Below are 72,089 nucleotides of genomic sequence, written 5' to 3'. Positions count from 1 at the left end.
TAATTATACAAAACTTTTAAATATATTTTTTCGGAGGATGAAGGATTACAACTTGATAATATTACATATGAGGAGATTGTCAAAATCATTTCGGCTGCGATGGATTTGAGTTGTCCCAGGGTGATAAAAAGTAGTAAGCATATATTGGTGGACAGAAGAGTGTGCTGAAGCAAAACTACATAGAGTCGAATTAGCAAAAATATATTCACGTCAACCAACTCCGGAGAATTGGATAGCATTCAGACGTTCTATGGCCAAATCAAAAAGATTATGCATAAAAGCAAAAAGAAAATCATGCAAATTATTTTGTGAAAATTTACACCCAAGCATGAAATTAGGATATGTGTGGAAAAAGTTTCGATCGCTCAAAAATCCTCGTACAGCAAATGTAGTTCATTTGAAATCACATTGGAAGACTGAATTTATTCAGAAACTCATACCTACGATGCCAGACGGAGTAACAGAAACACCAAATGAATTATGTAGTTACACATCAAAACTACGTTCGGCGAAAAGTTTTGTAACTCCCAATTTCAAAAGAGGAAATCTATGAAATCATCGGAAACAGTAGAGAATCTGCTCCAGAGATGGTGGAATTACTTATTCAATAATTAATCACCTTCCAGATGTAGCGTTAACGGCGTTGTGCACAATTTTTAATAAATTCTTAGACAATGGAAAAGTACCAGAAGATTGCTCCAAACAGTTGATTATTCCAATTTTAAAAACAGGCAAAGACCCTCAAGTAGGTAAATCATATAGACCTATAGCTTTGACATCAGTTATAGGAAAGATGTTTGAGAGACTGATACAGAAAAGAATAGCGTGGTTTTTAGAAAGCCGAAACATATTTGAGTTCGAACAAATAGGATTTCGAAAGGAATTGGGATGCCAGGACGGATTAATCACTCTTTCCTCGTATATTTTGTTCTCACTGAAAAGAAACAGAATTGTATTAGCTGCATTCTTAGATGTAAGCGCAGCTTATGGTAATGTAGATATTAATATCCTAATCCAAACAATACAACAGCTAAAAATACCTCACAACTATGTTTTGATATTATGGAAGTTACTGAGTAAAAGATCTGTATATTTCCACTTTTTCAGTGAAAGTAGAGGACCGTATTTAGCCTGCAAAGGGTTACCTCAGGGAAGTGATTTAAGTCCTTTGTTATTCAACACATATATTATTGGGATGAAAAGGAAATTAATTCCAACAGTCAATTATCTTCAATATGCAGATGATATCTGTATCTACATGTCCACGACACAAATTCATACTGATTTTCCTGTTTTAGAGGAACAAATATTGGAAGTGCAAAAGTGGCTTGAAAGTAAAAAACTCTCAATTTCAAAAATCTAATATTACAATGTTTAGTAAAAAGGGAACACTTCCAATAGTCCACTCAATGTCTCGAAAAACAAGAATTCCAATTACATCCAGAGTTAAATATTTAGGTGTCATCTTGGATGAAAAACTAACTTGGAAGGACCAAATTAAAGCCATACATGTCAAATCAGAAAAAAGTGTTCAATTTGTTCAAAGCCATAGCAAATACTCAGTGGGGATGTCATCCTCGAGTTATGCTTTTATTTTACAAGAATTATTTTCGGCCTTTGATAGATTACTCTTTATTGGCAATGTGTGACTTGACAGAAGGAAAATTGAATTCCATCGATGTGATACAAAGGAAATTCTTGAGAAGATGCTTATGCGTTATGAACAGCACTCCAAACGTAGTAGTATACATGGAAGCGTATGAATGTTCCATTTCATGTAGACAGAGGATGTTAGCAGCAAATATGCTCTTCAAGGTAAAAACATATTGTGAAAATCCTTTCAAAAATGTACTAAAAGATATGTTACACTTACATGAAACAGAAAGAGTAACAAACAGAAACAATACTATTTGGATACAATTATACAATATGTTTTCTCAAGAATACCAGGATGTCTTGCAGATGCGTTCACGACCTGCTTTTTTATTAGATTATCCTCAACAGTCTCTTGATAATATTCATTTCCCTCGGTATTCGCACATATCGGAATATTTTACTCAATGGCAAAGTTATTATTTCATATACACAGATGGCATGGATCTAAAAGTGAGTCAGGAGTTGGATGTGCAGTGTACGATCCACAACATAAAACAGACCTATTATTTCGGCTTCCACAAGACTGTTCAATATTTACGGCAGAATCTTACGCAATTTACCAAGCTTTAATATATGTCCAAAAATTAAATTTCCGAAAGTTCTTAATACTTACCAACTCGCAAAGAGTTTTACAGGCGCTTAAATCCTCTTACAAGTGTCTTTACAAATTATCCCCTTACATTATAAATTGTATACAATTAGTCCAAACAATACAAAAATCTGGAAAAACCATTGAGTTTTCTTGGGTTAAAGCTCATAGCAATATTACAGGCAATTCTCATGTAGATGAATGTCCAAAGAAAGCAGCGTGTCTTCCAAATATTACGAACTTATCATTATACTATACGGATCGTCTTCCTAGAGTAAAGAAGAACATTTTGAATGAATGGTTTGATTGGTGTCGAAATGAACTTACAACACTTGGAGAATCATACAGAACATTTGCTGAATTCAAAACACACAAACCATGGCTTCATCATGTAAGTGCTACAAGGAATTTAATTGTATTAATTAATAGACTGAAATCGGGTCATTTGTGTACTAGGCAACATTTATCCAAAATTGGAATAACGAACAATAAGAAATGTGAATGTGGCTGGGAAAGTGCAGATGCACAACATACAATACTGGAATGCTCAAAATATAATAGCGAGAGAAATGTCTTGTATAAAACTTTAAATAATCTAAAGGTTCAGTTTCCAACAAACTTGTTAAGTTTGGTTGTTAATCCAGATGTGCGGATTGGTTATAGTTTGTTATCATTTTTAAGGAAGTGTAACATACAATTGTAAAAGGCAAAGTGTTTTTTTTTTAATCTAATATCTGTAAAATAGGGGGGAAAGACTGATAATTTTAATGTAAAACAATTATGTACATTTTATATGTGTATTGTAATGGACAAAAAACGGCATAAAAGCTGTTAGGTTGAAAATAAAGGAATGAATTAGAACTTAAAGGAAGAAAATATTGAAACTGAACGTGAAGTTAGTAAATCTCTGGACTTCGCTAATATTACCTTTTTTTAATATAGCCATTTTGACATCGTTGCTCTTTACCTGTATCATTTAATTTTGAATTTCAGAACTTGGATAATTATTGTGACGTACACATTTCAGACGTACACATTTTATTGTGTACGTCTGAAATGTTTTTGTGGTAATTGGTCATATTTCGAAAGAAATTTCACCAAATAAGTTAAGTTTCCTTAATTTTCTGTTGTTTCTGCTTGTATAATATTTTCGATGTTCTCGAACCGCTAAATTATGAGAATTCGAAAATTGTGTTTATGCTTATCAACCAGTGGCGTACGCAAGGGGGGGGTTACGGGGTTTAAACCCCCCCTTGAGCTTTTGAAATATTATGAAAAATGCTGTGGAAAAAATAAAAATGACCAATTTATCACTGTCAAGGACCTGCGACAGTACTACTACTACTACTACTAATAATAATAATAATAATAATAACAATAATAATAATATAATTTTAATTATTATTCCCATGCAGCACGGAGAAAAGCACAGCATTCCAAACACGCGTCTTTAAGAGTGAATGCCTTGAAAATAAACACGAATTCTTGAAAATAATGTATAAGGGCAACCATGATTTTAAAGAGCAAAAAAGTTGTTTTGTATCTCTGCTGCAACAATGTTCAATGATCATTTTTTTTTGCGTGAAGAACAATGAGCATTAACTAAAGAAAGTTCTTGGTTCGTTGAAAGCGGCTAATGTATAGACAAAGGCTAGGCCGACAAGAATAACTCAGTCACCAGTCCACCTTCCCGCGGCACGTTTGAATTTCTGAATTCAAATGACAATAAGCTTAATTATTGTAAAATGTTTTGTTGGTAATAACAATGAGACAATCCAGATGTGGATTATCGGGGATATTTATGCGGCGACAAAGCCGGCAAAATTCCAACCAATTCCGGGAATCGAATCCGGATCTCCCGCATGGTTGTCAGATGCCCTACTGACCAGACCCCCGCAGCTTCTTGGATGAGTTCCGTACTTTGATTATTTCAATTTACAAGTATTTTAATATATTTTCTAGTTTTTATGGATTTTCTTCACACTTAAAATGTCTCATCTCGTTAAGTAGACAATTATTTCGTAAGAAAGAAAAAATGCTCTAGAATTTGTTAAAAATCGAATTACTAGAAATTAATTCCGTTTTATTGCTTTCATAAATACTATATTTATGTAGATCTCTACTACTTAATAGTAGTAGTGGTATTAGTAGTATTATTAGTAGTAATTCAACTAATTAATTAATTATAAGTATTATTAATTAATTATGAGTATTATTATTTAATTAAAGTATAATAAAACAATGGTAATGTGAATTTGGAGAAAGTTTTAGATATAACCCCCCCCCCCCTTGATGAAATCCTGCGTACGCTACTGTTATCAACCACTGTAAGATAATATTTCATTGTTGTTGTTTTGTTTCCTGAATATTCTAAAATCAGACGACTACCACAAGGTTTATTTAAAATACTAAATAGTTGACGTATTCATTCAAATTGTAATGTTTCACTAGAATTTATAACCGGTTAAAAACATAATGTTGTTGTTTTATCGCCTACAAAAATTAGCCCTTTCCCTGTTTTCCTCACCTCTATTTATTACATTCTTTTAAAAAACAATGATAAGCCCATGCGACGCGAGGCCCCTTCGCCCATCCTTTGCTACGCCACTGTTGTTATCACAACTCCTCCCATTGTCACGGTAATTGAAGGCCAGATATGAGAAGTACAAATAATAAACAAAGAAATAAAAACGCATTCTCTGCAGTGGTCTCAGGTCCGATTCCCTTTTAAGGCACCTTGTAGACTCGTTCTGATCCAAATTTAAACTGTAGGTCCAGTTCCGATTAACCTATCATGAGCATACGTACATTGGACTTCTCGAGCCTTTTAAACGTGGTGATATAAATACAGAACGAATGAGTCTTGAATATTATTAGGCATAATAATATATCCAAAAATATGGCAGTTAGGGGGAGGGGCGAGCGCCTCTTTCGCTCTCCCCGTTGATCCGCGCCTGTAGGCTAGGCATACTGTGCCCTATTCAAAAAATCTCAGATGTTAAAAACATGCTCGTACAGTACGAATGAGATGTTGGTTATCTTAATTCGAAGAACGGCCGATAGAGAGTGCGACCATCAACAAGCAGCTCACATAGTACATCTCTCGTCCGTTAGATGGCAGAAAGAGGCGTTGCTGTAGAACTGTTCCGTTTCACTACGTAGCTTTCTAAACAGCAGGAGAGAGTGCTTGATGACGCATCGTATCACTGACCTACCGCCTACCCTTGCCAAGACCTTGAAGTGTCCCTCGTCGTGGAGTCGGCGAAAATGCCTCGCGTAATGTTGCAAGATTTCCGAAAAAGAAAAAGAAACTGGGTTAGTAGGAGAGGGGAGAAAAAAAGGCGCGAGTCATCTGCTTCTGTATTTATAGATTCTCTTTGTTCAATGTTGCCAGATGGTGCTAATGTTTCTACGTTGCATTCTGACATGCTGTTCCATGCACTTACAGGGTCTTTCCAGTTTTGTGCAACATATTTTAGGGATGTTTTCTTGTAGGTTCAGAAAATCGCTACAGGATGCTTTAAAATTTGGCACAAAAGTTGAAAGGTGTCAGGAATTTCGTTTCTTTTGAGATTCCCCTCCCCATCTCTCCCCAAAACAGTGTGATATTGTTTACAATAAATCACGCACTAAAGATGTTTTTCACTTTATAAATCGCACAGAGCTCATCCCTCTCCCAAGCACAGTCTCGATTGCTAATGCAACCTTCTTTAACTCACAAGGCTTATATTCATACATAACAAGGACATTTCGGTAGAACTAAAAACCGCATCCACCAGAAAAAGAAATGCAAACCGATTTATGGAGGAACAGTGTGCAATTTATAACGTTATCATGGACGTCCGCAGGATTTTTTCCAGGGAGGGGCAAGGAAGGTATTTTTTTCCAGGGGGGCAAACAAGGCACATTTTCCCCAAAAATAGTGTTGTTCCCTAAAGAAACATTGCTTAAATTTGAATTTATGGTGTTCATGCAATAATTAACACATATTATTGTGACTAAAATGAAATTATGTGTGTGAAATACAAAATTTTTGGTTGACTTTCATTTTCCAGGGGGGGGCACGGCCCCCCTTGCCCCCCCCTTCCGGACTCCCATGAACGTTATAATAGTCCTAAAGGTGGTTTAATAACGGCAAACACTAATTATGAGAAGTTATTTTTGTCCAAAAAGATGGACAAAGATTTGTTTTGACGATTTATTTTGCAGTTGACCTAAAATAATAACGAATATTCGGAGACTATCCGTTAAAATTTCATCTTCACACACCTAATAGTAGTTTCTTTGAAAAAGTAACATTAAGTTACGCCAACTAGTCTAACGTTGTCCAAATAGCCAATTGAATCTTCCCTAATAAATTAATCTGCACAGTGCTGCAAGTTGTGAGTTAAAATATGACGACATACTATTTTCACAAGTCGAGAATAATAGTGGTATCATGCGCTCCCGCAGGAGGAAAGAGAATATAATTCGAATGATGAAGTTGTAGAGATATTTTATAGCAAAAAGTATTGTTTTCTGTGACTTACAGGCCGCAAGTTACAGCAACTATTATTATTATTATCATCATTATTATTTGAAATTGGGTTACATTTAAGCTTACAGTATATTTTACACTTATTATCTAACTATAAAAAAACAGCTTTTTGTCCTACATGAATTAATGTTATGTTTACAGTTATAACTAACTAACTCTCTAGCCTTCTTAAACCCGAAGGTTCATGGCTGCAGCAAAACAGGCCTTCCATCTGTCCCTACCTTGAGCAAGATCTATATACTCTTTTCCATCCCTACCGATTTCCTTTAGGTCCATCTCAACGTTGTCCCTCCATCTTCGTCTTGGCCTTCCTACAGGTCTTTTACCATCAGGTTTCCCAACAAGAATCCTGTGAACTCCTCTTTCCTCTACCATTCGTGCCACATGGCCTGCCCACCCAAGTCTTCTTGATTAAATCATTCTAATAATGTCTGGACATGAATACAAATTATGTAGTTCTAAATTATGTAACCTTCTCCACACACCTGTCTCCTCATCCCTTTTAGGTCCAAATATTTTCTTAAGGATCTTATTTTCAAATACTCTCAATTTATGTTCCTCTTTCAATGTAAGGGACCAAGTTTCGCATTCATATAATAATACAGGCAAAATTACTGTTTTGTATATTTTAACTTTTAGTTTCTTAGATAGTAAACGAGAAGACAAAAGTTTATGAAGAGAGAAGTAACATGCATTTCCTGAATTAAGCCTACTTTTTATTTCCTCTTGTATATAGATATACAGAATATGGAAATTACAAATGTATGTAATTTTAAAAAAGCTTAAGTAGTAGTAGTACTATTAATAGTAATGTAATATTGATAATAATAATAACAAAAATAAAAGCAATAATAGCTATATTAATATTATTAATAATAATAGTGATAATAATAAAAGTTTCTGTGACTCTGCCCCCCTGCAGGCGCCCTTGAGTGGTATGCAATGTTTGTTGGACATCATGTAGTGCCTCTACTTTTACCTATTCTAAGACGTTTCGAGGGGGCTCCTCTTCTAGCGGGAAGGAAACCTATTTGTGATTTTACTTCAAATCCGGTGCCCTAACCAATTACTCCACGCACGGTGTGACTGATGGAGATATTACATGCGATTAGATTAGATTTATGTCATCCATGAATCACGTGTTTGCGTTTACATGCTTGGATATCGGACATGTCAATTCTTGTTCACAATTTAATGAGCATTACAATATACTATAATATAATGAGCTGATAAAATGGAATGATGTCCTAGCCCAGGGGTTCCCAAACTTTTTCGTTTCACGGCGCCCTTAGAGTTTCAAGATTTTTCCGCGGCGCCCAAGTCAGAGAATGTAGGCCTATCTAACACTTTCAACGCTCAGTTAGCGTGGTTAGGTTGCTTGCCGTAAGTTAAAAAATAAACACATATTTCAAATTCAGAAACATTTTATATGTAAAAAGTACTAAATAAGCACATATTTGGAACAATCATATCATTCCAGTGAAAACATTGGAACATTTCAGGCGCCGCAGTAAGAGATTAAGGTGCCGCGGCGCACACTTCGGGAATCACTGCTTAACCTATTACAGTTTCGTAATGGATTGACCACTATATATATATACCGTCACGTACACTGACTCCCATTACGATAGATGCAACCCAGAAGTGTTCGTGACTGACTGTACTATGAGATTTAATTCTTCGATGGATCATTTGTTTCTTATGTACTCGTTTTTAACGATATTATTGTGGTTACATCAATATAATACGCGTATATTGAGTTTGTACTGCATAATGCACATTGTACGTAATTATTTTGATCATTCAATAAAATCTCAATTGGTGAAGATTGTGTAAGAAGTAACTTAATACCGATACTGTTATTGCAGTATCATCAATTGAGTATAAGCAGTGTTGCAGTATTCATTTTTAGTTATATCTTAAAAGCTTTGCAAGTCTCAATTGGTTATATATTGTTAGGAGGTTTGTTGTACAGATGAATCTCTGTGTTCTTCTTTAAAAAAAAATTACGTAGTCACGAAACTATTGCGATTTGCGAATGTCTAGACAACATCGAAAGCAAACCACTCAAAGATCCAGGTGAATGCTCTAGAAGAAATTCTAAGCAGATGTGATATTTCGTTCTCCGAAAGGAGAGAACATTTCGAAAACAACTTCGTTGACATCGACCGAAGGACTAGCCGATCCATAAACGAAATTCCAACCTCAAAACATGGCATTTCATCATGGAGACTTGGCAAAATGATCAGGAATTTTCCACAACCTTGAATTGACACTTCCTTTGTTCGCTTTTTGCTCCCCCATCATCTTTGGTTTGCAACGCCTTTTTCGACATGGAATCTTACAGTAGTGTGAACATTTCATGATGTGCCGCCGGCCTGAGCCAGTAGGGCGGCATCTACTATAGGAAACTCACGACATTGGCTCATTATCCACCTTTTCCTATCTTCCCTTTCATATCCTTACGTAACAGGTGGTTAAAACGAATTTCCGGGTACAAACGAAGCGTGGGTGGAAACACAATCGGACTCAGAACAGTGCCTGTCCGGGCAGTTTTGTAATCACAGTTGCCAGTACTTGGGAAGTGAAGTTACCAGTTCATGAGAGCAACCCACTGAAAGCGTTTACTTTCGAAACATTTGTCTTGCCTGAAACGTCCCGAAGGAGACAATGTCACCAATCAAGACAGACTAATTAGCGATTAATCAGTCCCTTTCAACGTTTAAAGTTAAGCTATCACCCAATAGACGTCTAAAATAAACTACGAATCGTAAAATTACACAAAAATATGTAGCTATTTCTCAAGGTTTTATCCAAAATTTTCCTTCTGAAGTGTGTTAGTTTGTATTCAGTGTGTGTAATGGTAAATTTATAGCTTAATTAGCAAAAATTAGACCTTTATGAAAAATTTGAGGTTGATATTTCGGGACATGTGGATATACCACTGCTTTCTCCTCCCCGTTCAGTGGCGTGTCCAAAGGGGGTTGGTGGAGGTCATAACTCCTCTTTGGCCCAATACAAGTCCTAAAAAAAGGTCAAAGGCAGAAAAAGATGGCAAAATAAGTGCTACTGAAAAAGGTATACGTAACCCTCCCCCTTTCGAATTTCTGGGTACGCACTGTCTCCTTTGACACCTGGAATCAAGTCATAGATTAAATAGTGACCTAATCGTGTCACAGCCGTGATAGTGACCATCCATTTACACGTTAAAAAGACGACTGCACACCTTGATGTCTAAAATTAAGCAAACCACCCCTACAAACGGCTTCTGGGCATCCTTAAACCTCTAACGAAATAAAACTGTAAGACCAGTCCCACATAGCCTTAGATTGATTGATTTGGTTTGGTTCATTTTACTTCGCTTTCCTGCCACTTTTGGCTAATCGCGAAGATGGGATGAGTAATGATATGATGAAATTGATGAATGAGGTGGGCTATGTGCGGAAGGAGGATTGCTGTACAAATATCTCCTCCATAAACTTTTATATGTCCAAAATATGCGTAAGGAATCTAACCAAAGCAGACAGTGGTATCTTTTCATTTCTTTGGGGGGGGGAGTGGCCCTGTCCAGTGGCGTGCCCATGATTTTCGAAAGGGGGTTGGTTATGTGCGCTATTGTTAGTATCAGCCCTCATTTTGCAATCTTTTCCTGCATTTGACGTTGTTTTTTTAGGAATTCTGGGCCAAAGGGGGTTATTTATGACCCGCACCAACCCTGTTCCCTTGGACACACCACAGTTTCTGACCGTCCCAAAAAGAAAAAAAAATAAAGCTTTCGCAGCTACGATTTGTCTGTATCACATTGGACATTTAAGAAGCAGTTCATGCAAAGTCCAGCATTTCTCACTTCCTTGTAAAGACACTAATAACACTGTTGAATATTGGTTTCTTCAGATTCATGTAATTACGTCATCAGGTTACGGATACGTTTTTCCTTGCTCCTTCTGCGTTCCTTGGCGAATTCGCCGACAGAGAGACGCCATGTCGGAACGAGGTAATGGTTTGTTGCCTGCGCACATGGAGATGACGCCGAGTACATAAATCTTCTAACAAAAAGATTTAAGGCAGAGACGACGAACGTGTAGCGAACGGGAATAAATTTTACTTTTGCCTTTTCAAGCTGCGTTTTTACAGCTTTATTCTCAGTCTCTTTACATACTTGATGTGCATAGCTAGCTGCTTATAGGTAGAGTGAGTGGTTATGTATCATAACATCATAGGCCTGCGGAGACCCTCTGATTAGGGGGGGGGGGGGCAACAGCCTTGGTGAAAGTTCATTCGAGAAAGAAAATCCTAATTCTATCTCACTGTTTAAGTTTTATTGCATCGATGAGTGTGTATATATACACCCCCACACACATAATCAATTCATCACATAGTGGTTCGGATCCCATTTTAAACTGTAGGTCCAGTCCCGATTAGCTTTACTGTGCATAAAGTGGACTTAAAACATCAACTCAATCAATCAATCAATAATCAGTTCATCAGACCCCATAACAAACCAACAGCAAACATCATATGAATTGTCTCTCAAATGTGCGCGCTCCTTTCCCTCCAAATAATAGTTCATGTATTTAAGATAAATCCGTTTAGCAGCAATATTTCTCTCCCTGATAATTTACAATACATTACAGAAAACAAATTGCAAGCGAAGCGATTCAAATTTTAGCAAAATGAAAATAATATTGATTTAATATGGCGGAAAAATTTTCATGGAGCGCCATGGCATTCTGTTTTACATTTTTTTATTTAGATCTTTCGACGTCCAGGGCCAACTCCGGCCTGTCCCTATGGCTCTGAACTTGACAAGACTGCAAGAAAAGCAGACATTGCGAGCGAAGCGAGCAAAGAACATCTTACGAAACGTATGTTTATTTGTATAAAATTTGAAATCAAGGGGATAATTGCAGCTCTGTGCCCCCTGCAGGTGCTCTTGGCCGTTTGGAAGAAATAATGCAAGAAAGACGTGAAAACTAATTCCATCTTGAGTATCCTTTTGTACTGCTACTCTTAGTTTCTGCTAGTCATGCTTTCCTTTACTTCCATGTTTGCTCCCCTAAAATTGATTTCCGTCCAAGGATGGGGGCCAATGCCCTCTGCCCCCCTGTGGTTGCGCCACTGCACCCCCTTCCCCGTAGTTGGTTTGAACTTTCATCGGCTTGAAAATACTTCATTTTCTATAAGAGTGTACTCATACCGTTTAATAACGGCGATGAGATTCCTCTATCCTAAATTTCTAGGTGAAAATATAATAATATAGGAGCATGGACGTCTGGAAGGGGGGCAAAGATGGCCAGATCTCCCCTTAGAAACGGAATGTCAAGCTAAAACTACATTGTCATACGTAAAATTAGATTTATTGAAGAAGTGTTTTTTGATCGGTAAAATACCCCATTGAAAAATACCTTGCTTGTCCTTCAGTGAATAAAAATTTGCGGACGCCCATGATTAGGGTGGGCATGTGCCTCCCCTTGCTCCCCCCCCCCCCGTGCGCACGCCTATGCATGACATCCCACTCGATTTCTAATATCCTCACCAGGCCTCCGTGAGGAGTGGTTAGCGCAGAGCGCTACGACGCCAGAGGTCGCGAGTTCGAATTCCAATTCTGGCATGCGAGTTCTTTGTAAGAGAGGTATGGGGTCGACCCCCCCCCCCAAAAAAAAAAAAAACACTCAACCTGACGCCGATGTGTCCGGCAATTTTCAGGCAATTTCGAAGGGAAATTTCTCTTCATGTAGCAATACTGCCTCTGCCAAGTGCCAAGAGCGGCAGAGCAACAGAAAGGAACAAGCCGTTTTCTTCCGCCAACGTTGTTTTCAGCGGTGAGACTGACACGGAGACCGCGTGATGATATGATATTAAATAGCTACTCGCCCGGTCGTCAAAAGCGTGCGATGGAGAATGATCAGCGGCGCACGTAATGTAATTATAAACCAGTTACAATTAGTGAACAATATACATAATCTATAGTTATTATTGATATTACAAGTATGTAAAGAATATACTTAAATTCTACTTTACAAGCTTGGTTTAACAACTAACTAACTCTCTAGACTTAAACCTGAGAGTTTATGACTGCAACAACACAAGCCTTCCATCTGCCCCTGGGCAAGATCAATCCAATCTTTTCCATCCTTACCGATTTCCTTTAGGTCCATCTCAACCTTATCCTTTCATCTTCGTCTTGGCCTTCCTACAGGTCCCTTGCCATTCCCAACGAATCCTGTAAACTCTTCTTTCCTCTCCCGTTCGTGCCACATGGCCTACCCGTCCAAGTATGTGGATGTATGGTCTCTGTGGGTATTCATTGAACTGGTAAAAAAAAAATGACGCATTTCGAGCATTGCAGACTATTTATGGGGTTAATTATGACATTTTTAGTGTTGCCCACGGGACGAGACGGGACAGGCTTTTAAAAATTCGAGACGAGACGAGATTGATCATGTGTCCCGAGACAAACGAATATTTTCGAGACGAGACAGCATTTCACAGCACAGGCCAAAGTCTCGTCTCGTGGTCAACACTAGACATTTTCATAAATAGTGGGATTTTTTTCGAAATTACGAGGTGTACTGGCAACATTGGTCGTGTCAGAGGACATGGACCAGGTGTGCCCGAAATCTATGTTGTTATTCAATCAATGACCAGATGAAATGAGAGAGTTGTACAAAAAACTAACGTACCTAACCGTAGCCGTGGTGGCTCAGTCGGTAACGCGTCTGACTACCATGCTAAAGGTCCCGGGTTCGATCCCCGGCCGGTTCAAATCCGGAAACTTTTCTAACGATGGAAGCGGCTCCGGCGCCCACCCAGCGTCGAATAACATGGCAACCTGGGGGGGTAAAGGCGGTCAGGGGCGTGATGCTGATCACATCACCCCCACTCACGACCAGATGAAGAAAGTGTGGGGCGTTACCCCCACACCCCCTATACACCTTCATGGCGTAGTGCTATGCACTGGGGAGCACTTTACTTCTTTTTTTTTTACTTTTACCTAACCTACTGAAATTTTATACGATAAATTCAAGCTAAGTGCATAAAAATATAACAAAAATGTTGGTTTATTGGCGGTACATGCGGTAACAGCAGTGCCGGATCTACAAGCCGCAAAACCCCGCAGTGCAGGGGTGTCTGGAGACGAGTAAGCTTTTAGGGGGCCCTCAGCCATCGACATAGTAGAGTGTATGCGTATGTAAAAAAATAAAATTTGTTACTCAGGGGTACAGAAACGAATAGAATTTATACAGATAAAAGGTAAAGTTAAAATTCCCTGTGCATAGCGACGCACCATCAAAGCACATTTAGGGTATGTGGGAGTTGGGCCCCACATATTCTCGATATCGGACATCTTGGAGGTGATGTGATCAGCACTACGCTCCGGCCGCCTTTTTGAGGATGGTTGGTCCATGGAGCCGATTTATGCGGGAACAAAGCCGGAAAATTCCGACCTTGGATCGCCCAACCCAGGTCTCCCGCGTGGTAGTCAGACTAGAATCAAATCAGGCTAGAATTTCACGAGAAATGCAGCGATGAAGGTTCTTCAACCTATCATTAATCAGGAAAAGTTATGACTGCATGATTGTAACAAACGTATCATTTTCCAGATGTGAGAAAACATTGTCATATATATATATGACGCCGAAACCTTAAAGGGGGTCAGGGTGCCAGAGCCCCTCCAGTTCTAGAAGGGGCCCAATGTATAACTTTTGCACACAGAAACTTGGCACACAACAGGTCGGAAATTATGCAGGATTCTGCTCTGAAATGGACAAAATCAATAATATGGAAGCCTCTCTGATGGGGTAGTGGTAACGAAGTCGCCTTGTAATCAAGGGGTCGCGGGTTCGATACCCGATGGTGACACTTGGCACAGTGGTTCGGATCATACTTTAAACTGTAAGTCCAGTCCCGATTAGCCTTTCTGTACATAAAGTGGACTTAAAACCACAATTAAATTGACCAATCAATTCAATAATGTGGAACTATAACTCAGTTTGAGTGTCTTACTTGTGCTTCTGCGTTTACTATTTCAGTATTTGCTTTTTCAATCCGACAATGAATTAAGGAAAACGCATGGTATATTATGAATGAATATGTGCGAGAATAGAGGGAAAAGCATGGGAATACTACAGTCTTCAAGCTCAAGCTCTTCAATGAGCCAGTCCCATTGCAAAATAGTCTAACCTGTTTCTATCATGACCAATTGTACCCAGCCTAAATCCATTACTTTTCATAGGGGTGTTAAAGGACTTTTGAATCACCCTGAGGCCTTTATATATAACTTTGTCAACATGAGAAGAATTACAAACACACACATTATATATGTAGATCCGGCACTGGGTAACAGTGATAATACGCCACTGAGGCACGTCCACTCTGGGAGTCACTTTGCCGCCTGTTGTACTTGGCTCTGCGAGTCGCCAATGCAACAAGGTCGAACTCATTCTGTTACGTAACTTGCCACGTTCAGCATCTGCCGTCAGTTGCATTTCGTGCAGGATGACCAAAGGAAAGCGATTTACGTTGCACTACAATCGGCGGGGACATAAAAAGAAGCTATTCATGGAAACAAAGATAGCAGAGACGACGCCAGAGAGGGGGCAGAGGGGCGAATGACTCCGGGAGACCAATCCACCCCCTTCCCCTCACTGAACCAAGGAAAATACACACACAGACTATTCGATGTGCATCAAATCCATCCATTAACACAGTTAAGCGTCCAATATTGCTTTCTTTGAAATATGTAGCATCAACGCAAGAACCTTGTTCCGGGATCTAGTCCTGAGTTGAACTTACAAAGTATTTACATCCTACTGTGAAAGCACAGATATTTAGTAACAGATCGACAATATAGGATAGACCAGTGGTGCTCAAACTTTTACAAATGAATATTAGAATCCTACGTTTACAAGGATATAAAAAACTTTAATTTTCACACATTTTTTCCAGAGTTGTTGAAGAAAAAGTAAAGAACAAAATTAAGTTTGTAAACAAACTGTCAAGCACAATTTTGGAGTTTTTCTTGTAAATCCTCACAGTTTCTGGTGAGAAGGATGACCTGCATAGCCTGATACAGTTTCTTCATGACTGGCTGTGCATTTGAAATTTTCAAACGGACATTCGGCTTCAATTTAGTCTGTTATAGATTTCGAACGAGTATTTTATTTCAAAATATATGAATAAATGCTGTATATAAATAAATAAATATGAATAAAGATAAAAATGTCAGCCTTATTTACCTTTTGAGTGTTAAAACTATGAAGTCTGCTCTTAACACCTGCATCAAAAATGTTGTCTTGTGGGTATTCACGTCATTTCTCTTCCGAGCTGATCGCGTACCTTCATGTGCCCGTGGGGGTACGCGTACCACAGTTTAAGAACCACTTGGCTTGGACGTTACTGAATACATGGAGGTGGATATTCCACTGAGAGTGTCCAGTCATTAATTGTAATTCATTATTATTCAGCCTCATGATGGCTTAAATAGGCAGGAAAGCAACGTAAAATTAAGAACACAAGATATGCTATGCCAATCAATGCACGTCACCGGACCGGTAAAATATAGGTTCTAAACAGAGAAGTATCGTTGTAAATAGTAACTGGTAACACTGCGGGGATTGGAAAGGAATAAGCATGAATCGAATCGAAATTAAATACCAAAACTAGGCAGATTTCAACCGGTGCTTTTTTTTTTTGCCGCTTGTCGATGAGTAATGAGAAAAGGCAGGCTTCATAAAACCACCGCTAGGTGACACTGGTTTGAGCTGAATAGCAATACACAATACTAAGATGAGCAAGACATAACAACAATAACTTTTACAAACGCCAAAAATTAGAACTTTAAAGCAGATATTGCACTTGTCTCAATTATTTTCAAACGTAACCCAGTTCAGATACTAAATCAACCATTCCTGTTAGAATAGCTACATTAACGTAATTTAAACCTGCCTAAAATTTCTAATGTTAATATATTCGTCCAATAAAAAGACCGATATGTTTGTTTTTTAAACCTTCATTTCGTTAAAGAGAACATATTTATTTGAAATATTTTCCCCGTATACCCTCTAGTTAATTAAATATAGGCCAAACAATTTAATTCCTTTTTCAATCTAGAGGCCGTAGGGCAACTTTGAATTTTAAGAACTTCTAATACAATCATACAAAGGGAATAGGAGACAGGTGAGTGGAGAAGGTTACATAATTTAGAACTACATAATTTGTATACATGTCCGGATATTATTAGAATAATTAAATCAAGAAGACTTAGGTGGGCAGGCCATGTGGCACGAATGGTAGAGGAAAGAGGAGTTTACAGGATTCTTTTTGGGAAACCTGATGGTAAGAGACCTGTAGGAAGACCAAGACGAAGATGGAGGGACAACGTTGAGATGGACCTAAAGGAAATCGGTAGAGATGGAAAAGAGTATATAGATCTTGCTCAAGATAGGGACAGATGGAAGGCCTGTGTTGCTGCAGCCATGAACCTTCGGGTTTAAGAAGGCTAGAGAGTTAGATAGTTTGCTAATACAATCATTAGAAAGGCAAGTAGAAAAGTTCTACTAAATTTCTTACAGGTGCTGTGTTTACTTTAGTTAACATTTGTCCCAAATTTAAGTGGAAATTGCCGACCTCCGTGGCAGAGTGGTTAGCACAGCGCTCTACGATGCCAGGGGTCCCTGATTCGAATCACAATCTGGACATGGTTCTTAGTGCGTGTCCATGATTGATTGATTGATTGCTTTGGTGTTTTATTAAGTCAACTTTATGCACTGTAAGGCTAATCGGGACTAGGCCTACAGTTTAAATTTGAATTGACCATTGTCAATCACTTGTTTCTTCTCTCAATACGAAAGCGAAGAAAAGGAATCATTTAAATAGTTTTGCACAACACTTTCACTATTCTCCATCGTAAAATAATCACATCACTTCACACCACACGTTTAAAAAATAATGCACAACAATGACGAGCAAAACAACGCGGATCGCGGGGTGAATGAAAGCCAAACCGTTGGAAAGAAATACAACGCCTTGAGAAGCTAACCATGGTGGTGGGTGGCAGGGTGCGCATGCGCGGTCATCCTATGTTTTGGTAGTGGTAAGACGTTGTATTTCCTCTCCAACGCCCTGGCAGTGCGGGACCGATCTGCCTGCCTGACAACAACTGCGCGCTGCGCAAACTACCGGGCGCTCGAAACTGACAATTAAAGAAAAATGCTCAAAATCGTAATTTATAAAAGTACACATACTTTCTTCTTTATTTCATTTTCCTTTGGCCGTTGACACACGACTTACACACCCAGAGAAATCGCCACTGGTCGACATGATACACGATATTGAGAGAAAGTCCCAGTCCGAGCGACATGCGACACGAGTAGCTTCTTTCAGTCATGAACAAGCTATGAAGATGTAATTGAATTCATTGTCACTCGCCCTCTTAGGGAGAACTCACACCGAAGCGACAAGCAACATATGTCGCTTAGGAACGAGCCAATCAGCAGCAACGTTTCACACCGTAGCGGCATGACAGGCAGCACATGCCTACGCTCGATTGGTGAAATTCTCAAGCGACACGTGTCGCCGGTCACTTGTCGTTCCGGTGTGTTTTCTCCCTCCATCACGATTAATGTATTCACATAATATCCAAAGTAAAATATTAATGAAACTAGAATTAAAAAAATTGCAAGATGTAGGTTCCATTATTATAACATAACATTACATATAGTACTAATTGAATGTGCAGTGAATTATATTTAAAATTTAAAAATCTACCTTCAGCATAGTTGTCTTACCTCTTTATGAAATACATCGGTGTTCTCTAAATGTGAATGTATTGCCCAAGCGTGTTCTTTGTATAGACACAAATTGTATTTTTAAAATGCGTTGAAGTTAATGTGACTATAATTGAAATTATATTCAGAGATCGAGACGAAAACGAGAGAGCGTTTACATAACTTGGGACAAGAACAAGATTTAGAGTTTGAAAGAGGCCCAGACTGTCTCACTTCCTTTCGCTGTACTTTCTGTAGGGCCTCCCAAGGCACGTATCTAGAAATACACCGAACCAAGTGTGTCAGGAATAATAATAATAATAATATGATGTTTAAGTTAAAATTATATTATTATCACATAAATAGGTAAAAAGATCAGATAACAGCAAGTATTCATTATCTAGCTTACCTGTAGTTAAGATCGGCATAATTTGCATAAAAAACAAGTGCCCTGGCAAAGAAATTCATTTCAAATTGATGAAGAATTGAATATTTATTGAATAAAAGAGAATGTTAGATCCGGTTAGCGAAAAGTAAAGTTCCTGATTAATATTTTATGCATATTGTTATAAATAGTAGCGTGCAAGCATAAATCTTTGGTAATTGGTACTGTCCTTCTAAGCCCTCTACTTCCAATCTTTCTTCCAATAAGTTCAAAGAGTGGGCCTCCTCGATGGCGCGTTGCCTTGTAATCAAGGAATCCCGGGTACGGGTTGGATACCCGGTGGATGCGTGTAGTGGTTCGAATCTCACTTTAAGCTGCAAGTCCAGTCCCGATTAGCCTTTCTGTGCAAAAAGTGAACTTAGAAACAACAAATCAATCAATAAGTTCAAAGGAAATTATAACCATCGATTATGTAATAAATGCTACACAAATATATTTTCATTATTTAATTTTTTCACTTGGTAAGTCTTTCTTGGGGAGGGGTCCGGACCCCTCCCCAAATAAGTCCTTGAGTTTCCTCGATGAAATTAGTAGTAATTATCTCGCCTTGTATTCAAGGGGTCTCAGGTTCGATCCCCGGTAGAACTACACAGTGGTCTGGATCCCACTGTATCCTGTAGCCCCAGTCCCGATTACCCTATTTGAGCATGTAATTGACTTAAAACAAATTTAATTTTGCTATAATTTATGTAAGATTCAATTGGGACAGTCTCTGTATTAATGTATTTATTCTTTTGGAAAATAGAAATAAGACAAATGAAACACAATGAAAAAACAGCCGGGTGAAGGGAATCAACTTTGGATTTTCCGAAATGGTCGGAGCACGGTCAAAAGCTGCCCCCAAGGGAAAAGACAATGCCAAGGGTAGAAGAAGAAGTAGTCCAAGCCACGCCCACAGTAGTAAAACCTGGTCAGAGTCATCTATCGGCAGACGGCTGAACTTGTAGGACTTGAACATAACCCCGCCAGCCGATGGCCAGCCCCGCTATGGCTCGAATAAAGCCATTCTCAAAGGTGTTTGAAAATGCATATCAATGTTTGCAATGGCGTATTGTCACAATGGGCCTCTCAATTTGAAAAATCAAAAAAATCAGTTTACTCAGGAAGGATGCAAGAAAGGCTTGCAAGGTTAAATTTTTACAGTAAAGTAGTGGTACTTGTGCTATTATAAACCCAAGAAAGTATGAACCCCCCTCCAGCAGATTTGCTTACACTTAAAACAAGCTCAACATGCCCATATGAGCTTTTTGCTCAAGTGTGGAACCCTGTCTAATCCAAGATTTTTGTAAAAAAGCCCTCATGGACTCCATCAGAAAGTATGACCCTCCTCAGATTGAAGTGCCTATACTTACAAAAAGGCACTTCTGTGAGATTGTTGTCCATAAACTTGTCAAAAATATGCCCCTCTTGATATTTTTTTGGCCACACCTAAAACTAGGCCAAGACACACCCACCTACACCCACCCACACATACACACATACACACACACACACACACACCTACATACACACACATAGTTACTTCTGGTTTAAGTTCAATTGGATACCAGCTTCAATTTGTTTATCCAATATTAAAACAATGCAATTCTTCTAGAATTGCTCCGTGACTCTCTCATTTCTTACATCATAAACATATGATTTTTCTCCTATGAGAATAACACTACATATGGTGTCATCAGGTAAAGCCTCATGAAATTCACAGATAATTTTAATGTTTGTTCTGTCATTCACCACAACCTGTTTTCTTTTTGAAGTGTTAATTACAAACATGGGTCTCTGTACCTTGAATTCATCTGGTGTGTAATACATCTCAGTATTGCCAGTAGTGACTCTCTTGAAAGCCGAAAAAGCCTCATATAATTTGAGGAAATCATTCTTGGACATGTCTAAATTGTAATTTTCTCTAGGAAATACCTCATTTCTGCCATTTTTAAGATATATGTTCTTGATGTTGCAGTTATCAAATTTGCTTGAATTTTTTTCCTGATTATTGTGTCTTCCAGTCTGAAACAATACCACCACAAAATCAGGCATGTCATATTGAATACTGGAGAATGAATTTGTAGCATCAAACTCATAATATGTACCAGATGCGGGCTTCTGTACGCATTGATACGTATAAAATTGCAGAGGAATCTGTGGATTTTTTATTATATCAGCTTTGTATTTAAGACCATAACTGGCCTCATACTCAACAACAGGGATTCTTAACTCCATAGTCTGAATAATGCATTTGCCTGCATCTGGTAGGGTATTGGGCAGAGCTTCCCCTGTAGAGTTTATTGCACTGTACCTCATCAAAGCATTGTTATCATTTGCAGCTCTTCTAAATGTGATTCTTAACCCACCCTTCCACATAATATCTTTGAAATCCGAGAAGAATCCTGGCAACAGGCGCATGGGGAACAGCACTGTGTGGTTCTTAGATAATATCTTATCACCAGCCTCGAATCCTCCTATTTTGTAATATGAAGCCTCGGTTTTGGATAATTTTAATGTGGCCAAAGCTGTGGAGGTAATGCCGGGATAATCCACTCTGTTTATAACAACGCCATGCTTTCTGATCTCAATTTCAGAGAATAGATGCGGCACAAAATTGTCTACCAATCTTATGTTTGAATTTGCCGGATAATCTGTACCATCGAGCTTTACAACATCAAATTTGATATATAGATCTGCTCTGTGGGGGTGTATAAATCCATCCCCTACATCAAGATCAACCTCAATCTCTGTGTTGGGTTGATTTAAATTTGCAAATGTCCTCCTGTTTGGAGGGAATGATTGTAGTTCATAACTCTCAATATTTTCCATTGTATGTATTTTTATTTAAATGTTAATCTCTATGATAGCAGTTGTTGTGGCTCCAGCAAAATCAACTAATTCTTCTTTTTCATTAGTGACCATCAATTCAATGTAATCTATTCTATTATGGCACACAGGAAAATATAATGTTGGGGATGGATTGTAGATTATTGGCTCCATGAATTCAGAATTAGGTTTGAATGTTGCAATGATCCCTGTTTGTTTGTGAGTGCCTATGCCATTTGATTTGGTGATCATACCCTCAGCCACATTACAGTGAATATTCAGAGTCTCTATGGCCAAGAATTTAGGTATATTCATAGCAGTGTGTTTGATGCCTGGTTCAAGTTTTGTGTTGTTCTCAAATCCTAACAGCTCTCCTATAGTAGCCAGATCCACTGTTTCTGTGGCAGATACAATCTCCACTCTGTGAGTGACAGAATTTTGACTTAACACTACACCTCTGGGTAATTGAGCATTTAGAGTGGATAGATTATATTGCCCTGGAGTGATGACAATTTTTTCATCCCCAACTGCAATTGTATTGTTGTGGTGTGTAATATTTGGGATTAGGTACATGCCATAAAATGCCCTGAGAGCTATTGTTTTGGGATATACAATGTCATCATGTAATTTGAGTTTCAATATTGAATTTTGGCTGGTGAGATGGAATACCCCCATGATGTTTCAGATACCACAAGGCTTTTTGAAAATCTTCAATTGATGGTTTATTTATTTGAGACATGTATCTAAGAACAGACAAACACAAATGTCCGCAATTAACATCTTTGAAGTTTTGAACACGAGCATTATTGTAATAAAGATTAGCTGATTTTAGATATTTTATTAAATTTTCAGGTGGAACACCTCCAAATGAATCAAACACAAATGCCTCATTTTTTAAATATTTAAGATAACAAATCCAGTGAGTGCCCTGATTTTTGAACTCATCCAAATTAACAATGCCACACTCTTTGTTGAGTGGTTGTTCTGGTAGAGAATCAGACATGTACACACCTCTAAAATGTTTGATGCCCAATGGCTCGATTAAAGCTTCAATATCTTGGTTTGTAAGCGGCTCTTGTTTTTTTTAAACTTATTCATGGCTCTCTTAACACCCTTGCCTTTTTTCTCCATTGCCAGGTTATGGCGCCTCTGCTCATCTAATTCTGCCCTATTTTTCTTGGCATCTATTACTGTTTTTGCTATGGCGGCTGATCCCCCGGCCAAGCTCCCAACAGCCCCGAGAGCAGCTAAGATGGCAGGGATGGTAAATATAAATCCCCCCACATGTGATTTTTTTCTTGATTGCTGTAATTTTTTTAATTGGGGGGTGCTAAGCAACAATTTCATACCATGCCCCTTTGCAAGACAAGAATTTTTTTTCTTGCGCTGCTTCTTGGTCAAAAGACTGTCAATAGTTTTAAGAGATTTGAGACCTGCATAAGGTATTTGATACATAACACCCTTGGCCTTCATTGTAGGTTTATTATATACATATTTACAACCCCCACCCCAGTTTTTGTTTGGTGCTCATAGCTATGGTGGTTCCCAATGCTGCTATTTTTTCACTCAAAGAAGCATATTTGCTTACAAATCTGCCAAATGCAGCCTCTTCTAATTTCTTGTCTGCAACATGTCTCTTGTCAAGATCAGAATGTGTGTTGTATGCAATATCATGGTCTCTACAAGCAGCATCTAGGGGATTAACACCTGGATCCCCTCTGTTTAATCTATGATCCAGTTTTGTGCCTGGACCACAATATTGATAGCCTGGAATATGTAGCTCAAATGGCAGCTTGTTTATAATGTCATTAACAAGGCCCCGACCCTCAGAAATATTCCAAAATTTAGGTGGTAGAGTATTAATAATTTTTATGAGATATCCAATCCCCTTAGGGTCATTCACTATAAAATTAGACAATTTTGTGCTTATCATGTCCATAATTCCAACCTTTTCATTGTAAAAATTGTGGTTCCCAGCATTTTCCTCCCCAGCTATCACCAATAGCCTATCTACAAGTTTCCTGACATCATCAACCCACACAAATTCTTTAGGCAGGGTGTTGTATTGTTTGATTCCACTGCCAGTCTTGATCTGTGACCATATGGGCTTGATTAAATTATTGTATTTTGCTCCACTGCTCGACTTGACCCTTTTTTGTGTGGGATCATTGTTCTGGTATAGAGCATCTGATTTTATTAATATTTCTTTGTAATCCTCATAATCCTGATCTGTATAGCTGCCAGGCCTTTTCCTAGTCATGAGTTCCCATAATCCAGGTGTGCCGGTGTACTTAACAAAAGCACCTTTTTCTCCAAGTCGAGATTCTGAATATACAATTATATCATCTCCCATAAATGTTACTCTGAAATTGCCAATTCTATGTATGATGCTGCCATCCTGCTCTGTGTCAGCATATAAGCCAAACACCTCATCTTTATTGTCTTTAGGTGTGGTTAAATATTTTTGAGCAAGAAGACCCAATTCAATAGGATCCTGACTGGCTTCAATTCTTCTAGGAGCAATAGGACTAGGTGTATGAATACTTGAAAGTGGGGTGATTGGATAATCTAATATGTTCCTTGCAGCTACAGGTACAAGCTCTGTGAGCAAATTTTGATTCTGCTCTGTAACAGTTTTGATATTTTTACCTAAATTATTAATAGCATCAATTACGGGCTGTTCTGCTTGCTTGTGTTTTTCATAAATTCCACGGTTCTCTGATTTCCATCCCTTAAATCTTTTTACAAGATAATCTCTTAATTTAAGATCATCAATGATTGGCCTTTTCATGGTTATTTATATACGTCTCAACGTCTAGAAAATGTTTCAACGTCTAGAAAATTGTTGATTTTATTTCTGTATTTGCCACTGTTGGGTGTTCTTGTCATATCAATTGTGACAAACCCATAACTGTCCTGGTTCCAGCACTTGCTGCAAAACTTGGAAAAATCATTGTAGCTCAGGTCCCCACCTACATATTCATCATGTATGTGTTTGAGGTTAGTATGGTCTTGATGAAACACACATATAAAATTGCTGTTGTCCCGGATCAGTTGCTTGGGTATTTTTGAAAAAGTCTGTGCCAGGTAGAAGCAATCAATATTTTTGTGCCGGCCCTGTGTAAAGAAATTCCTAACCTTGTTTTGATTATCCAATATAACATCATCAAATACAACAACAGAATTATCGAGACATTCATCAAGTGGCTTAACATCTGGTTCAAAAGTGGCAATATCCAATCCATCATATAGCTTCATCAGCTGCTGATATTTTAATTGTTCCAAGCTCTTAGAGAAGATATACAAGTGCCTGTTTTTCCAGTCTAACCAGTTGGGTGCTAATAAAAAATTATCAACTATTAGTGTAGTTTTACCACAAGCAGATGGCCCAACAATAAGACACCTAATATTATCAGGTAGCAATTTGCCATTTCTCTTATTCTGTTGTTCAGGTTCTGGCAGCCTTTTTATAACATCCCAGGTGTTCATATTATCATTTTGTTTGCATCGATCCAGCTGTTTTCCGGATGACCCAGCCATTTAACAAGTAACTTGTTGCCTTTTCTGCGGATGATTTTTTCTATGAGATATGTGTCAGGCTGTTTAGTTTTGCTGAGTTCTTGTTCATAGAACCTGCCTTTGAGAATTTCTCCTCGATGATCTTTTATTATATATGTGTTAAGGGCCCCGGGTTTAACCTGAACCACTGTAAATAATTCAGTGCTCCAGTTTCTTGTAAAGCCTCTCTTGAATAAGTGCTTATATTTGCTGATTCTTACTTGATCACCCACCCTGTATTTGGCCTTTCTTGTTGTTGGCTGATATTTAGGATAATAAACAGTGCTGATCAATTTTTGCTCATCAGATGAGCTTATTACTTCAGAGGGTTTCATGTTAATTGTGGAATGGATAGAGTTGTTATATTTGTGTAGAAGTTCTGGGAGAATATTAACCCATTTATAATTACCTTGGAGTGTAAATTGTTTATACATAAGATTTTTTAAGGTTCTGTTGAATCTCTCTACAATTGAGGCTTTGAGATCACTGTAACTCGAATAATGTTTTATTGCCTGGCTTTTAATAAATTGTTGAAACACTGAATTATAAAATTCTTTGCCATTATCTGTTTGCAAATAGCGCGGGGATCTTCCACTCTGATTGATGATTGTTTTGATGGCTTCTGTAACACATGTTCCAGTCTTGGATTTGAGTGGCATAGCCCAGGCAAATTTTGAAAATGTGTCTATTACAGTGAGTAGATACTTGTAGCCCTTGTTGATTTTGTCTAAGTTTTTCAACCCCCCACTTGACATTTCAATCAAGTCGCTCTGCCATAAATCATCTATGCCCTTTGTAACTACTGGGAGTCTCTTAAAATTATGTCTGGCCTGTCTGTGTAATTCATCAACAATAATTTGTCTAGACATAATATGTAAACAAGAATATTGCAACTATAGGATGTTCAGCAGCTGAAACTGCAGGATTTTCTAAATATAATTTGTCCCCTATTTGTATTTTAAATTCCAGAGAGCCATCATCTTCAGCATAGGCTGTTTCCAATGTATTGGGATCTGTAAAATCCTCCAATTCTACACTGGTGATTTTCACTTTGTTATCAGCATTTGTTATTGATAAGGTAGGGTAGTGGTGTGCCTGTGGCTGAAGCCAATATTTGATCTTGATTGGTCTCAATGTGCCCCCAACAAAAAACTGGTAATAAAATTGTGCAGGGGACAGCATATATATTTTGCCACCTGGTGTAAATGGAGAATCATATTCTTTGTTGGGGATGCTGTACAATTCAAGAATTACTGTATGTTTAGGATTTTCGATTATGCCTGTTATTTCCTTTTCTGCTGTGAGCAATCTGCTTGTTACAGATTCAAGGTGCTCATTGATGGTTCTAACAATCTCATCGTGCCCAGGCTTGATTCTTATGTCAACAGCAAGTTTCTTGTATTGTTGTACAATTTCTTGAAGCTGGGTGGCAAAAACAGACAGAGCATTTGCTTGATTGGATTCCATGGTTCCTAGCTGTTGCTTGATATTAGCTACAATTTGCTGTAAATTTTCAACAACTGCCAATTTTGAATTTTGAGCTGTAAGATCATGGACCTGTCTTCTGATATCCTCAAATAGGGCATGCAATTCATTAATATGTTGATTGGTTGGTAGAGTGGCCACTGTCTGTGTGAGATGTTTGATCTCTGCCTGGATATTCTTGATATCTTCTGATTTCAATATCCTATTCACTGCCCTCTTAATATTTTTAAGTTCCTGCGATGTAGGCAAATTTGATACTGCATTTTGCAAAGATTCAAGTGCCAATTTCACAGTGTTTAATTCAGAAGCATGAGCCACATTTTGCATAGCATCTTGGAGCAGGGCTATATCTGCCTGAGAGGGTGTGGATTGTTGTAAAATTTCAAGTTTTGTTTGGATATCATCTATCAAGTGATGAAAATGAGATAGTTCAGATTCAGTGTTGAGGTTTTCAAGCTTTGTGATTTGTTGCTGGACACTGACAAGGGTATCTACAATCCCAGGCAATCTGGATTCTAGTACATTTGCCAAATCACTTTGCACTGCTGCTATTGTACCTTCAAGATGGGTTATGGAACTTTGAATTTTTCCAAAATCTTCATATGTTTCAAGTTGCAGCTTAATATTTGCTACACTCCGAGTTATTGCATTCAAAGCATCAGAAGATGGCAAATTGTTCATAAAATTTTCAAGTGTCTCAATTTTTTCTTTAACCTCGGCTATGGCATTGTTCAGAGGATCCAGATTAGGTATTTGGAGTGACTGAATCTGTTCTTTTAGAGTGGAAATCACTAGATCAAAATCTTCTTGTGATTTTATGCTTTTGACAATTGTTTGGAGCTGTGCCTGGACATTATTTATCTGCTCTTCCAATTGCTGTTTCAATTGCTCAGAGTTGTTAGCCTGGGTCTTAAATTTGGCTTGAAGAGCTGCTACAGCCTCTTCTAAACTTTGAAAATTATCCAATGTAGCCAGATCAGTATATTTCTGAAGCAGCAATTTGAGTTCAGAATCAATTTTAAGAAGAGGGTCCATGCATTGTGATTGTAAATTTGTAATTTCTAATTGAAGACTGGCATTGAGTGTGGTTTGTAAAGCTTGTAAATCACTTCTTAATTTCTTGACTCTGACATCAAGCATCAGAATCTCATCACTGTGATCTTCATGTCTTGTGTGGCCAAAAATATCATTAGGCATTTTGTTTAGTAGTTATTTATTATAGAGTATCTGATTCTTAATTCTATAAAAAAGGGTATAAGCTTATCATAGGATCCAGGGACCTCAATATATAAGCAGTCACCAGCAGAAACAGTGTAAACAGTGCCAGAAACCATGTTTGAGTGCTTAATTCTGTAAATATTTTTCCCTACTGAAATTTTAACATCACCCTCAGGGGTTGTAATAAATTGCAATTGCCCACCTACAGGTAATTGGTAATGATTTAAATTATTGTTAAATATGTACAATATTTTACCTGTTTCATCATCAATATCTGTAAGTATACTGTTCAGATGAATAATTAAGAAGCCACTCAGTTTAGACTGTATATCAGGAGAGGGTTGTGGTGTTGGCAGGTCCATAATAGCCTGTTTTTTGAACCCAAATAAGTTCATAGGCATGTTTATTTATTTCAAATCATGCTCTGTAATTGGGCATTGATTGCCATTTTTCAAATCACAATGACCCCATGGTAAAGTATGTATTCCACATGACAAAATGCATCTCTTATCATCACGTGGGTCCAGAGCCACTTTTTTTACAACATTTGAAGTCAACAAGTGATCCACACTCTGGATTCTGGATTCTGATGTTTTGATTAACCTCTGGAATTTGAGGCAATTTTTGTAATCCTCAAAGCCAAGCTCTTTTTCCACAGTTACTCTGCCAATGCCCTTGGCTTTTTTGACAACAGCATTACATGTTTTAAAACTGTACATCTTGGCACTTAACCCAGCAAATTCCACAATAACATCACCAAGTGTCTCATCTTTTAACTTGCCGGGCACTTTTTTGTTGTGGGGTTGAATTTTTGAATGTTCACTGGTATCAAAATATTTAAACAATTCAGGCTGTGACATATCTTGATAAACATCTTCTGTTTTAATATCAAGAATAAAACTATCCGTGTCCATGTACATCAATTTTCATTATCACCATAAAAAGGTTTCAGCACATCATAATACAATGTTAACATATGTAATTTGGACAATTCCAATATTGCAGCCCCTACATAAATAGGTTTATCAAACTTAATTCTTGTTTTTTTCATGTTGAAAAGTGCCATATCTTCATCATAAATTCTTCTGTAATTGAAGTTGGGCTTTGCAACCAATTTTTTGCTCAGGCTGGGGTCAGTAATTATTTTAACATCGGTATGTTTTCTGACATTTTCAATTGTTTTGCCATATACAGAATTTACCATCAATTTAAACAAGGTCTTATCAAATTCGCTCTTTGCAGATGTTCGAAGCTCCGTGTTTGTATCAATGTATGGCTTCAACCATTCTGAGTGCCTGAACCTTAAGACTTTGCCAAGTTTGGTCACTTGAACACCATGTTTCATCAGGAACTGGAGGTTCTTGTAATATATGACATAGCCCTGTTTTGCCTCCAGTGTCATCATGAGCTTCCTCTGTTTAGAGCCAGGTGAGCACTGAACCTCAGGAATTGGGGGCAGATCAGAAAATTTGTTATGTAAATCATCTGGAATTGTCAGATCAACCTCTAAGAATAAGCCATGTTCTCTGTCATCATAGTTCTGAAGATCCTCAATATTGAAATCTTCGACCCATTCAAGCCCTGCATATGGCAGTTTTTGCATCATGGCATGACCATAGAGGCTGTTGGCATCTACATACACTATATAATTTGATGGCCGTGCTGGATCATAATTGGGAATATGCTTGTTATTTGCTCTGGCATATCTCTGGGAACATTGCACCATGCCTCCTCTTATACCTTGCTCCATAAACAGATACATATCTTGATCTTGGATCAGATCCAATTGCTTTTTGGTGTTTAAAAACATTGCAGCCCATGCTAGGCCCGGGGCACTAAAAAAATACACTGGGTCCAGTCCATAATTTTGCATACAAAATTTTCTGAATGCCTGCATTATATCTGCTAAGATGGTCACATCAAGTTTCAAATATGCCATGTGATAATCACCAAATGTCCGGCATTCTAAATTCTTAAACATCAATTGGGCACGGTGATAATCTTCATCAGTGATTCCAGATCCTCTGATTTTGCAGTAAAACTCATGTTGTGGAGGCAGAGAACACTCATTAAATTTAGAAAAATCTGTAACATAATCATATGGATATACACCCTTCCGCCTAATTAATTTCGGGTCCTGATTTGGAAACACTGCACGTGTGATTTTGAATTCACCATCAGATAATCGAGTGCTCAGTGTATCCAGGCTATCAGATAAAAATCTGTAAGAATCAAGAAATCTTATTTGAATAGAAAATCCATTAACTTTAATTATTTTGCTAATAGATATATATTTCTCATCATTTTCAGCTAAAATATTTAAATTCTGTTTGTCAAACCCCTCGTATCTGATTAGATGATGGAAATCATAATTGGATGCTCCATGACAAAATATGGGGACAAATCTTGGTCTCTTGATCTTAATATTACAGCTATTACACAGGGCCTGTTTATATCGACCATCTGTATGAGAATGGTGATGCACCTTGATATTTGTATCTGAAAATTCACAATCACATAGTGGGCATTTTTCTGCATTGTTGAAATCTTCAATCTGATCCTCTGTTAAAGGCAACATGGGTTTTGATTTTAATAATATTTTTGATGCTATGTCACGGCACTCATTTTCTATTCTATGTGCAAATATTTTGATGGCATCTGGCCCCATGTATGAATCTATTTTGGTAACAACACCATCCTGTACAACCACATAACAAAAGCTGGAAGGTTCATGTAGCTGGTATGGTGTAATTGAGGATTCTTCAGGATCTGGATTGCAGAATGCAAGAGATTTGAGGTTCGATTCAGAATCCCAGACAATATATGCTGGGTGTTCCAACAAGGCTTCAAACTTTTTGAATTTGCAATTTTCACTTGGATTAGGCATCACCATATGAACAGGTTTATGATTGCCACAGTATTTCAGATGCTCAATTAACTTGTTTTTGGCAATTTCTGCACTCACTTTACAAACCCCATTCACTGTTTTTCTACCATCAAATACCCTTAAACATCTTCTGCATATTCTGAATATTCTATTGGATTTATCTAGTTGTGTTCTCACTAAAGCTAGAAGATTATGTATCAGAGTGTAATGATTTGTGCCATTCTCTTCAATTAAGAGCAGATCAATCGGAACAGTAGAATCATCATCAAGTATACTGATTCTGAGAGGTGCTATCAAGCAATCGCCACGGCCAGTGGAATAAATATATACATTAATAGATAATTGTTTGCCATTGATATCCCGGGCCTTTTTCTCAAATTTATCAATATTCTGAACAGTCATTGGATATTCTAAACCCTCCATTGCATCGTCAAAAATATGTTCATATTGTTTATAATAACTTATTCGCTCAGGATGCCTTGAAACTGGATACAAAGCAGCTAAAATACACCACAAAAAGCATTTATCATCATTATTTTCAATATTAACCACGGCTCTTCTGTTTTTAATATTTGCAGGTAATAGCAGATATGTAGATCCTTGCAATGGGCTGAATTCAGAAATATTAACATATAACTTGTGTGGAGATCCGCATAGGCTCCATCCAGACTCTCTTGCTGCAAATTCAGAGTGCTTAATGTTCAATTGATCTATCAACCTGCTTATTATTCTGTCCGAATTTGCATTTGAATATACAGGTACAGTTTCTGTTATGTGGGGCTGTGTAAATTTTGTGCCATTTGACTTCTTATATTGTGTATACAATTTGAGGGACAGCTTATAAGAGCCATTTTGTGCATTTAGAATTGCCTGCAGATCAGGTTTTACACTGTTCAAGAAATTCTGAATACCACATCTTGGCTCTGATACGAACCGATAATCCCTAAGTTGGGCATTAAAACTGCTATGGATGGGTTCATAGCGTGGCTGCTTTGCTGCTCTGGCATTAAGAGGTGCTTCATGCTTTCTTTTCAGACCAGATGTGGATGGTTGTGGGGGCAATGTTGATGACTGTGCAGAACAAGTATTTTTATGTGTATATGTGAAGTATTGCATGCTGTATTTTCTATGGCATTTGGGCATATTTTTGTGGGGGTTCTGTATTTGTCTGGGTCACAAATCTTTTGGTGCTTGGCCCAATTGGGGCTGGATATATTCTTATTGCATTGATTACAATATTTTTGATTCGGCATTTCTGTTGTTGTTTATTATATACAATTTCTTGGGATTCAATTCAAAACTCTATACTGGATCAGTTGGATTCAACACTGTGCTGTGTATACCTAGTGTGTATACCTAGTGCATGTGTGTGTGTATGGCTATGGAATTTCTGTTGTTGTTTATTATATACAATTTCCTGGGATTCAATTCAAAACTCTATACTGGATCAGTTGGATTCAACACTGTGCTGTGTATACCTAGTGTGTATACCTAGTGCATGTGTGTGTGTATGGCTATGGAATTTCTGTTGTTGTTTATTATATACAATTTCCTGGGATTCAATTCAAAACTCTATACTGGATCAGTTGGATTCAACACTGTGCTGTGTGTATGTGTGTGTGTGTGTGTGTGTGTGTGTGTGTGTGTGTGTGTGTGTGTGTGTGTGTGTGTGTGTGTGTGTGTGTGTGTGTTAATATTTTTGGTTTTGGTATTTATATAAAATTTCTTGGGGTTCAAATCAAATCTCTATGCTGGATCAGTTTGGTTCAGCAGTATGATTTGTAATTCAATTTATACAAATCTGCAATTAAAAAATATAAGCAGCACTGGAACAGTACAACCTTACTCTTCAACAGCTCTTACAATACTGGCTGATATGCAATGCAAAATCTCTTTATATACCCTAGGCACGGACCGCATTGAAACAATAAGCCAATCAGAATATAACACATCATCACATTACGTCATAAGCAACCAATCAGAAAACGACACATCTGAAACAATAAGCCAATCAGAATATAACACATAATCACATTACGTCATAAGCAACCAATCAGAAAACAACACGTATCTAATAATTTATTGGATGTTGCACAGCATGATGCAATACAGAAATAGGCCACAAGTAGACCGGAAGTAAATATGTGTGGGTGGGTGTGGGTGTGTGTGGGTGTGTATGTAGGTAGGTGTGGGTGTATATGAGGGTGGGTGTGGGTGTGTATGAGGGTGTGTATGTAGGTGGGTGTGGTCAAGGTCAAGGTCAAGGTCAAGGTCAAGGTCAAGGTCGGGGGTCGGGGTCAAGGTCAAGGTCAAGGTCAAGGTCAAGGTCAAGGTCAAGGTCGGGGTCAAGGTCAAGGTCGGGGTCAAGGTCAAGGTCAAGGTCAAGGTCGGGGTCAAGGTCAAGGTCAAGGTCAAGGTCAAGGTCAATATGTGTGTGTGTGTGTGTGTGTGTGTGTATGTGTGTATGTATGGGTGGGTGTAGGTGGGTGTGTCTTGGCCTAGTTTTAGGTGTGGCCAAAAAAATATCAAGAGGGGCATATTTTTGACAAGTTTATGGACAACAATCTCACAGAAGTGCCTTTTTGTAAGTATAGGCACTTCAATCTGAGGAGGGTCATACTTTCTGATGGAGTCCATGAGGGCTTTTTTACAAAAATCTTGGATTAGACAGGGTTCCACACTTGAGCAAAAAGCTCATATGGGCATGTTGAGCTTGTTTTAAGTGTAAGCAAATCTGCTGGAGGGGGGTTCATACTTTCTTGGGTTTATAATAGCACAAGTCCCACTACTCAGTAACTTAGAATCGGGCTCTATACGCCGATCCAAAAACTGAGATATTTGACAGCTAATATCTATTAAAATATGGAAGTAATAAAAAAATTTCGATAATCACTGTTAAGATTCATCCTTTCTGATCAATTCACCACAAAGCTCATTCAAATGCCTCAAATAGTTTTCGAGTAAAAGTGTTCTGAACGAAGGTCTGTTTTTCCGCTGCCCATGATATGGCCTCTTAAAGGCTATTTTGCACCCGTCACGTTATTCTGGGTCCAGCCCCTTACGTTAGCTAAATTGACTGTAATGTTGTTAACTACAACATTAAAACATTCTGACCAGTTAAAAGCTGAGGCTGTAGAGGGGCACTCAGCTCACACAAGGACAAAAAAACGGACGCCAGATCCTCGTTAGTCTGCAAAATGCAGTCCAGGGTGTACTATGTGGAAGTGAAGTTGACAATTGGGTGTCTACGTGGAAGGATCATCCTTACAGCCCGCCTACAGTTTAAAGTGGGTTCCGAACTACTACGTGCCCCCAATGAGTGTCCTGTCCATGAATTTCATTGTATCATCACTCATCCTCATCATCATCGCGATTAGCCAAAAGTGGTAGAAAGCGACGCTAAATAAGACAAATCAAACGAAGTGGAATTCGTGAGCAATTCTCTTTTCGCTACTTTCCTGCCGTCAGAATGGAGGCACGGGGGGGGGGGACCCCCACTGTGAGAAATCATGTCGTTCAAATCGGTGATCACTTCCCGTCGATTCTTTAGTGGCTGTCGCACGACCACTTCCCATTACGTAATCGCTTCCGTGCCGAGTGGCATTCGGTACCGAAAAGGCATAAAACCAGACGTTTGCGATTGTGTCCACGTAGGATTGCCATGCTCTGTTCCGTTTGCGTTACGTAAATTACATCAATTAGAGATTCGTAAAGTGGTACTTGCCAGGAAAGGCAAAGAGCCTTAAACTTGTTATGCACACGACTTGTTTTGGCCGCATTGCAAACAGCAAAGGATACTTACTTAATCGACTTCTCTGATGCTTCTGTGGCGGATTATCTACTTTCTCTCGTCGGGGGTGTATGACCCGCTAGCAGTGGCGGCTCGTGGTCTTTCGTCCAGAAGTGTTATACCACCCCTGTGAAATACTCACACCCGTTTTTGCGTACATAATGAAGCTTAATATATTGGCAACCCAAGTTTTGATCACCTTTCACTGAAAATGGGGCTATGACAGAGTTATACGTATTTCATGATTTTTTTAACACGAATTTTTTTGCAAATTTCAAATATTTCGGAAATTATCCAGCCAATCACGAGAAGAGTGATGTTATTATGCAGTATGTAATTCAGCATTCGATAACCTGACAAAATCACTCAAAACATAGAAATACCGATCTACAATATCAATACTATTGTCGATTTGCAAAATATTTAAAAAAACCTTTCTCCCCCTCTCTGCTGATATTAATGAACAATGAGAATAATAACATTGGCGTACATCAAAGAAGCCGATCCAACTACCACATGGAGAAAATCAATTGTAATCTATCTAGCTGTTGTTTATTTCTAATGACAGACTGATCGAACCAGCCAAATCAAGCTACATCAAGAGAATAATAAATGTTAAAGCAAATTACTCACTAAGTTCACACTGCCCTGCTTCGTAATCGTACTTCAGAATTTTCCTTCTCTTCCGCCGTATCCATATATTACTGCAATTGCTACAGGCTTTGTAGCTAACTTCCCTCCAAAAATTCAATAACGTTAAGTCTGCTTTCGCTATGTACAGTTTCCCTATTCATCATGAAATCAAACACTTTCAACTGAAACAGGAACGACCTTTTGACAGCGTTAAATAATTTTGTAAAGCAGTAACAGCCACACAACGCAAACCACCTGACTATTTGATGTACGCTCCCTCCCCGCGGGTTGAAAATTCGGCTACTGCGCCACGGAGGCCGTTTATTTTGACCAAGATGCACGAAGCAAAGGCATGCTTAAAAACACCCGTTTTGGTTTCAGTTTCCCTCCTCCCTCCTCCTTTTCTTCCCCTGTTATGCTCGGGACAATATACCATCGAAATTTCCCTTTCATAAAAAAAATCCCTCAATTTGCAATGATGTATGGGTTGCATCGACTGCGTCACGCGATCTCCAATGGAATGGTTTTGCAACACTACATTCGCTCGTACACAGATCGCTGCGTTCACAGCCTTCCTAAATGATGGAACCTCCCCTCATACGGCGCTCAATCCAAAACACCCAATCAACGTCCCCTACGCGACTGCTGCAACAGCGTCATAGCGAGCGAAACTACCATTGTGTTCCTGCCCCAATCGCGGCCTGGTCTACGCGGGTTGATATCACGGATCGCAGGCTTCTCCACCATCTCTCTTGGTGGAGCGGCGTGGGAACACTTGATGTTTCGAAGGAGGTAGAGTTCAATAAATAAGTATAATAATAATAATGATTTGCATTAGAGATTTATTTGGGTGTGCACGTGCGAATAGGCAGAAGCCGCTACTGCCCGCTAGATTATTTGGAGATTTGGGTGATGGCTTAATTTCATTAATTTAACCACCTACTCCGCAGAACATTTTCTTAAGAAAATAATATATTTTTTTTAAATTTAACTTTAAAAGAAATAGTGTGACGTCAGATTTTCGTTTCATTAGAAGAAACAATACATGAGATAAAGAGAGAACCTGTAGTCCCGTTTCGCCTAATTGCTTATCAGTACAATACAATGTGATTTATGACCTGGCTGCCATTTTAGGCGAAACGGGATGTCCCCTTTAACCAAATCCCATTTCGCCTAAACTGGTTGAAAGGAAATGTTTCAAATGAGGGAAATTTAACGGTCTCTCAACGTGCTCTATTTTGATGTTAATTCATCCTTAGCTCTGCTTGATGTCACACCTCTGATCCAACGATCGGTCCAGCCTATATACGTATAAAGGACATGTTAGGTTAGGTTAGGCGTATACTTATAGTTTGTGCATATTTTCTTTGATCTTATAGAAAATACGTCAAACGCTCCCGGCTGCTGGATTGTGTGACAATGCTCCTTTCGAGATGAAACACCTGACTGACTCATGTGACTCAGCAGCGGCATATGCTCCGAATTGTTTGGTGACTACGTTTATCACCGTCCAAATTTCCCTCATCCCCAATATTTCCCTTCCAAACCGGTTTAGGCGAAACGGGATATCCCATTTCGTCTAAAATGGCGGACAACTGTTAGATCTGATTGACAGATATGCCATTAGGCGAAATGGGATGCAATCATAGAGTATAGGTAAAGGGGAAAGAGTGATGTAGAGGATAGGGTAAGAAAGAGAGGAGAGAAGCGGTAGAAGGAAGAAAGGAAAGAATAAGAATGAACGAAGGGAAAGGAGAAGATGAGACAAAGGAAAGGAAAGCGAATTAAAGAGGCAGAGGACCAAAATAAAGAGAAATAAAGAAGCAAAAGAGAGAAAGGAAAAAAGAAATTAAGAAGCGACAGAGAAAGAGAAGGAAATGAAAAAGAGGAATGTAGAAGTTAGTAATAAGTGTGTCCTCCGTTTCGATTCCAGCTGGAGAAAAATCCACGATAAATTGTAAGGTGATGCAATTAGGGATGGTCAAATCCGGATAAAATTTTATCCATATATCGGATAACTTTCTATCCGGATATTGGGTGTTGCCCACGGGACGAGACGGGACAGGCTTTTGAAAATTCGAGACGAGACGATATTGACCATGTGTCATAAGACAAACGAATATTTTCGAGACGGGACAGCATTTCCACGAGACTCCACGAGACGAGACAGGCCAAAGTCTCGTCTCGTGGGCAACACTAATTGGGTACTGTGATATTCGAATTGTTTGGATTATTTCGCTGTACGGATTTTCTACAAATATCGCTCATGAAATCTGTACTAGACGAATAACTATTGCATCCGATATTGGATAATTTGATATCCGGAATTTGTGGCTATCCCTACGCTGAATATCATTAGGGATGTTCCCGATACAAGCAAGGACGTCCACAGAATTATTTTCAAGGAAGGGTGGAGCAAATTATTTTTCTCCAAAACGCGGCATCAATTTGAAGATACCGTGTTTTTGCAATGATCTGTATCAGTCTTACTTGTAAATATCAGTGCCTTACAATAATTATTCTAATTATTGTGACTGGAATGAAGTATGAAACATATAATTTGAAGCTGTCATTAGTTTTCCATGGGTTCCTCCTTGGTGGCGTAGTGGTAACGTCGTCGCTTTGTAATCACTTGGCCCTGGATTCGATATCCGGTGGTAGCTCAGTATTTCGTATCCCACTTTAAACTGTAGGCCCAGTCCCGGCTGGCATAAAGTGCGCTTTAAACAGCAACTCGACTCATGCCCCCACCCCCACCTCGTTTTTGATCTCGTCTCGAGTTGGAATTTGCCAACCTCCGTTGCGGAGTGGTTAGAACAGCGCGCTACGACGCCAGGGGTCCCGGGTTCGAATCCCGGCCTGGGCATGTTCTTCGTGAGTACTTCATCAGTTTCGGGATCGTCATCGTCGCGATTACCAAAAATCGGTAGAAATACTACGAGAAATATCAAAAATCAAATCAAATCGAGTTGGAATTGTTTGTGTTCTCGTCACAGACGCAGATTAAAAAACAACTCGAAATTGTCTAAGCAAAATGTTTAAATAGGCTAATCACAAAAAAAACATAAATAAGGTCGTTATTTAGTTTTTATCTGGCCGCTACTTTGGTATGAGTGAAAAGTCACACCGTCGTACGCGGAATTCTTATGGGATCCATGAGTATTACGGTGCAAATTGTTCATTACTATTTTCATTAATTTTTCTCTTACATCCTATGTGTTTTTAAGTGATTCTTTTTTATTTATGCTGGTGCAGAAATTGTCAACAGCTTGTTTTGAGTTTTCTTTTAATTCTTGAAGCTCTTATTGGGTTAATTAAAGTGTACTAACATGGTGATGGACAATTTGCACGGTAATACTCATGGATTCCACTGAACCTTACATTCCACACTACTATGGTCTCGTCAGTCAAATTGTCCATCACAAAGTTTATACGCTTTGTTTTATGCAAGAGAATTTTAAGAATTGAAACAAAATGCCAGACAAGTTGCTGACAATCTTTGCACCAGCATACGATACAATCCATTCCTTAAAAACACGTAGCATGCAAGAGAAAAATTAATGAAAATAGTCATGGACAATTTGCCAGACGAGATTGCCTGTCATATAGTTTCCTCTCGTTTCTTTTTTAAACGAATCTACGTTGCCAGTCTGTTACTAAATATCTGTGCTATAAGAGCATAATATAAACTTGCAAGAATCTGGTTTTCGCCGGTTTCCTTTTATAGTGACGTCACATAATTGACGGCCATAATTTTGATGAAATCACCACTCACCCGTGGTCTCATCGAAATTACATGCAACCTTGAGAGTTTCAACTTGATGAGATCAAGTATTAACGCATGAATCTGATAGCCTGTTGTGTAACATGAACTTTCTGTACAGGGTTTGAGAAGTGAAACATCAAACTTTCATTGTAAAATTTAATCTTTATTTCTTAAATTAACTTAGTGCAAGAGGTAAATTGGACTCGGCTTACAATTTATTGGGTCACAGCTTCTTTCGTCCTCCTACAATGAGCTCGTAAGGGCAAGGGCAAATTCAACCGACTCATTGGTGGCAGGAAAACAGACAGATATGAAGGCACCGAAACGGGAAGTGAGATATAGAAAGCCTTTAGAGATAGATAAAGCAATGTAAAGAGAAGGGAAGAAGATGAAGAAGAAAGATATTAAGTGAAATTAAGGTGTGGGTACAGTGGGATCCATGAGTATTACCTTGCAAATTGTCCATCACCGTGTTCGTGCACTTTATTTGACCCAATAACAGCTTCAAGAATTAAAAGAAAACTCAAAACAAGCTGTTGACAATTTCTTCACCAGCATACATAAAAATCCATCGCTTAAAAACACATAGGATGTAAGAGAAAAATTAATAAAAATAGTCATGGACAATTTGCACGGTAATACTCATGGATCCCACTGTACATAAGGGAAGAAATAATGATCGAGACAGAAGAAAGTGAAACAGATAAGAGAGAGGGAAATAGATAAATTAAGACAAAAGTGGAAAGGAGAGAATGGGAAAGAGACAGAATGAAGCAATGTCGCGTTGTCGGACCTTGGTTCCTGTTATCATTTGGCGCTTGACCTTCACAGGTTTGTACGGACAGTTCATATTCCAAGTGTGATATTTCGACTTCTCTACGCATTCCTTAAATTTGTGCTCACCCCTTTGAATCACCCGGTATGATGTACAGTATGTGTGTGTTCACACACACATTAAGAAGAAAGAGGACAAATAATGAAATTGAAAAAGAAAGAAATCACGAGAGCAAGAGAGAGAGAGAGAGAGAGAGAGAGAGAGAGAGAGCTGTCTCATTGTCAAAGTCAAGCATCTCATTCCATCAAGAACGTTGTAAATACTCGTATACCACCTTCTCATTGCTTACATATTTTAAATTAAAATTTGGCACGCTGAACTTAATATTCTGTTCATTTTCCTTAGAAACCGAAATATTTTATTGGTGTTAACCCTAAATAATAAAAGGCTACCCGATTGCGTCGTGGTAATAATTTGTAATCAAGGGGGCCGAGGTTCGATATCCAGTGGAGGCACATAATGGTTCGGATCGCACTTTAAACTGTAGGCACAGTCCCGATTAGCCTTACTGTGCATAAAGTGGACTTAAAACACCAAATCATTAAATCAATTAAACCCTAAATAATAAGACAAATATCCACTAGGAATGAACAAGTCGCATATGAAATTATTTTTATTTTAGGTCCAATTTTCATGTCTTACATTCTTATTCATCAAAATCTCGAACGAAGCGAGACGCTCGGACTAGTATCGATTTTACACTCGTATCTCGCATTCTCGTTCTCGTCTCAATGTTGCAACTACGGTCAAAGTGTGCCTGCATCGTCTCGACCAGCTGAGGTTTCATGTCCCAAGGAGCCGAATGTTCTGTCTTAGATTTGATTGCAGCGCGGATTGTCGGCAATTGCATTCATTGATTAATAGCCTACACCCGGTTCTCAATTCATGCACCAAGGATGGATTGAACCCAGCGCTGCGCAATAAGCAATTGCTCCCCCAGCAAAAAAAAGAAGAAGAAAAATTGCAGCATGCATGCGAGGTTGCCATGTTTTGCTTGCATGCCATGAATAAGCAATGGCAAAAGCGATTGACGTAACGAGAGGATTTCCTTCAGGTGGACCTGGCTACACTCTTTCTTTCACTACATTTCTTCTCAGTTACTGTTTCTATATTGTAATTTCTTCTTCCTCTATTCTCTATCTTCTTCTTCCTTGGATGCTTGCCAGAGAAGGCACCGGTACATCCCACTACCTTGCACTTTTGCGGGCCAACGAAGCTCTCGGGCCTTGACCCACATCCAGGTGATCCTGTGTGTGACTTGTATTGTGTCGTTCATATGTGTTTGCCCCATAATCAACATCAGCTTATAATTAATCCCCATCGTCGCGAGCCGGTCATGGCCTGGCCATGAGCGTTGTTTGTGGGTGTCCCTTCCATTAATTTAATCATATCTTCACATTAGCCAAAAGTAGCAGAAAAGCGACGGAGTAATAATAAACAAAAAATTCCTTTACTTTTCGATCTGTCTGGTTCTTTTAGCTTCTCGCTTTTCCTGCCCCTCTCTCTGTATCTACGTCTTTTTGTCCTTCACACGTACGCATACACACACACATACACATACAGGGTGTCTCATAAGTAATACCGCAAACTGACAGATGAAAGTACACGATAATAGAAGGAAAAAAGTCTCAGTAAACATGGGTCTGCAAACGAGCCGTTTTCGAGATAATCGCGAATGTGTGATTACAAGCCGCCACTGATTTCATTGTTTGTAAACGTCGTCCTAGTTGGTAAAATGCTAATAATGTGTGCGAATGTTTTGTTTGATTGCAACGCCACCTCTCGGAAATGTTCTGTTTTGTAAACAAAGAGCGAATCTCGGACCGCGCAAGGAGTAAAGCACTCGGTGTTTACAAAATGCAATCAATGACTGCTTGTAACCACACATTCGCACACATCATTAGCATTTTACCAACTAGGACGACGTTTACAAACAATGAAGTCATTGGCGGCTTGTAACCACACATTCACGATTATCTAGAAAACGGCTCGTTTGCAGACCCATGTTTACTGAGACTTTTTTGCTTCTATTATCGTGTACTTTCATCTTTGTCAGTTTGCGCTATTACTTTTGAGACACCCTGTATATATATTCAATATCCTTGCTCTTTCTCCAATTTACTCTCTTCCTCTCTCTCTCTCTCTCTCTCTCTCTCTCTCTCTCTCTCTCTCTCTCTCTCTCTCGTTCTCTCTCTCTCTCTTGCCCATCTTCAACCACTCTTTCTCCTTTATTTCTCACATTCTCTCTTGATTCTCTATTTTTACTTCACACTCCTCCCCTTATTCTCTCTTTCCCCTTCTCTCCTTTATATACTCTCCTCTACTTTCTCTTTACCACTACGACCCCTAAGATAAAAGACTATTCAGTCGTAGAAAGTGCCAGATGCCGCATTGTTTTGTCTGCGCCTCCCATTTCCTTTCCCACTTTCTCCAACAGTGACAAACTCCTTGGAGGGGACATCGTTCGGAATGCGGTTATTTCCTGCCACATTCAACGACCTTAATTTTTGTGGAGGAAGTCGGGCCGTTGACAAAAAATGGAAAACCTTAGTTGAAATAATAACCAACAACCATTGTTTTATACACTAATAGTAAATAACTATTAAGTTATTACCAAATTATTATAATTATTATCATCATCATCTTGAAGCCCTCCCCGATGGCGTAATGGTAACGTCGTCGCCTTGTAATCAGAGAGTCCTGGGTTCGATGGTACAGTGGTTCAGATCCCACTTTAAACTGTAGGTCCAGTCCCGATTAGCCTTTCTGTGCCTAAAGTGGACTTAAAACAACAAATCAAACAATATTGGGAAAAGGTTTTTACTCCATCCACCAAATGAGTGAAAATGCAGCACAGTTCTCTTTCATTTTATTTAATATGCTGAAATGAATAGTTAATCTATCATGTTAATACACATATCTCGTTAGGCAGAGTTGAAAACATAAAGTTCTCATAGAAATTTTACTTTCTTAATTTTGAAAACCTATTTATTCTTTTGAATATATGGTATCATGTGAAGACATGTGGTTTTAGCCTTCATCCTGCATATTTCACTCAACTTCCATGTGATGCATTTTTAACCTTGATTATTCTGTTGGGGTTATAGTTAATTGAACATTATTTCTGTTATCCACTTTAAATATGATTAAATTTGTCTTTTTTAATTTGAAGTGAATGATGCAAATTTCCAGGGGGGGAGGGTTTCGACCCTCCCCCTTTTTGGAAGTCCATGGAACAGTTGGCCGTTGATGCTGCCGACGCGACGAAAAGATCTTTGAGAGATGATTCCTGTGAGGTCACTGCGTTCTAGTCAGTGTTGCCAACCGCTAGAAATAAAATAGGGTCCAATTAGATAAATTAACATTTGAAATCTCGTTGCTACTCACTGATCTTCACTAGGCTTGTCAGTGGTTCACATGATTTGGCAGTCACGATACTATTGTTTAGGAGAAAAGTCGATCTTCATGTGTAAGGCATTACGTGTTGTTGCAGCAAACCAATTGACTAGTACAGTGCGGGACATAAATATTGCTCTGCAAATTGTCCATGACCTTTTTCGTTGTTTTCTTTTGTCTTCATTCTACTTATACTGGTTCAGAGGTTGTAAGCAGATTGTTTGGTGTTTTGTGTCAGTTCTTGAAGCTCTCATTGCATAAAACAAAGGGAGTAAACGTGGTGATGGACAATTTGCTTGATAATACTCATGAATCCGTGCAAATTGTCCATGAGTATTTTCATTAATGTTTCTCTTACATCCTATGCATTTTTGCACCAAGTTTACAATACCGGACAACTCTCCAATTTCTATGAAATTTCGCCTACTCACTAATTGTGAACTCCTAATCACGAATCTGCATGTAATAATTGGCGGTCAAGTATGGAAATCGAGAAAAAAACGAAATAAACTATGTTTTCTTAACGTAACGTAACCATACCATAAGAACAATAGCTCCACGGAAGACGCCATTTTCCCAACATGAAGAAATCAACAGGCAAGACAAGGTATAGTTCTCTTAGCTAAAAATATTAATTTTTCTTTGTATTTATGCTAATGAAACCTAATCTAACAGGCCTAACCTAACCTCGTAGGCATTCCTCGTCTGACGTCAGCAAGATTGTTGTGCGTAAAGGAAGACCATTAACGAATTGCGAAAGAAAAATGGTTCCGAATTGCTGTGTATGGACAATCACCGTGGTAAATCGCAAGGTTATTTTACAAATTCTACACGTAAATGTACAATTTTAACAAGTGACCGCCAAATATGAACTACAGATCCGTCATCAGGCCACCGATATTAGAAAGTAGGCGAAATTTTATAGTAATTGGAGAGTGGTCCGGTATTGTAAACTCTAACTAACTAACTAACTAACTCTCTAGCCTTCTTAAACCCGAAGGTTCATGGCTGCAGCAACACAGGCCTTCCATCTGTCCCTATCGTGAGCAAGATCTATATACTATTTTCCATCCCTACCAATTTCCTTTAGGTCCATCTCAACGTTGTCCCTCCATCTTCGTCTTGGCCTTCTACAGGTCTCTTACCATCTGGTTTCCCAACAAGAATCCTGTAAACTCCTCTTTCCTCTCCCATTCGTGCCACATGGCCTGCCCACCTAAGTCTTCTTGATTTAATTATTCTAATAATATCTGGGCATGAGTACAAATTATGTAGTTCTAAATTATGTAACCTTCTCCACTCACCTGTCTCCTCATCCCTTTTAGGTCCGAAGATTTTCCTAAGGGTCTTATTTTCAAATACTCTCAATTTATGTTCCTCTTTCAATGTAAGGGACCAAGTTTCACACCCATATAATACTACAGGCAAAATTACTGTTTTGTATATTTTAACTTTTAGTTTCTTAGATATTAAACGAGAAGACAAAAGTTTATGAAGAGAGAAGTAACATGCATTTCCTGAATTAAGCCTACTTTTTATTTCCTCTTTAATATAATTTTCATTTGTTAATATTACTCCTAAGTATTTGAATTTGGAAACTGGTTCAAACGAGTTGTTATCAATAATTAGATTTTGATTATTTCCTAACACTTTGTTTCGGCCTGTAAGCATATATTTAGTTTTCTCTTTGTTAACTTCCAAACCTATCTCTTTAGCAGTTTTGAAAAATATTTTAGCATTATTCTTAATTGTATTCACATCATCCCCCAGTAAGTCTACATCATCTGCATATGCTAACAACTGAGTCACACCATTTAATTTTAGTCGTTCGTTAGTTTCGTTTACCTTCCTTACAGCATATTCTAAGGCAAAATTAAAGAGCAATGGAGATAATGCATCTCCTTGTTTTAACCCATCATGAATTGTAAATTTGTCAGACATATTATTACCCACACGAATTTTACTTTCTGTTTCTCTGGTGCATATTTTTATCATACTAAAAAGCTTCTTAGGTATTCCAAACTCTACTAATATATTATATAATTTATCTCTTTTGACCGAATCATATGCTTTTTTGAAATCAATGAATAGCTGATGGACATTTTGATTATATTCCCACTTTTTTTCAAGTGTCTGTCTGATGTGAAAAATTTGATCTGTAGTTGATCTGTTACGTTTAAATCCACATTGATAATCACCTATAATTTCATTAGCACATGGGGTTAGTCTTGTTAAAAGAATGTTAGACAATATTTTGTATGTTGTTGAGAGTAGAGAAATTCCACGGTAATTATTGCAGTTCATTTTATCACCTTTTTTAAACACAGGAACAATTATGGATTCTTTCCACTGTTGAGGGATTTCTTCTTTATTCCATATTAAACAAATTAATTTATGAATTTGACATATTAACGAATTTCCACCATATTTAATTAACTCAGCTGGTATTAAATCAATGCCAGGTGCTTTATTATTCTTTAGCCTTTTAATAGCATCTTGAACTTCAGTCAAGTTAGGTTCTGGAACTAAACGTTCTGCTGTGTGTACTTCATTTACTTCTGATTTATCTCCTACATGGACATTTAAAAGGTCATTAAAGTAGTTCTTCCATCTATTTAGAATATCGCTTGGGTCAGCTAGAAAATCACTATCTTTATCTTTTATCAAGTTTACTTTAGGTTGCCACCCCTTTCTAAATTCATTTGCACCTTTATATAAATCTCTGATATTTTTATTTTTGCTGTTTGTTTCAATTTCGTTAATTTTGCTTTTCAAGTAATCTCTTTTTTTACTTCTAAACGTGCGGTTAACTTCTCGCTTTATTCTATTATAATTGTTTAGATTTGTATCATCAGAGTTATTTAACCACCTAAGTCTAGCCTGATTTCTTATTTCTATTAGATTATGACATTCATTATCAAACCATGGCTTACTTTTTCTTGGTTTATGGTATCCTATACTTTCTTTACCTGCTGATTCTATTGCATTACGTATGTGCTCCCAATTCTTATTTACGTCTGTTTCATTTATATTTTCATCATCATTTGAATCCTGCAAAACATCAAATCTATTTGACAGTTTAATTTGGTAATCTTTCTTAATTCTTTCATCAGCAAACTTTCCTGTATCAAATTTTAGAACTTTTAGATTTTGTTGCTTATGATTTATCACTGAGAGTCTTTCTCTTAATTTGGCAATTACTAAATAATGGTCACTGGCACAGTCAGCACCTCTATGTGTACGAACGTCAATTATACTAGTATGCCTTCTCTTATCAATGAGAATATGATCTATCTGATTATGAGTTTTACCATCTGGAGAAGACCAGGTATATTTATGGATATCTTTATGCTTAAAAGTGGTACTTTTCACAATTAAATTCTTTGAGGTTGCAAAAGTAATCAATCTTATACCATTATCATTACTTAATTCATGAAGACTTTCTTTACCAATCGTGGGTTTAAATGTCTCGTCTTTGCTAATCTGTGCATTACAGTCACCTAACAGAATTTTCATATCATACTGAGAAAATTTATCAAAGACCTGTTCTAACTCTGTATAAAAATCATCTTTAGTATTATCATCTTTATCTTCCGTTGGTGCATGTATGTTTATTAAAATAATTTTACACCACCTACCCTGTAAAACTGCATATGATATCCTATCATTAATAAATTCTACTGTTGCAAGAGCCGAGATAATTCTATTATGTATGAAAAAGCCTGTTCCAAAATTATGATTTTCAGTACCACCATAGAAAAAAGTATAATTTTTAGTTTTACAATTCCCTTCTCCTGGCCACCTAACTTCCTGGACAGCTACTACATCTAATTTATACTTAACTATCTCATTAACTGTACACTGAAATGCCCCAGGCCGGTAAAGGCTCAGAACATTCCAGGTGCCTAATTTAATATCCTTATTCCTAACGTAGATCTTATCCTTAGTCCACGGACCTCCCAAAGTAGTCCCCACCCGGAGATCCGAACGGGGGACTATTTTACCTCCGGAATATTTTACCTTGGGAACATCCATGGCCTTATATTGCTGTTTCTTGACATGTCTTTTTACAGTGCAGAGTTGTCAGCTCTACGCCTAACCCCCAATATGAATGGAGGAACTACTACACAAGACAAACACAAACATATTAGACAGCACAATTACTACACAAGAACGATAAATACATATTATAATATTAAACGTGTGTTAAACGTTAATATACAATTATCAGATAAATAATACATATTCTTTGCGACCACGCAGGGACTGATTAACATTACAACTCAGCATAATATGCTAACACAAAGCACCTGACCTCATTATTACCATTTACAATGAATGGTTAATATAAATAACGTTGACAGAGTTAGCTATTAACATAGAATAATAACACTCAGAAACTAAATAATTGTGATGACCTCGCAGGATCATTACAATGTGAACCTTATAATTTTGTTACGATTAATGATATTTAAGTAAATAACAGAAAATAAAAGGTCTCCGTCATGTTCAAACTTCTGCGTACAGATGGCGCTGAAGTGGTAGTTTTGTCAATACCGGTGCATTTTTTTTTATTTTATGACTAGTATGGAAGATTTTGTGGTGAAACAAAGACCACATGTTCTTCCCGCAAGCATCTGAAATACTATGTGAAAAAATGAAAACATTTCGTACCTTCAGAGAGTAGTGCTTATCATTAATATTTTTAAAGTGGCGTTTCGTCGCAATATACTCCGTGGTGCAGATTTTAGCCAACACTAGTATTGTGTTGTGTAATACACAAGACCAGTGTATTACAAAAAAAAATTCAAATCATGTAAGTGTGATAACATACATTAGCTCTTCAAAGAAAAATTAGTTTGTATTCATGTTCTAGTACAATAATCACTGCTTATACTATTTCTTCAAGATAACTAATACCACCATCAAATCTTCTGTTACTCAAACTACTACAACCAGTCTTTTCCACTACTTATTCAGGGTGGCTACTCTACGACCTTGAAAAATTTCAAGTATAATTGCCGGTTTTCAAGGCAAACGTTCCAAAAATTCAACGGTACGGTTCAACCTTACACATTACTTCCTTTCACCCACCACATACACACACACACACACATACACAAATAAAGTGCACGAACATGGTGATGGACAATTTGCACGGTAATACTCATGGATCCACTGTACAGTCCATTGTGCATCACCATGTTCGTGCATTTTATTTGACCTAATAAGAGCTTCAAGAATGAAAAGAAAACTCAAAACAAACTGGACTTGAAGCTTTCCTGGCGACGAATGATGAAGAGATTCTCTCGGGCTGTCGACCAGGTGAGTTCTGGAAATGATTCCAAGCTTTCGAGAGCTAATGTCACTCTCATCTTCAAGGTAGACGTGCAGTTCTGGATAATAAACCTTTTTTCGAGCAAGGCCTCATCTCCAGGAAGCTATCAACTCGCGGCAAGCCACGGCACCTAGCGACCTGTTGAGTGAGATGAGTCAAGGCAAAATGGATAATAAACCTTTTGCTGCTCCCACAAAAATAGGCAATAATTAGGCTGGAGAGTTCAATGCACTAACTGATCTCGAACTACGCACTGGTAATGATCAGGCTGGAAAGTTCATACGAACTAACCGATCACTCGAGATGCAACAGTTGAGAGAGTTCTGAGCGTCAAACCGGTGTATATACGTTCGTGGAGGGGGGATCCCGATGAAGATGGCGGACCAATCGTGTGGCGTGTCTGCTACGTGCGCGTTTCTGGTTAACTAACGCTAACCAGGCTGGGTCCAGTTCGAGCCCCGTGTCGCGATTAAGATTGTCTTTTTCTTCATAAATGGCTATCGCTTCCTTGATAATACGGTCCCAGTAGTTTGAAGTTTTGGCTATGATTTCTGTATTGCTGAAATCTGGTCTATGTCCCTCGTTGATTGAATGTTCTGCTAGTCCCGACTTTTCAAGGTGGAAATACTTGGTGGAGCTTTCATGTTCTTTACAGCGCTGTTCTATTGCCCTACCCGTTTGCCCAATGTATGCTTTCCTGCATTTGCAGGTAATACGGTAGACTCCCGGTGTTTTGAGTCCTCTTCTGGTCAGCTTTGTCCGTGTCCCCTGCAGTGATGTGCGTCTACGCGTAAACAGCGATAGTCTACATTCTACACGTAGACTATTTTATGCACTTACATGACATAATCTATGTAAACAACATGGCAAAAGGTGATAACTTAGCAAAGAGCGCCGTGGAAATAAAACAAAATTTACTGCTTATCAGTTGCTGATGTGTGAGGAGAACTTTTCATACTCTTTCTTCCAAATTCGAACAATTTCTCACCTAGGAAAAATACCTAACGTAGGAAATATTCTAGTGTTTTATGGGAAAAGGACCACTCTTGGCTCATGACTGCCATCTGTTGTTTTTTTGCATACTATTTATCTTCTTCCATAGTTGATGATGGAAGAGAAGAGAAATTTTGTTATAAATAGGATTCCTTTCAGTTCGTTAGGAACCAATGCAGTTGAAAATGTCACTTTCCTTTCATGAAACCCTTGAAAATTAATTTAAATGCACTTTAGATTGTCTATGTAAACTACAACCCAATGTAATCTACGCGTAGATTACGTGTAGACAACGCATGTAAACGTAAACTTATAGTCTACGGCATATCACTGGTCTCCTGGTGTGTTCGGATTCCCCGATGTGTCTGGATTCCCCGGCGTGTCCTCCACGAACGTATATACACCTGGTTGACGCTCAGAACTGCACTTCTACCCTGAAGATGAGAGTGATGTTACCTCTCGAAAGCTTGGAATCATTTCCACAACTCACCTGGTCGATAGCCCGAGAGAATCTGTTCATCAAAACAAGCTGTTGGCAACTTCTGCACCAGCATACATAAAAATAGATCGCTTAAAAATACATAGAATGGAAGAGAAAAATTAATGAAAATAGTCATGGACAATTTGCACGGTATTGCCCTAGGTCCAATTTCCGCCATGAGCAATTTAATTGAGAAATGCACTAAAAGATGGCGTAGCCTGGATGTCGCATATCTTTTGAGCGTAGTTGAGTTTTTCAAACTCGGTCAGGGCTGTAGTCAAAATATTTTTCGAGTTTGATCCAATTTTCGATAGAAACAGTATTTTGGAAATGAGTTATGGAAAATGTTGTTGAAGTAACACCATGCAATGTACCTCTCGTTATAAATTAATAAAACATTATTCTTATCAGAAATTGACCTAAAATTAGAATTTGCCGGGATACATAAATATTTTTCGTAGTTATTGTGGTTGTAATGGCGTTAATGGTATTTCAATTTTTTTAGTTGGAGAGAGAAATTCCAGGACTTTTCTTGCAGCATCGGGATATCATGCAGGGTTGTCTCACTCTGGGGACGCCAAACCGGGACGTCCCCATTGATTAGCGCCAAATCCTTGTTTCTGATTGCATAAGCATTGCTATTTGACTTTATTTTGAAGTCCACTTTGTGTACAGAAAGGCTAATCGGGACCGGACATACAGTTTAAAGTGAGATACAAACCACTATGTGCCTCCACTGGATGTGCACCTATTGATTTAAAAAGAGTTGGATGTATTGTGGACAAGAATTATTGAAGTTACTACTTCATAACATAATAAGCAAATTGCTAAATCATGTAGAAATTTAAGCTAAGAGATTTCTGTAATTTTTATACAATTATTTAGTTATTAAACAAATAAATACCTACAATAAACGTGTTCTTTAACAGTAACACTTAAAGTATATTTATAAGGCTTTTATTTTTCGGCATTAAAACCGTAAATACATGACATGGCCATCTTGAGTTGCCCCTGTCCAGAACAGCTATTCTTTTTGTATACAGCTCATTTTAGAGCGGTGTAACTTGACAGAATTTCGGAATGGCCTGGCAGCCAATGCTTAGCTACACCATTGACCTCAACCAACAGCCAAGACTCTACCTGTGATCAGTGTTGCCACAATATGAGGGCACAAGTTCCCTTTCCAAGGGGCAAAATTTCCCTTTTTGGACCAATTTTTCCCTTCACCTAAGCAAATTATATAATAATAATTAGTAGTAGTAGTAGTAGTAGCGGCATTATTAGTGGTGGTAGTGGAAGCAGTAGTAGTACGTAGTAAAGTATTCCGTTGAATTCGTTATTCGCTTGAATAAAAAATTATTTTTTAAAAAATTCACATTTCAGTTTCATCACTTCCTGACCAGATGTCCCAAGTTTGAATCCTGGTCAGCAATCCATTTAATCGTTAATCCTCATCGTTACTATTTATCCAAAGATCCATAAAAGCAACGTACAATAAACTTAAAGGAGCAGAAACAAGTTGGAATAGCAAAATAAATAAATAACATAAAAATGTGGGTATGTAAATCGAAATTAACATAAACTGTAATAATGTAGTCAGAAAACCTTAAAATTTCCCTGCAATGGTGGTATTTTTAATTGAAATTCCCTTTTCTCTTTCGGCTAAAATATCGGTCCGAATTTCCCTGCAAAAGGGAAATTTCCCTTCATGTGGCAACACTGCCTGTGATAGCTGGCAGATAGACTCAGCAGACGGAACTTATACACCTGTACTCATCGCCCTCTGGCAGAAAAATTTAACGGTGTAGAACCTGTCAGACCAGTTCTCATACTTGCGTTTACGACCATCTTATCAATGAAAGAACTGGCCGAACATAGCATACTCATTAATAATTTTATGATCGTTCAGGGGCCTATTAGTGCGGACTACGATATTCGCGTTGTATTTTTAGACTGGCAAGAAAACGAGTTCAGTTTCTCTTGCGGTAAAACTTGTTAATTTCTTTTAATGTTGGTGAAGCATGGTGGAAATAGGTTACGCGAAATCAGTGCTTGTTTGTTAGACTGCATGTAACTGCAGAGTGCTGCTTCCGAGCAGTGTTGCCACATCAAGGGAAAATATAAATTGCATGAAACTTATCAAAATTGGAGGGAAATAGACTGGCTAAGGGTGACGTCACCAGAGCCAGTCTCCCGGTTCTAAACTTTCAAGTACCGAAGCCCCTATGCTTCGGCATTGCAAAATGATCGCGAAGGCACGACTTTTCTTACAGTGACAGCAGTTAGGAAACAGAAATGTGATGTGTATCGTACATCAATGTAAAGACTAGAATCTAGATATTTTACTCATTCCTCACGGAGAAGAGGTGAGTGAAGAAATAACGTAAGAAAATCTGGAATTTTTCAAGAAACACGTCAACATATTTACTACAGAAACATCGACATAGTCTTTAAACCGATACGCGATAGACATCAGTATTTTGTCTCCTAAGTGCTGTCACAGTAACAAACGATAGCCTTCTACGCTCAGTTTTCACCACGTAAGATACCTTCACGTAGGCCTTATATATTTTTTAATATGGGCTAAAACTGCCAATGTCCCGAAGGATTCATTTCATGCGTTTCCTAAAAAAAATACCCGACTTTTTACGTTATTTCTTAATTAACCCCTCATCTGTAAGTAATTAGTAAAATATTTATGTATTCACCGGAATCTAATGTTTACACTGATGTGCGATACACCTCACAATTTAGCTTACTATACCGCGTTTGTTACAACCTGTCCCCTTTCCCGCGCTAGGGAGCGCTCGACAGTTTCGGTGCCAATGAGAAAGGAGGAAAAAATCGTCTGCTGGGCAGCGAGGAGCGAATGGAAGCCAGAAGAGAGGCGCTTACGTAGACGCTGTTGCGACGTTGCGTATTTTAATTGGCTGCCTGGCTTTCACTTTCCCCAGCACCGAGAAAAGCCAGGGAGCAACTAGCGCGGGAACCGGGACAGGTTGTAACAAACGCGGTATAACATATGTCACTGAAACAAAAGTTATCTGTTTTTGATGCTTTTTTCAATGCAAAAGGGCAGGAGCAAGCATATTGATAGTTTTGTTTGGAATCATACATCCGGGACATCGGCTGCTAGTGACGTCACCGCTTAACTAGTATATTTGAAGAGGATTTCCTACTAATATCCGAAGTTCTTTTGAAGTGTGAATCGCATTTTTTCCCCTTTTTTCTTCGCGTAATTTGTTCCCTCTAAATACACGTTTATTAAAACGTCTATATCTTGTAATTTGGCTTGGGAATAATGAATAATTGAATGGGTCACATGAACAATATCAGTTTCGCAGACAGAGACGAGACAGACATTAAACTTGAGAATAATTGGTTTTGGAATTTAGATTGTAGTGTAGTTTTTAATTTTGTTTCACAAGGGGACCATATTTCACGTTGTGACATTAGTTCCCGCCTTCTAAAGTTGCTGAGATAAATTTATGTGAAGAAGGGAAATTTTGTACCTAGGAAAGGCAATTGTGTCCACTAGTTGTGGCAACACTGCTTCGGAGCAAGATGTATGCAGAGATGAGAGACGTGTGCAAGAAAGATTGCTCACCCCCCTTTGACTAAGGGTACCATATTCTCAGAGCCTGAAATCGGGACGTTTTCTCTGGAAACTTGTCAGTACATATTCATAAAAATAATGACAATGACAGGATTTTGCACTGTATTTCAGGTTATTTATATACGTATATTTACAGTTATATTGGATAGTATCTATCGATTTGACCCACCCCTACCGAACATTGACGTGCCACTACGCGTAAACAACGATTGTCTACATTTTACGTGTAGACTATGTAAACTATGTATTCTACGCAATCAACGTAGACAACATGGCGCTCGGCGTTCACCCTGCAAGGCACTCGCATCATTCTAAAAGAAGCAACCAGCATCAGCAGGTGGGCACAGAGAGCGTGAAGTGTTCCACTGGCCAGAAATAAGTGTTTTAAGTATTTATTTACGTTCAGCCAATTCACTAGGTATTAATTGAACTGCAAAATAAACTTGTCGTGACATACCCCAAAAAATGCGATGTCCGTAGAAAGACAGGATTTGTTTTACTTCTATTTCCACCAATTCACACGTGGATTATGCTAAAATTATGCTAAAATTTTTCTCCTAGACGTGAAAAATTGCAACTTTTCAAAATCCCAATTCCATTGAATTTATACATATTTTTCACAGTTTAACATTTATTTTTAATTTTGTTTTGTAAATGTTTTTTCTTGATTTTATTAATTTAATAGCTAATACAATATTGAAATGGAATTTACAGGACTACTATTTTCTCTTTGCAGGCTTTACTGAGCAAGTGTCAGAGCTTCGGTTGCCACTTCTCCCCAGTGAGCGTTGTCTGTGATTTCGAAATTGCAGTTCACATTGCAGTACACAACAAGTTTGGACATAGTGTTGCCATAAATGGGTGTTTCTTTCATTTGCGACAGAGTACTTGGCGAAAAATACAAGAACCTGGGCTCTCGACTATGTATAATATAAAGAGAACGAGCAGTTTTCTTTACTTTGCTGTCAAATTGATTCTCTGGCTTTTTTGCCATGTCCAGATGTGATCTCCGGCTTGAAGTACCTTAAAGAAATTGCTCCTTCAAGAACTGGTAGACTAGTTTGACGCGACTTACGTATCGGGAAGTTTCAGAAGAGTTGGAACACATGTTGACAACTCGTTGAGGCTCAGAAGCGTCCCTCCACACTTCCCTCCGCATACTTGGAACATTTACGACGCATCGCTAACAAACAACCCTCGTACAAATAATATCTGCGAGGGATGGAACAACAAGTTTTTCCATTTGGTGGGCTACAAGCATCCTACAGTGTGGAAGTTAATCAGGTGCATCCAACAAGAAAATGCAGCAGTGAAAGCGGTTATTCTGCAGGCTGAGAGAGGACAACTGCCAAAGAAGAAAACCAGGAGAGTATATACCGACATGCGACACAGACTGCGAAATTTGTGCATTGATTACAGTGCTAACAAAAGAACATTGGAGGATTTCTTACGAGGAGTTTCACATAACCTAAAGTTGCAATGTATGTAAAGTGACGAAATCAATGGTGATACATATTGTTAGTTAAATACAGAATTGTAAAGTGACGAAACCTAAGGTGAATATATACTATCTTTGTTAAATACTGCATCAATGTTTTTCTTCTTTCCAATTTACATATGATTTGCTTCTAACAATTATTTATAATTCCCTAGTTTTGGAACCCAAACGCAACCACTGGATATGTACAATAAATAAGAATTGTTGCTGTAAACCAGGTGAAAGTTTCAGAATACGTGCCTATGACTTTTGCCTTTGTGGGTACATGCAATCGTTCGCATTCTAAAAAGGAAGATGAATAAGGTGTGTAGTAGTCGTATTCTGATACTTGGTTACGTTCATGCAATCATGTAAGATTGATTTCGAACTGTACCATGAACATTTTATTAGGTTTGGTAACCTTATTCGGTAATATAGTGTATAAATTATCATAAACTAATTTCACACGTATCATGTTCTTTAGAACCTGATGAATTCTCTTTACAATTTACATGTGAATTATTTATATCAATTATTTATCATTTGCTTTTCCTTTCTTCTTGTCGGCATTTTTTTCTTTCGCCATTCTCACTTTTGCCATTGTTTCCGTTGCCATTTTTACCGGACACCTTAAAGACACATGCACTTTCCTATGCAGTAATAACACAAGAAACTATTTTTAGCCTTCCCCTTTGTCAGTGTTAATGTCAGTTTTCACTATGGCTGTCATTTGTTATTTTTCCGGTAGTCCCTTTTACCCTTTTACGATAACTTTCATTACGTTGGATGGTCTTAAGTTGGTTATAGGCCCAGATTATAGACATGTTTGAAGAAAAAAAAGTACTTTTCTCTTTCAAAGACCACTGGGATATCCTTCTTCCCTGTTGTTTGCATTGTCTACAGTAGACTATGTAAACTATAAGCCAATGTAACCTTCGTGTAGATTACGCGGGGATAACGCATGTAGACGTACACTTACGGCACATCACTGAGCAGGACCCAATAAGCAGTGGCGTGTCGTAAGGGGGGTTGGTGGAGGTCATACCCCACTTTTTTGCTCAGTATTCCTAAAAAAAAAAGTCAAAGGCAGGAAAAGATGGGAAAATGAGGACAGACTACTAAAAAGGGTTTAGGTAATCAACCCTTTCGAAAATCCTGGCCACGCCACTGCCAATAAAAGCAAGTTTGACATGGCTGGTGATCAGTATTGAAAAACTTTCCTTCGACTCGGCACGGGAAGCTGCGCATTGACTGATCTCTTTCTGCCTTCCGGACGTAGTAAGACCTTCCCACGAGAAACAACGCTGACCTAGATTTCGCTGTCTGGTGTCACCGACTGAACGGGGCAATCAATAACCCCCGACGTGGGTGACGAAGAGAGAGGCATTCCAGCGGCCACAGGTAGTAGCGTCCTCTGGCGGTCGTTTCGGGAATTATATCATGTTTACTGATATGAGAGAGAGTTTGATATTTACACGTTGCCTCTTCTCTCTTTCTTCTTGCGTTCTCTTTCAACCAGAGCTGTCTCCTTTCTCTCTCGCGCCTTGTATCCTAGGGAACGGATCTTTATGTACTAAAAATCCCAGAAATATTTATTTTTTGGGTCATAAATCTTGAAAATACGTGATAAAAACAGGAAAATATGTGACAAAACTAAAAAAAAAAAACATTTGGTAACAAAAACAAAGTATTACATGCATTTTAAACACCTGAAATCAGTTTCTACCGTAAATGCTTACCTCTTAATGAGCTATTGTTTGGAAGAGTTGCAGTGGATCGCCATAGTTTTTTCCAAATTCTCCATTGTAAATCTGTGACGATTATCTCTAAAAAGCATCTTAAATTGCGAGAAAGATCGCTCCACGTCACAAGAAACAATTCTTGCATATTTGAAGCACCAAATGCCACTAACGCTCTTCACCTTCCAAAACACGTGCAATTTGGCACAAAGTTTGAAAACCTTGGTTTTTCCCAAAAATGTCTGTACATTTAGACATTAACACTTGTGCGTTAGATCCAGTGGGGGTAATATTTGCCCCCTAATAGGATCGTAGGATCGTAGGCGAGGCGCCAGAAGTCTGCCAGCGAGCGTGTTCAAAGACAAAACAAACCTAACACTCTCGATATGAAAGAGGTGCGGAGAATAAACATTTTTTCCTTCGTGGATTTCGAGGTAGCTGAAGTCAATGAGCGATTTTATGTATTTAAAATGAAAATTCGCAAAATATATATTTACATACGGAAAACTGGAAAATATGTGTTTTTATGTAAAATAAAATTTGCTGTGTTGACATATAAGGCTATGATAGAATTTTGGCAAAAACGAGGGGGTCTATCTTATAGTAGAAAAAAACATTTATTTACCTAAAGTTCCGTTACCTATGTATCACCTTCTCTCTCACTCTCTCGCTCTCTTTCTCTCCCTCTCCCTCTCTTTTTCTCTCTTTCTCTCCCTCACATTTCTACTTTATCTCTTTTTCTGTAACCTTTCTCTCTCTCTTTCTGTTTCACTTCTAACCTCCGTTCTTTCACTTCCATATTCTCTCTCTCTCTCTCTCACTCAGATTTTCTCTTTCTGTCACGCCAGGGTGCGAAATCGTGGGGGATGGGGGATTAATACCAATAATTTTTGGTTGATGAATTGATTTGCTTTATTTTACTTCGCTTTTTGTGCCACTTTTGGCTAATTTGCGAAGGTGGGAATGAGTGATGGTATGATGAAATTGATTAATGGACAGTCCGGGATTCGAACCCGGGGACAATTTCTGGTTGACCAGGGTAAGGCCGTGCTTTCCCAACCTTCCATGCTAATCTTCTCTCTCCTCTTTCTTTCACTTCTCTCTCTTTCTCTCTCAACGCTCATTTCTTCCCTCATATTCTATTTCTTTATCTCACCTCTCAACTTCTCTCTCACACTTTTCTTTCTTTTCCTCACCTTCCCTCTCTATATTTTCGTCACCATGTTTCTGTCTCTTTATCTCTTTCGTCTATCTTTCCCTCACACCTTCTCTCTCTCTCTCTCTCTTACACACACACACACACACACACACACTACTTCTATCTTCCCTTCTCTCAATTTCTCTCTCCTTCATTCCGCGTATGAAAATATTATAATAGCTGTGATAATAACAAGAGTTACGCCGGGTTCGAGACCCTGCGGATAAAGTAACCAGTCGTCCGTGTTAGCCGGGACAATCCCTTCTTTCGAGTCTGTCCCATCGCCAAAATGTCTCTTTTGTGACGACTTATCGGGATAGAATTACTGCAACAATACACCTTCTCTACTATTACTATGTTGGGTAGAAATTATTCCACATTTTAATGTGCCATATTCCAGTTTTCTTAAAATATGGAACGTCTTCTCTGTTTATTTCACCTGGAACTAATGCCCCCCCCCCCCCCCACTGAACGAATGTTTTCGTATATGAATGGTTTGTAGACAAATGACCAGAACCCTATTTCAGTGCAAAATTTGAAACCTATGTTGATTAATAAAGTGAACTTGAATTACTCGTGTAAAAAAAAAGGTAAAGTGCTCCCCTGTGCATAGCCCCACGCCATGAAGGCGTATAGGGGTAACGCCCCACACTTTCTTGATCCGGTCGTGAGTGGGGGTGATGTGATCAGCATCCGCTTCCAACGTTAGAAAAGTTCCCGGATTTGTGCCAGCCGGGGATCGAAACCGGGACCTTTAGAATGGTAGTCAGACGCGTTACCGACTGAGCCACCGCGGCCATTTTCACTCGTGTGTAAACTTTTGCAAAATCTTACTTGAAAAGGATATACTGAAGAAGATCCATTCATATCAAGGAATGACTTCTAATTCTAACTGGCTGCTAATTTGCAGTGCATATCGCCATATTATGTGTTTTTTTTACATAGTTTTTATATATTTAGTTTTCAAACATAGGTATTTATGACGAAAGAGTTTTTATAATAAAATGCGTACATTTTGCCGTCCCGCTTTCCCTTCGAAAAAAATATGAAAAAAGTCCCGTTTTATTGATTTAAAAATCTAATCACCTTACCGGTGGAGGCATATATTGTATCGGATCCCACTTTAAACAGTAGGCTCAATCTCAATTAGCCCACGTGTGGATAAAAGTGGACTTAAAGGGCAAACTCAAAAACAAGACTAACGTTGTTGATTTTATTTCCCTGCTTTAAATTTTATTTATTCGTAATTTAACACTGAATAACATGTCCATGTTAAACATAATATTTTTTTCTATTTTGTTTCTGTGTGTGTGTGTGTGTGTTTCTCTGTGTGCGTTTCTGTCTCTCTCTCTCTCTCTCTCTCTCTCTCTCTGTCTGTCTGTCTGTGTGTGTGTGTGTGTGTGTACAGTGGGATCCATGAGTATTACCGTGCAAATTGTCCATGATTATTTTCACTATTTTTGTCTTACATCCTATGTGTTTTTAAGCGATGGATTTTTATGTATGCTGGTGCAGAAGTTGTCAACAGCTTGTTTTGAGCTTTCTTTTAATTCTTGAAGCTCTTATTGGATCAAATAAAGGGCACGAACATGGTGATTAGCAATTTGAACGGTAATACTCATGGATCCCACTGTACATATGGAGGTAGAACTTCGTGCTCCACCTTTCCCATATCTACAACCTTCCTGCACCGCTAAACACAACTCATTGGATTAATTCTCGAATCAATACTCTTTATTATTGTTGTTGTAGACCAAGAATTGAGATTGAATTGAAGCTCGTTCTTTACAATGCTTGCAGGTGTGTTCAGTTCTGTGAAGTGCTTGTCCCTCTGCCACAGCGGCAACTGCCTGGCACGGAATGACTTCTCAACGACCTTGAATCGCCCCGGAAATCGTCAAGGAATGCACACGTAAGTTTATTGAACAATTTTTCTTATCTTCCCTTTATGTGGCTCTGCGTTCTTTATTTTTAACATTCTTTTGAGCTTACAGGCAAAATTCCGTGCGTTTATGTTTTACAGCTGGAGAGATGTTTGGTTGAGGCTTGGGGCTAGTGGGGGGGGGGGGTGCTTCTATGGTTTAACATGGTGGGGTAAAGGGGGTCCGGACCCCACCGAAAGACTTACAAGGTACAAAAATTAAATAATGAAAATATACTTTGTTAAACATTTGTTGTATAATCGAGTTTTCTTTATTTCAGCTTATTTCAAGGCAGTAAATATTTAATTGCTTTATTTAACATTAATTTGATATGTGTGTGTGTGTAAATAAAAGCTCACGTAGTGCAACGACCCCTTTTTTGCATAACAACAACACAATTATTGGGAAATGCTTGAGCCTATCTTACCGCACTGTCAGAGACGTATTTACGGGCGAGGGGCAAGGGTCCGGACACCTCCCCCCTTGAAAGAGTTACCCAATACTAACATTAGCTAAACAATGAAAATATACTTGTTTAGCATTTGCTGTGTAATCGAGGGTTTTCTATTTCCGCCGAACTTTGAAAGACAGTACCAATATATTAAGCCCGCATCACACAGAACTGGATTTCCAGTAGGTATGCCCTAGTTGGCGCTGGACTGGCTACCAATTTACTAGTTTTCGCCTCACACGATACTTATCAGCGTACTTGTCGATAGACTTTTGTTCCCATACGAGGGAAGTTGTAATGGCGGCCGCGTGAGATGTAAACAATGTATCACTTCACATTTTTAAAAGCCGATAACTATTCAACCGAGAGGAATAACGTTTCGCATAAAACGTTATTAGGTACAAAACAATGGCGCTCCTTAAATACATACTTTGCAACGTTTACTGTACACGTATGGAAGAATATTTTAGTTGTTTCAAATGTAAACACCATGCACTCAGCACAGATGGTGTAACTCAACGCGCCTTTCGCGTTATACATTGCTGGAGTAACACTCGGAAACCACAGACAAAAGCGCTCCTTTGCACACTCACAGATTATCTTCACATGGCGAAACTTTTCTCTGATTGGCTGTTCCACAGAATCCAGTCGAGGAAAGCAAGTAGCAATTAGAACATGTCCAATTCCTCCAAACCAGTCAAGCAGTCAGCCAAGCGGCCATGATTGCTACCTAGAAAGTTAGTTCAGCGCCAACTAGGGCATTCCTACTAGAAATCCAGTTCCGTGTGATAGGGGATTTAATCTGACACTAATTTTCGTCAACTGGAACTAACACTATTTCTTGTTATTACATAAATAATCAATTCTTTATCTATTTGGCACTGATATGCCAGGGCACTCGCTTTCCCATAAGGAATACATGGGATTATGTAAATACATATTCATCCTCAACTTCGCGATTAGCCAAAATGTGACTGAAAGCGAAGTAAAATAAAGCAAATCAATTTATCAATCAAGTAGTATGAATACAAAAGAAACAATCGATTTACACTATGACATATACATTGTAAGTCTATTTTCCTCTTAACAACGCATGCAATCGAAGCTTGGACACCCTCTAAAAAAATTCCTCATTACGCCCCTGACCACTGGTGCGAAAGAATGCACAACGTTACATTTAATCTAACATTATCAACACTTACGGTGCAAGTAGTTATCAAGGTGAATCAGACTGAAACTATTTCAAGGTCATGAGAGCATAACACGACAGAAGTTGACTGCCTCCCCTTCCCCCTAAACCCTTTGCAAAGAGACTGGCGTGACGAAAAGTAGTGCTCGTGACCTTCAGACTGTCTTCCGGTTTGACAAATGCCGGTGTCTTTCTCTAAAAATAGCAGCAACAGATGAAGATGTATGTTCGTTGCCTCTGTCGTTGAAACTGATGGTTTATGATCTTTCGTCAAGGATTTTTTGCTTAAACCCGGTCCTGTTTGTCTTTGAGTTGTTTACATGGTTCTCGTTTCTTTTATCTCTGTATTGCGCTATTGTTCGTTGGGTTCGACGAACAGTAACTGCAAATGAGTTACATTTCAAAAGTCCCATATTATCTCTCTTTTTCTTTTCTTTTCATCTAGTTTATCCCTTTCTTTTTCTTTTCTCTGTCTTCTTGTTTATCCCTTTCTTTTTCTTCTCCCTTTCTTCTTGTTTATCCCTTTCTTTTTCTTTTCTCTTTCTTCTTGTTTATCCCTTTCTTTTTTCTCTCTTTCTTCTTGTTTATCCATTTCTTTTTCTTTTCTCTTTCTTCTTGTTTATCCCTTTCTTTTTCTTCTCCCTTTCTTCTTGTTTATCCCATTTTTCTATTTTCTCTTTCTTCTTGTTTATCCCTTTCTTTTTTCTCCCTTTCTTCTTGTTTATCCCTTTCTTTTTCTTTTCTCTTTCTTCTTGTTTATCCCTTTCTTTTTCTTCTCCCTTTCTTCTTGTTTATCCCATTTTTCTATTTTCTCTTTCTTCTTGTTTATCCCTTTCTTTTTTCTCTCTTTCTTCTTGTTTATCCCTTTCTTTTTCTTTTCTCTTTCTTCTTGTTTATCCCTTTCTTTTTCTTCTCCCTTTCTTCTTGTTTATCCCATTTTTCTATTTTCTCTTTCTTCTTGTTTATCCCTTTCTTTTTCTTCTCCCTTTCTTCTTGTTTATCCCATTTTTCTATTTTCTCTTTCTTCTTGTTTATCCCTTTCTTTTTTCTCTCTTTCTTCTTGTTTATCCCTTTCTTTTTCTTTTCTCTTTCTTCTTGTTTATCCCTTTCTTTTTCTTCTCCCTTTCTTCTTGTTTATCCCATTTTTCTATTTTCTCTTTCTTCTTGTTTATCCCTTTCTTTTTTCTCTCTTTCTTCTTGTTTATCCCTTTCTTTTTCTTCTCCCTTTCTTCTTGTTTATCCCATTTTTCTATTTTCTCTTTCTTCTTGTTTATCCCTTTCTTTTTCTTTTCTCTTTCTTCTTGTTTATCCCTTTCTTTTTCTTTTCTCTTTCTTCTTGTTTATCCCTTTCTTTTTCTTTTCTCTTTCTTCTTGTTTATCCCTTTCTTTTTTCTCTCTTTCTTCTTGTTTATCCCTTTCTTTTTCTTTTCTCTTTCTTCTTGTTTATCCCATTTTCTGTTTTCTCTTTCTTCTTGTTTATCCCTTTCTTTTTTCTCTCTTTCTTCTTGTTTATCCCTTTCTTTTTCTTTTCTCTTTCTTCTTGTTTATCCCTTTCTTTTTTCTCTCTTTCTTCTTGTTTATCCCTTTCTTTTTCTTTTCTCTTTCTTCTTGTTTATCCCTTTCTTTTTCTTCTCCCTTTCTTCTTGTTTATCCCATTTTTCTATTTTCTCTTTCTTCTTGTTTATCCCTTTCTTTTTTCTCTCTTTCTTCTTGTTTATCCCTTTCTTTTTCTTTTCTCTTTCTTCTTGTTTATCCCTTTCTTTTTCTTCTCCCTTTCTTCTTGTTTATCCCATTTTTCTATTTTCTCTTTCTTCTTGTTTATCCCTTTCTTTTTTCTCTCTTTCTTCTTGTTTATCCCTTTCTTTTTCTTTTCTCTTTCTTCTTGTTTATCCCTTTCTTTTTTCTCTCTTTCTTCTTGTTTATCCCTTTCTTTTTCTTTTCTCTTTCTTCTTGTTTATCCCTATCTTTTTCTTCTCTTTCTTCTTGTTTATCCCTTTCTTTTTCTTTTCTCTTTCTTCTTGTTTATCCCTTTCTTTTTCTTTTCTCTTTCTTCTTGTTTATCCCTTTCTTTTTTCTCTCTTTCTTCTTGTTTATCCCTTTCTTTTTCTTTTCTCTTTCTTCTTGTTTATCCCATTTTCTGTTTTCTCTTTCTTCTTGTTTATCCCTTTCTTTTTATTTTCTCTGTCTTCTTGTTTATCCCTATCTTTTTCTTTTCCCTTTCTTCTTGTTTATCCCTTTCTTTTTCTTTTCTCTTTCTTCTTGTTTATCCCATTTTTCTATTTTCTCTTTCTTCTTGTTTATCCCTTTCTTTTTTCTCTCTTTCTTCTTGAGTTGAGTTGCGTTGAGTTGGTGTTTTAAGTCCACTTTATGCACAGTAAGGCTAATCGGGACTGGACCTACAGTTTAAAGTGGGATCCGAACCACTTGTGCCTCCACCGGGTATCGAACCCGGGACCCCTTGATTACAAGGCGACGACGCTACCACTGCGCCATCGGGGAGGCTCTCTTTCTTCTTGTTTATCCCTTTCTATTTCTTTTCTCTTTCTTCTTCTTTATCCCTTTATTTTTCTTTTCTTTATTTTTGTTTATCCATTTTTTTATTTTCTCTTTCTTCTTGTCTATCCCTTTCTTTTTCTTATCTTTTTATTCTTGCTTATCCCATTCCTTTTCTTATCTCTTTCTTCTTATTTAAGCCTTTCTTTTTCTAATATCTTTCTTCTTGTTTATCCCTTTCTTTTTCTTATCTTTTCTTCTTGTTTATCCCTTTCTTTTCTTATCACTTTCTTCTTGTTTATCCCTTTCTTTTTATTTTCTTTTCATCTTGTTTATCCCTTTCTTTTTCTTTTCTCTGTCTTCTTGTTTATCCCTATCTTTTTCTTTTCCCTTTCTTCTTGTTTATCCCTTTCTTTTTCTTTTCTCTTTCTACTCTTTCATCCCTTTTTCTTTTCTTGTTTATCCATTTTCTTTGTCTCCTTGTTTATGCCTTTCTTTTTCCTTTCTCCTTGTTTATCCCTTTCTTCTCTAGCCGGCCCCCTGGCTGAGTGGTTAGCACATCGCGCTGCGACGGCAGGGTTCCCTGGTTCGAATCCTGGTCTGGGCATGGATGTTTGTGAGTGTCCATTCATCAATTTCATCATATCATCACTCATCCCCATCTTCGCAAATTAGCCAAAAGTGGCACAATAAGTGAAGTAAAATAAAGCAAACCGATCAATCAATTATCCCTTTCCTTTGCTTTTCTTTTAATTATTTTTATCCCTTTCTCTTTCTTTTTCTTCTAGTATATCAATTTATATTTCTTCTTGTTCATCTTTTTATTTTTATTTTATTTTCTCCTTGTTTATGCCTTTCTCTCTTTATTCTTGTTTATCCATTTATCTGTCCTTTTCTTCTTGTTTATAACTTTTTCTGTCTTTTTCCTCTGTTCACTAGTTATTTTTCTCTCCTCTCTCGTTTCTTTCTTTTCTATCATTTTTCTCTCTTCCTCAATTTTCTTTTCATGTTCCTTTTCTTTTGACTCTTTCTGAAGATTTGCAAATGTTAACCTCGCTTTCGTGTAGTACACCCTGTACTACATTTACCAGACTAACGAGGCTCTGACGCCTGAACCTGCAGGACTTGTGTCGCCCATGTTTGTGACTTCATGTCCTTTCATTCATCTCATGATATCAGCATTCATCCCCATCGTCGCGATTACCCAAAAGTGGCAGAAAAGCAATAACTTCAATCTTTATTTATTATGTCTTTGATTCTCGCTTTTCCTATCATTCTATCATTTATATCTTTCTTCTTCTCTCTATCGTTTTTAAAGCCGTTCTTTAACTACATTTAAATATTGTATCATACATGAAGGTAGATCATGATTATAGTAGCGTGGTCCATGAACATATCTTTAAAAAGTGATGGCCTTAATACTTTAAAAAAGGCCACCGTTATTTTCTAAAATAGTTGTATGGCAACGGATATTGACAGCCTTAGACCGTTATTTGTTCAATCAAAATTTTAAAGTTTATCTACTTTTAAAAAGTGACTTTCAAAACACTGGTTCTGACGAACTGACTTGCTCGCAGGATTTTTTTTTTTTTTCGGGAGGTGTTGGAATTGTAAGGGTAGTACATAGCTGCTTTCTGGGGAGACGGTATACACAAGAAGATATTTAGAACTTTCTACTCTGAAAAATGCAATAAGGGGGCATTTTTTCATTTATCACTGGCTTTTCCCCCGAGTTCTTCGCTGCTTTTATTTCTTTTATTTGAAAATGTTGATTTTCTCAAAATTTCGAAAGAGGTTTTAGCCCCATCAGATACTTCGCCACGGCGAGGGCTCTGATTCTTGTATAATAAGTTGTAATACACTGCGAAATAAATCTTCAGAGCTTCTAACCCCCTACTTTTTCGCATTTCGATGGCGGCTGCTGATAAGGGATGAGCCCCTCCGAAATAAAATTCTGGTTACGGGCCCGAGCCCCATCAGCTCCCCTCTGCGTACGCCAGTGGTCCTGCTCAGCAACAGAATTGTATCGACAGTCTAAACGGGTTGAGAGGTATTAAAGGCGGGGGGAGGGGGAGGCGATGGGATTGGTTGAAACTTCATAGATGCAGTTTTGCAGATGATTCTGCTAATTTACAACGAACGGGTGCAACGACAGTTCATTCCCTGGAGGGTCTGTAATCTCGTCTCCCTCCCGTCCGGGATGTTTTGTCAAATGGAAAATTGAATTAATGGAGCACAACAGCACATTTACGTGTTTCGCTGTCGCTGCAGTTTTATGATTTCCCTCCCGTCTTCCTGACTTTTATTTTTTGTTGTTGTTTTTGCAGGGTTTTTTTTCTGGCGTTTCCGAATCAAAACTCGGCGAAGTGAAACTTCCAAAATACCTTTTGGATCTCTCGAGAAAAAAATCCAGCGTCCCCCCTAGTGGACGTTTTGCTTTTATGCCACAAATGATACTGCCACTTCAAACGTCGATAGGAGGTTAAAAGGTCAAAGGTCACCTTGCAAAAATGCTGTTTCTAGATCTCTTTTGGTTTGATTGGTGAAGCGACTGATATCAGAACGGAAGTATTTGATTCGATTTCAAGGAAGCACAAGGACTGATGTCCCAGTCTAAACTTTGCAGAGTGCCTCTATGTGTACATCGTCTTTGGAAGACTTCACACCAAAGCGACAAGCGGCACATGTCGCTTCAGGATTTCACCTGAATCGAACGTATGCTTGTGCTACCTGTCATGCCGCTACGGTGTTAAATGTTGCTGTTGATTTGCTCGTTCCCACCTTCGATATGAAACCTCCCTTTCTCTCTCTGATTGTATGCCTTTAATCTTATCGACCTCCCTGGCAGGGTGGATAACACGACGCCACGGGTTCCGGGTTCGAATCCCGGACTTGGCATGGGTGTTCATTGTCATGGTCCCTTTGATCATATCACTCATCCTCATCTTCGCGATTAGCAGGGTGCGAAATCCTTTGTGGGGACGGGGGGATTTCCCCCCACCAACAGTGTTGGCCTCAAAAATCCCCCCCACCATAAAAATCCGGGGGAAAGTTTTTGTTACAACAAACAAAAGATAAGTAACTACATTTAATTTCAAATAAACTGTACTAATAATAATAATAATAATAATAATATCGAAAACACACAAATTAGTGCAGTTGGGAGTGTTCAATGATTTTTCTCTCTCTCAAGAGATCATTAACAAATCTGTATCAATACGCACAATAAAAGTAAAACAAGAATGCAAAACAATAATATCAATAATAATAATTCATTTATATTAACATAAAGCAAGAACTAAATAAAAACTTACACATAAAAAAACCACTTCAACTATTTCACAATTTATTAACATCTTTAACCAGCTATAGTAAAGGAAGTAATTTGCTACTGTATAATATCTGATATATATATATATATATATATATATATATATATATACCAGCTATAGTAAAGGAAGGAATTTGCTACTATATAATATCTGATATATTTAAATGTATATATATATATATATATACCTAATATATATATATATATATATATATATATATATATGTATATATATATATTGATACGGTCTAGGTATTAAGCATATGGCTACAAGGTATGGTCTTCACGGCCAGAAGAAGATAAATCATAAGCAGATGTATTCTGTGTAATGCTTGCTATATCATGGGTTCAATGTATTTGAATGTTTCGGACATAACGTCCAGTTTATATTAAATATGTTAATTGTTCACCGTCTGGTTTTTATCTTGTGCAACTTATATTAATCTACATTACCATATCCTTCACTCCGAACCTATCAATTTGGCGGTGTGGACAGTGAACAGAAGATTTGAAGGATTCTAATCATATCGGCACGGGATAGTGGCAAGTACGATTTCATGCAAATCAACAAGACGGTGTTTTACAGGTAACATTCAGTTTGCTAATTTTGTTCACGCTTAAGCAAAAACAAGTTTCAGTTACACATCGTAACTTTTATATTTTCCAGTTATTTCTATCAGTTAACGTAATTTGACGTTTCAACAACATGGCTCTCAACATTACATTCAGCGAATTTGCTGAAGAAAATGAAGATATCGAGAGTTATTTCATGCGTTTTGATCAACTCTGCCTTGCCCAGAATGTGGCAAATGAAAGAAAAGCAGCAGTTCTATTAGCAGTCATTGGTCCTAAGGCTTTCCAAGTACTTCGCAATATTACGGCTCCTGAAATGCCATATAATTTAACATATGCTGTCATTCACGACAAAATGGTTCAGCACTTCAGGCCCAAAACCAAACAAGTTTACAGAGAGGTTCAAGTTTCGAAAATGTATTCAGTCCCAAGGAGAATCAATTACTCAATTCGTAGTGAGAATCAAACAACAAGCAGCCAAATGTGTGTATGAGCAGTATTTAGATGAGGCACTTCTTGAACAATTCATCGTTGGTATACTTTCAGATTCTACTCGGAAAAGATTATTGTCTGAAAGTGATCTTTCCTTTGCTAAATGTCAAGAAATTGCTTTGCATTGTGAGTTATTAGAACGAGAAGTTAAATTATTCTCGAATAAGTACAATGCAGATTCTGTGACTTTTACCACCAACTCAAGAAATTTGACGCAGATGATTCCAGATCACCACACAGGCCCTTCGACGAGTTCACGCCCGGGCGAAATGAGGCAGAACAGCCGCAATCAACTTCAGAAATCAACAGATACCAGGCAAAATTCACACTTCCAGTGCGGTAACTGCACAAAGAATCACCCACAAGGTCTATGTCCGGCAAGAAACGCAACCTGTAGCTACTGCAAACGACAAGGCCATTGGAATATACGATGCAGAAATAAGCTGAAAGATAGAGCCGTGAATAGAACGTCCAGTTCAACCTCACGGAGCACAACATCCGATGAGTTGTCTACGTTCAGCTTCAACCATCTCAACACTGATGCGCTCAGTCATCATTCCACACTGCTTACTTCTACTCAACACATTTTGGAGCAACAATTCAGTTCGGATAGCTTCATAATAAATCTCGAAATCAATAAGTGTATTATTAAATGTGAAGTAGATACTGGGTCTGCTGTTACTCTTTTCAACGAGAAGTATTTTGACCAGTTGTTTCCACACTATGTTAAATCTAATTCCAGCCTACGATTACGAGGTGTAAACGAAGGATATGTACGTGTTACAGCACAAACATCCGTCAAACTATACTTAGACAATAAGGATTATACTTTACCTGTCTTTCTCTGCCAGGAGAAACTTTTATATCCATTGATCGGTCGTACGTGGTTGGACATTATTCAACCATCTTGGAGGCGATTATTAGTTACAGCCGGTGTTCTTTCAACTAACACAGTACAAAGTACTATTACTAACGCTGGTGCCGACGACCTAAGGCGAGAAATTTCTTCTAGATACGAGAAAATCTTTGATGGTGATTTGTCCAAGCCCGTTACACCTTATTTGGTCGATATACCACTGAGATCCAACTCTGCACCGATATTTCGTAGACATTACGAAGTTCCTTACGGTATTCGAGACCGTGTTCAGGATTCTATTCAAAATCTAGTGAAAGTAGGGTTATGGGAACCGGTCGAATATTCTGATTGGGCCTCACCACTTGTTGTTGTTACCAAGAAAGATGGCTCACTTCGTCTCTGCACTGACTTCTCAGGAACGGTGAATAAAATGACTGAAAACGTCAAGTTTCCAATTGCTAGAGTCGAGGATATTTTCTCTAAGTTGGCCAGGTGTAAATACTTTACGGTAATTGACCTTCAAATGGCTTACGGACAGTTGGAACTTTCTGAAGCTGCAAAACGCATCGCTGTCGTCAACACACCTTGGGGATTATATAAACCTCACAGACTACCTTTTGGCATAAACATAAGTGGAGATCTGTTTCAAATGGTCCTAGCGAAGATTCTAGATGACATTCCCGGAGTTTCTTTCTACTTTGATGACGTCATCATCGGAGGTGAAACATTGCAAGAATGCTTCACACGCACGTGTGATGTCCTGAAACGTCTGGCCAAACACAATGTCAAAGCGAGCGCCAGCAAAAGTCAATTCCTAACCTCATCTATCGAGTACCTAGGATACAAGATTGACGTCACTGGTATACGGCCGTCAGACAAGAACTTGGAGGCCGTCCTAAGTTCTCCACCACCTCAAAACAAATCACAATTACGTTCCTTCATCGGGATGATCAACTTTCATCGAAAGTTTGTACCGAACTTAGCTTCGAAACTTCACTTTTTACTTTCTTTACTCAAGAAAAACGTCTCTTGGAAATGGGATGATAACTGTCAACACGAGTTCGACAGCATCATGGCGGAACTTCGACAGATAAATCCTATTGTGCCTTTCGACCCAGCAAAGCCAGTTGTACTTATCACTGATGGCTCTCCTTTCGGCTGTGGCGCGCAATTGTGTCATCGAGTTGATAGCGGTCTACAGACCATCGCCTGCTCTTCTACCACCTTCAGTGAGACGGAGCGGAGATACTCCCAGGTAGAGAGAGAAGCTCTAGCCATAGTTCACGGAATCAAGCGATTTCACAAATTTTTACTCGGATCTAATTTCGAGATTGTTACAGACGCAAGTGCTGTAAAGTTTATCTTTTCTCCGGATCGAGCCATTTCGAAACATTCATCCAATAGATTGATGAGATGGGCTCTACTTTTATCTTCATACCGATATAATATAATTCATTCCAGCAAGGTAGAAGTAGCTGACATGCTAAGCAGGTTGCCTACGCAAGCACGTGACACAATTATGACGAGCTGTCATAAGGCATTCTGGAAACTTGAGTTTCGTGTGTGTTTGCTGGGGTAAAGAAGCCCAACTTACGTCCTAAGACGATAAACTCTTCTAGTGCAGAGAATTCACGACAGGTGGAATGCCAATGCAGTATAAAAAACTTAGTTGCTTTCGTAGTTACGCGAGGAGTCGCTAGATGGCTCTGACCGTTGTGCGTATTTAAATTGTAAACTCCTTTGTTTGATATCCGATTTGCTCGCGGTTTGCTTATGCACTGGGACATTTTGATGTGTCGGCCACAGCACGCATGGGCAATTCGCAGTAATGGCGGAAAATAATAAAATTTACAGCGTTTTGGTCTAGATGCCATTGTTTAATTAACAGCAAAAAGTTTATCTCAATAAGCATTACAATAGGTTTTTTAACGCATACACATATTTGTTAACGTGTGGTTTCTAAATCATGTAAATTGTTGATTGGTAAAGACAATTGTGCTCTGCGAAAAAGGATGGTAGTTATCGATAGGGGTGCGCGGTGATCGAAAGTGGACTTCCGGAAAAGAAAAATGGAGTGAAGAAAGTTATGTCACGACTGTTGAGGAAATTGTAATTGTTTCCAGTGGTTTCTGGACGAATCTGACGTCTGCTGTTAGGATAAAACGGCGGATAAAAGCATGGAGTAGAAGTACAACGCAGAAAAAACGTTGGAAGTGAGTCGAGCTCTCGGTTCCCAGAGAGGTAAGGAGTGGACTCGTGCATGCTGGATTCTTCGTTCCCGAGACACAAGGTAAGGAAACTAAATTTCCTTAAGTGACTTTGAGAAGAAGAAAATTCTCGCAAATCGTGGTACCTACGGATACGCAAAGTTCGTTTAAGAGATAGCTGTCTCGCGTGTGTTGGAACTTATGTGACACGGTACTAGTACTCGCTACAAACCATGCGATAATTACAAAATGGCCATCGACGCCATGTCTGAAAAAGGTTGTGTGCACACATAAAACGATCTATTCTCGTTCAAGAAACGTACAGTACTTGCCAAAATAAACGAGGAGCATGTTCCAAGATT

This window comes from Lepisma saccharinum, chromosome 18 (assembly GCF_977018435.1).
Source record: "Lepisma saccharinum chromosome 18, izLepSacc3.1, whole genome shotgun sequence".
In the NCBI taxonomy this organism is placed as follows: Eukaryota; Metazoa; Arthropoda; class Insecta; order Zygentoma; family Lepismatidae; genus Lepisma; species Lepisma saccharinum.
Note: the sequence above shows the minus strand (reverse complement) of the source record.